The sequence below is a fragment of the Homarus americanus genome, unplaced genomic scaffold, assembly GCF_018991925.1.
Source record: "Homarus americanus isolate GMGI-L3 unplaced genomic scaffold, GMGI_Hamer_2.0 scaffold26351, whole genome shotgun sequence".
Taxonomy (NCBI): Eukaryota; Metazoa; Arthropoda; class Malacostraca; order Decapoda; family Nephropidae; genus Homarus; species Homarus americanus.
This window is the reverse complement of record NW_024724368.1, coordinates 7452284-7523802: the sequence shown is the minus strand read 5'-3', so window position 1 is coordinate 7523802 and position 71519 is coordinate 7452284. Positions and strand designations below refer to the sequence as shown.

Here is a 71519-nt window from a genome sequence, read left to right as displayed (position 1 = left end):
GTCTAGTACAGTACTGTTTTTAGTGTCCTTGTGGCCTCAGCCGGTAAGCGTTCCTGTCACACCCAGTAGGTCGAGGGTTCGATTCTGATGGTGAGGTTGATTATATATATATATATATATATGTATATAATATATATATATATATATGTATATAATATATATATATTATATATGTATATAATATATATATATATATATATATATATATATATATATTAATATATATATATATATAAAAAAGTATGTATGTAATATTACATATTTAACTGTAAAGCAAACAAGGAAGTTGTATTGAATAATTAATGTAAAAGTAAACATTGGCAAAAACAGGTCACACCTTTTGTCACGTTTAATATGTGACATGTTTTTGTTTATATCATCATTTAATGTTCTATTGTGGGGTATGGGTTATTTGGGTTCACACTCAGGATGGTTGGAGAAAGGAAACTCACAATGTGCTCTCTGTATACATGTTGTATAATGCAGCTTGGTGCTGGGAAGGCAGCATGGTTACAAGCGTGATGTAGAGAGAGCTGGTTGGTGAGGATGCTCAGAGGAGGACAGCTTGTAGTGGATTTCTTCCCTACAAACGCTGTTTGTCGCTGAGTAGCCGACTCGCGAATTCCCCAGTGTATGCCTCGTGGTCTGGGTCAACCAGCGCCGCCATACATCACGGAGGTCAACTACTAAACCATGCCTACCCCCGCTATTTAAGACCTGACCTCGTGGTGACCACTCTCTTTTCTACCTACACCAACCAGCAGCACAACCTCCTCCTCCCTCCGGCCCTGCTTTGCGGCCCTCTCTCCCGGGCGAGCATGGCGACCCACAAGCTGTCCTTCTCTGAGCATCCTCACCAACCAGCCTCTACATCACGCTTGTAACCACGCTGCCACTTCCCAGCACCAAGCTGCATTGTACATCCAATACAACATGTATACAGAGAGCACATTGAGTTTCTCCATCCCATCCTGAGTGTGAACCGAAACATCCCATACCCCACAGTGTAGCTTGCTGCGGCTGTAGCTGGAAAGAAGAGAGAGGTCACCACGAGGTCAGGTCTTAAATAGCAGGGGTAGGCGTGGCTTAGTAGTTGACCTCCGTGATGTATGGCGGCGCTTGGCTGACCCAGACCACGAGGCATACACTGGGAATTCGCGGGTCGTCGGCTACTCAGGAACAAACAGCGCTTAGGGGAGAACCACTACAATACTCCCTTCCCTCCAGGCGTGCAGGAAACTTGTTGTCTGCAGGGTTGCATGGCACATGTGAGGCAGAACGGGCGGTGCATGCCACATGTGAGCACACGGCTAGGGCGTGGATGAGCCGGCCGCTAGAGGAGACAACTGTCTAGATACACAACATCTGTGGGAGTAGAGAGGGAGAAAAAAGGTGTGTGGAGGCGATGAATGTTGTGCTCCCTCACGGCAGGTACAGAGCCGCCAGATGCGCCTGCTGGGGTGTGTGGGCCTGGCAGGAGGGGCTGAGCCAGCAGAAGCGGATGAGGGCTCGTGACAGCAGCTGGGTCCACGACAGCAGCAGGATGCAGGACAGGCAGGAGTACCTGAGGGAGAAAGAGGGGTGTGGGTCCCAGACTCAGGGCGCATGGGCCGCTGAGCAGCAGGCTGCATCAGGAGGAACGGCAGGGGTACTGCTGGGCCGGGGGCGCGGGCCTGAGGCAGGACGGGTTTGCTGGTGTCGGTAGGACGTGGTGCTTGGGGCAGGAAGAGGAGCTGGTGTCTCTTAGAGAAGCAGTGCTGTTCTCTAGGGTGTCTAACCTGCGTGTAGAGACAGTAGCTGTAGAGCCGATGAGAGCTGCTTCTGGTGGATAAGCCAGTCTTCCAATGGCTTGAAGACTGGGAGCATAATCTGTTTCTCCTCCATCCCGTGTGAGTGCAAATTGGGGTCACCAGCTTAGGGGTATGGAGGTTTGGGTTCCACTCTGGATGGGATGGAGAAAGGAAACCAATGTGCTCTCTGTATACATGTTGTATTAGATGTACAATGCAGCTTGGTGCTGGGAAGTGGCAGCGTGGTTACAAGCGTGATGTAGAGAGAGCTGGTTGGTGAGGGTGCTCAGAGGAGGACAGCTTGTGGGTTGCCAATGCTCGCCAGCTGGAACGGAGCCGCCAGGCAGCGGCGGAGGAGGAGGAGGAGAGAGTGTTGGCTTGCTGTGCAGCCGGAAGAAGAGAGAGGTCAGCACGAGGTCAGGTCTTAAATAGCGGGGTAGGCGTGACATAGTAGTTGAACTCCAGAGATGTATGGCGGCGCTGGTTGACCCAGACCACGAGGCATACACTGGGGAATTCCCGGTCGGCTACTCAGCAACAAACAGCGTTTAGGAGAAATCCACTACACTATAATTACATGGTTAGGCAACTTAACATAATATTCCTAGATACAATTCTGTCATTTTTCGAGTGTGACATGTATGCATCATCATTAATCAATTTGCAATATGTACAAGTTTCATCAGTCATGTGTACATTTTCACTTGATTAATTTTTAAAGCCAGCGTACTGTATGTGGCCAGTTGTCAAGTTCTCTTTGTTTGTCTATTTCTCTTTGTGTGGGCTCACATACGTACGTACATGTAAGATATCTCGCATTCAGGATGGAGGTAAGAATAGAAACTCACAATGCATTTTCTGTATATATATATTGTATGTACAGTGCAGTGCTAAGGAGTTGCTGTGTGGTGAGAAGCTTGCTCAGAGGTCCTGTTGGGTGAGGAGCTTGCTGAGGGAGCTGGTTGGTGAGGAGCTTGTTGGGAGGTCTTGCTGGTTCTAGAGAGTAGAGTAGAATAATCTCCACGGCCAGGCATACGCGTATTTATACGGTTTCTCAGGATCAGGAAAGTGAGGTGAAGGCGGTAACGGATCAATCACCGCGCGAGTGCGGCCTGGTCGGTGGAACTTGCTGCTGATTGGCTGGTAAGCGGATGGGCAGAGATCACTCAGCAGTTGTACACCTCCGTCCGCATGTGAGACCTGGTCTGTGGAGCTCGCTGCTGATTGGCTGATAAGCGGACGGCGAGTGATCAGTCAGCAGTTGTAGGGGAGAGTATCCACTATAATACTCCCCCTCCCCTCCGAGCGGTGCAGGAGACTTGTTGTCGGCAGGGTTGTATCCCACATGTGAGACATAACGGGCGGGGTGTGGATGAGTCGGCCGCTAAGGAAGACGACTGTCTAGTGACGCGGAATCTGTGGGAGAAGGAGGGTTGTAGAGGAAAGAAGGTTGAACAGGCGAGGAATGTGGTGCTTCTACCGCGGCAGGTACACAGTCCTCAGGTGGGTTGTCTGGGTCCATAGGGCCGGCTGCAGGGTTCACGTAGGGAGCAGGGTCCACGTCAGGAGCAGTAGGTACCTGAGGATGAAAAGAGGGTACCCAGAAATGTTGTGGGCGAGGTGGTGCTGTAAGTGGCAATGGTGGGCAGACTGGCAGAGGTGGTGCGGGATGAATGTGTTCAGGGAGGTGGGAAGGCTGGCGTGGGGCAGTAGCCTTGAATGCAGAAACTGCCTGTCATAGTGTTTGTAGTAGGTCATGACGGGCAGCAGCAGTGAAGTGGTCAAGGTCAGAAGTAAGGCGTGTGATGTGCTGCTTGATAGTGTCGGAGGTTATGGCGTCTACCAATCTCCGTCGATGTGGCTTCGTCGTGTGGTTGCAGGGAGCCTCACAGCATCTAGCGTTAGCACCAAAATGTTGATGGTACCAACAGGAGGTAGGTACACTGTGCTGGGGGCTGGCGGCGGCGTCTGAGGCAGGACCGGGGTGTTGGGATTGGTAGGACACAGTGCTTGGGGCAGGAACAGGAGCAACTGCAGGCTTGGAGGAGCAGAGCTGCTCGAGGGCATCCATCCTGCAGTGTAGGGACTGTAGCAGATCCCTCATTTCTTGTGTGGTGTTGCTCATCCGGGGAGTGTTGATTTGGTTGACGAGACCGGAGGAAAGTGAAAGTGTGGCCTCTGAGTTGTTTGTGGAAGCATGGCGCACAGCAGTGTATTCGTGTAATACTCTGTCTGCCAAGGTAGTAGAGTAGTCCAATGCCGAGAGGACGAGACGAACTTCTGCAGGGAGCTTCTGAGTGTGAAGCTGGCGCAGGATAGTGTTAGGAAGCCTGTCTGTGTGGTGGGAGTTCAGTCTCCGCATCTCATCCAAGAGACGGGCAGGCGTTGAGTTGCCGAGGGAGAGCCAGGTTAGGTCTGGCAGGAGACTGGTGTGAGGCCGCTGGTATCGCATCTTGAGAGCATCTCGTAGAGCTGTGAATTTTTTGTCTGCTGGAGGGTTGGTGATGGTTTCTGAGACTTGCGTGGCGACTCCTGTTGGGGGAGATGGCTGAACAGCAACCTGCAATCCAGTAAGGGTGGGGCGGACTATGCACCTTCCACCTTGACGGTATCACAAACTTCGTTCCGGGATTGTACATTCAAGAGCCCACATATGCCCTCTACTTGCCAACTGTGTGTAACCAAGAACAGACATTTTGTCCAACCAGCTAGTAAGCTGACAAGTGACAAAAATGATAAATAAATAAATTAAAAACATTGGCTGCAAGAGGACACATGATGTGGGAATTGGTGAAAAGTTTGTTTGTGACTAAGTATCCTGTCAAGAAAAGATTCAACTGAACTCGACTTCTCCATCATCTAGTCTAACTGGCTCCACCACATTTTGTCAAGAGAACTGAAGTCGGGAAACATTACATAACTTATTACAGTATTACTGTTCTCACAATCTGCTTTACAAGAACCACAGGGTTACTTACTCCTCCTCCTTATACTGTTGCCATGGGCATGAATTTTTTTGTAAGGGAAATACTATATAACTACAGTAAGGTCAATTTAAAAGGTCATCCTGAAGCTATTAACTCCTATTCAATGAAAATTACATCAGAACAAGTAAAAGTTATCATTAATATTACATTGATATTTTATAGCTGCACTGACCTCCTAAAGGTCAGTTGGCTCAGATAAAATTTCAAAATAAAAGTACATTTACAGTGTTGCATTACTGAAGACAATGGGACTCCAAAATAAGTCCCAGTATGTAGAAACCTCATTTTCATGTACTGTACTGTACTGTACTGTACAGCTCCTCCCTGACTTACGACAGGGTTAGGGACCCAAATCCAGGTCGAAATGGTCGTAAGTCGAAAATGCTTAAATAATACATAGAAAATCTAAAATGGGTGTCTCTTTTTCTTCTCGGCACCACACAACTCTCAATTTTAAGCTTGCCAGCCATTTTAAAGTGAATTACAAACGAAAATTATCTCTGTGTACTGATGTTGGAATTGAAAATACGTAATTTGACAAAATTTTGGTATGACTGAGGCAGGTCGTAAGTTGGGGAGGAGCTGTACTTGATACATCTTTTCATATGAAAATTTTGTATTTTCTGCTAGAAATAGGCCTTGGGGTAGAAATTATGGTGGTCATAATATCTGCAAACATTTTACGTAAAAACGTGATTTTTAGGAATCTATATTGATGAATGGCAACCCAGTAAATTTAAGTTGGATTTTTGTATCATGTTTTTTGCAGGGTAAATTGCAGAAAACCAGGGTTTTCTCTTTTGTTTTATAATGATCTTTATATTGATCAGTCACATTATTACATCTAACCTTCTTGTGTTTCTCCTTATAGAAATATTTTATATAATTTATATAATATTATAGTGTTTGGAGATTGGTTACCTTTAAGAATACAGTACAGTACTTCTGCGTACTGTCCCTGAGGATTTGTTTTTGCAAACTTTCTGATAAAATTTTATTGTCATCTTATCAAGTAAGATATACAGGACTGTGATTCAGTTAATATCACTTTCCAAGTACAATAATCCAAATATATAATTTATTTCCCCTTTCATTTTAAAAGCTGCCTTAAGTTATTTATAAACTTCACTTTTAATTTCTTTAGATGTCTTAAAAATGTGGATGCATCCTTTTAATACGTACTGTAATTGTTTTACCATTGTTGCTGACACCTAAAACTCCAGAGCTTACAGTCTAAATGAGACCATCAAAGAGGTTTTCTCATATAATAGCTGAAAAAGGAGTAACAAGTTTCTTAATATGTAATACAGTCGGCCCTTAACATACGCGGGGGTTAGGTAACAGAGATACCTGTGAATGTTAAAAATCCGTGTACTATTGCTGCCCCCCCCCCCTAAAAAACCCCTGGCCCCCCATGTCCTTATTTACCGAATATACATGTGCGTAGTTCGAGTTTTTAAGACCAAATTATTTGGCAGAAAATTGGGGGTCGACCTCTAAACGGGTAATAGTTTCGTTAGGTTGAAAAATATTTACCAGTAAACAATGGAAACGACGCACCACCAGCTGTGAGTGTTGGTACAGTTGCCAGGGCAGATCTCTTGCATCATCATAGCAAGCCCAAAGTAGCCAAATGCATGGTATGGTAGCATGGGACGATGCAAAACATAAAGTATTAATTTTTTAAACTTTTTTACTTTTATCCTCTTCGCCACTGATCGGCTTGTTAGCCGCTTGGGCGATCGGTCACGACTCTTTTCCTTTATATTCTTCACCAAAAGGTCGGCTCGCTAGCCGCCCGGGCGATCGGTCACGTCTCTGTCACGCACTGTTGGCAAATACTGGGCATGCACCGGCTCCTGAATGTACCTGAACCCGCTCCAGTGTTGGTCAAGTCTTCTCTTGAAAGAGCTCACACTCGGTGCCGTCACAACACTTTCTGGTAGATTGTTCCAAGAGTTTACAACCCTCACTCCGAAAAAGTTTGCCCTCACGGTTTTCCGGACTTGCGGCTTCTTCAATCTTGAGCTGTGACCCCTTGTGGGGCGAGCGTCCGCCAGCTCCAAGTAAGGACACTCAACTGAGTAGTGCCCCCTGAGATGCTTATAAACCTCAACTAGGTCCCCCCTTGCCCGTCTGTAGTATAAGCTAGGCAAGTTCAGGCGCTCCAATCTCTCAGGGTAGCTGAGATGCCGAAGTGCAGGCACCAGCTTGGTGGCCCTCCTTTGAACATTTTCAACCAACTGACAGTCCCTAGCATATCTCGGGGACCAGATGGGGTGACAGTACTCCAGATGGGGAAGCACTTCACTCCTGAAGATCGTCACGAGGGACGGACCGTCTAGATATCTGAACGACCTTCTTATAAGACCCAATAATTTATTTGCCTGATTTACCTTCTTCTCACAATGGCCCGAGAACTTCAGCTCATTGTCAACATACACACCTAGGTCCTTCTCACACACAGTCTCAACTAGTACATTTTCTTCATCCCGTTGGGACATATGGTACGCCTCCTTACCGTTGGTACGCCCCAGGTGCATCCTCTTACACTTCGTGACATTGAATCTCAGCAGCCATTCCTTCGACCATTCCTGGAGCCCACAGAGGTCCTTCTGCAGCTCTTCACAGTCCGCTTGGTTCTTAATTTCCCGAAATAACTTGGCGTCATCGGCAAACATTTGTATGGAGGAGTGTACAACGTCAGGCATATCATTTATGAAACAAACAAACAACAGCGGGCCCAATACACTACCCTGCGGTACCCCACTTGTTACAGGTACAGATGACGATTTCGTGCCATTAATCACCACACATTGCTTGCGGTCATGTAGAAAGTCTTCTATCCACGCTAGGACATTTCCCCGAATTCCGTACCCTTCCAGTTTGATTTTCAGCCTTTCGTGGGGTACACTGTCGAAAGCCTTGGCAAAATCTAGGTAAATATTGTCGATATTACCACCCCGTTCTAGAATATGGGTCCAAATATCCAATACCTTGAGCAATTGTGTCAAGCAAGAGCGCCCCGGCATAAAACCGTGTTGGCAATCTTTTACAAGGTTGTTTCGTAGTAGATGTTCCATCGCTGCATCTCTGATAATACTCTCAAGTACTTTACATATTATGCTGGTCAGGCTCACCGGTCTATAGTTGTTCGTGGAGTGCCTATCGCCCTTCTTGAAGATAGGACTCACATAAGCCACTTTCCATTCACTGGGGACCATTTGTTCATCCAGGCATTTACAAAACAGAATCTTCAGGGGCTCTGCAAGCTCGTTGCACAGCTCCCTTAGCACTCTAGGATGCACCATGTCAGGTCCAGGACTCTTATGGACCTTTAGCCTGGACAGTTTATTTCTAATACCCTCTTCTGTGAACACAATGTGGGTCAGTGCTGTGTCGAACCGTCTGTCCTCAAACGCAGGAAGGTTAGTTGCATCCTCTCTTGTGAACACTGAGGAAAAGAAGCTGTTCAATGCCTCAGCTTTATCCTGGTCAGAATCTGCGTAACTACCATCTTCAAGCCTCAGGTCTGATACTCCTACTCGCGTTTTCAATTTCGACTTTGCATAGCGGTAAAACGCCTTTGGGTTTGACTTGACCTCGCGTGCAACCAGCCTTTGGAACTCCTTTTCAGCCCTCCTACACTCTATCTTTGCTTGGTTTCTGGCTCTTGCATACATCCTCCTGTCTTGCTCATCGTTTGACCCAACCCACGTCTTGAATTTCTGGGTTTTCTTCTTAATTTTGTCGACCGCCGCATGGTTCATGTGTAGGGATCCCCTCGTATTCCTAGAAGCACTGGGTTTGGTCTTGGGTATATATTTATCGATCAAATGGGTCATTTTACTAGTTATGATATTCAGCGTAGTGTCTGCGTTCTTGTACCTTAATAAGTCAGGCCAGTTGATACCCCTCATCTCTTCCCTCATCCCATTGTAATTTCCCTTGTAATATTTGCACCTTGGCCTGGCCTTATCTTGAACTAGGTAACAGTTAAATCTGAATGACAACACTGTATGGTGACTGGTGCCAACTGGGGCAAGGTGTTCCAGTTTGGCCACCATACCCTCCTCGTTTGTTATGATGAGGTCAAGTGGCTTGGGTGTTTGCTCCCCTCTGTAATGTGTCGGGTCTCTCACATGTTGGAACAGAAAATTATCTCTCAGAGTTTCTACAAAAAGAGTAGCAGGATTATTCAAGTCATTCGGGGTGGACTCGTTTCTCCAGTCGATGTCGCCATAGTTAAAGTCCCCCATGATAAGGAGGTGGCTGGGGTTGAGCATCGCCGCATTGTTTATTAAGGTTCTTAAGTTCCTTTGATTTAGTGGGCCACAGTTCGGGGATCTGTAGATACACCCGACGATAAGTAAGTCCCCTCCCTTTAATTTAATTTTACACCACTTGGACTCTTCAAAAACATCCTCTCCCTGTACCCTCGCCTGGCTGGCTCTAAGGTCTTGCCTAGCGTAGATAACCACACCCCTCCTGCAGGATTCTTGAGTTAGGTTCGTAAATGAGTCATATCCAGCAATACTGAACTCACATTCCTCTGGGTCGATTCTCCTGTTCTTGTACAACAGTTCTACAACTCCTACAATATCTGGTTGGTGTACTCTTAGTAGTGTTTCAAACTCCTCCCTCTTATCAAGGAACGTGTCGGTATTAGTGTACATGACATTCAAGCCAGAATTTGTTCTCGGTAACGTCTCTGCTCTTAGTAATAAACCCGCTCCACCCACATTCTCAGAAGCTGCAGCATTTGCTAAGTACACTGTATTTTGCAGGGTGTGGTTAAAAATGTCATTGTTTACACGGCGCTCGTTCCCTCCTGTCCGGTAGGCTGAGCTGGTGCCGCCTCCCGGGTGGGGGGTTGAGTGGGTGGAGGGTGCACTGCTGCCCCCTGGCCCTGTGTCGGCACACTTGTTTCCACTACCCTCCCCCTGAGTATAACCCATGTGCACCTGTCCCCGTTCCTTCTCGACTCCTCCCTCTTCTGCTTCAAGTCCAGCAGGAGCTTCTTGTGCTGTTCCCTCTGCATTACCGTGCGGTCTGGGTGAATAAATACATCTCGAAATGCCTCGCTCCTTGCTAAGTTTTTTGCCTGCCGGATAACTTGCCATTTTTCCTCCTCACTCCCTAGTGTGATCCTGAGGGGGCGAGGCTTAACCCCCTGCTTTTGTCCCAGTCTCCTCACATCCTGAGGGGTTGCTGGAATCTTCAGAACCTCTGTGCAAATATTTTGAAACAGCACCTTGTCGTGTGTTTCCTTACTCACAGTTCCCTCTGCCTGGCTCTCTGGGACTCCAAAAACTATTACATTGTTCCTGCGCTGGAGCCGTTCCTGGTGTTCCTCCTCTCCCCTAACAGTAGGTCCGTTAATTTTCATTTCTTCGACACACTTTTTCAGAGTCCCAATCTGCTGTAGAACCTGTACTGATTCTGCATTACTCTCCGCCCCCCCCACCCGTGGCCCTCCTAATACGTCCGCATAGCTCCTCTTAGCAACCACCTCCATTCTATTAGCTACTTCCTCAGTCTTAGCAAGGATCTCTTTCTCAACTTGCTCCAGTTTGTCAACCAGCAGGGCTCCTGCTTCATCTATTTTCGTCCCTAGAGAACTCGTTCCCTTATGGATTGCAATCGCTTCATTCACCTTGACTATGCAGCCAGGGCAATACCAGCAACAGCCATCAAGCTTTACGGCAGTTAGTAACTTCCTAAACGTTGCATTAGTTAGGCCTGCATCCTCCATATCCGACGTCTCCCTGCAGTAATCACATACCAAACTCATGGTTGTTGTTGTTGTGGGGGGGGTGTAGACTGTGTATAGATCTACACCTATTTCAAAGAAAATAAAGAGAGAAAAAAGTACTTAGCTACTCTCTGTTGCCTATGGAGTTGTCGTCTGCGACTGCGTACACTGTATCTCCCTGTGAATGGTGTATTGTAGGCACAGTTTCAGTCCTTGAGCAAGCACACAATCAACATAAAATAAAATTTAAAGTCTCTGTGGCACCTATGACACGACTTGGTTTCAGCTGGCACGGTGCCTTTCCAGCTTGCTTGCTAGTGAGCGCTCACTTTAAGTTATTTACAACTTCAGCGGTCACTGATGACACTATGAACTATCACTGTGTACACTGTATCTCCCTGTGAGTGGTGTATTATAAACACAGATTCAGTCCTTGAGAAAGCACACAAACAAAATAAAATTTAAAGTCTCTGTGGCACCTATGACACGAATAGGCTGGCAGTTGTCCTTACCAGCTCGATTGCCAATATGTATTCACTTTAAGTTATTATAGTCTCTTCTGCATTCACTGATGACAACTATGAACTGATTTAACTGAAGGCACAGTACTACACTCCCTGGTTGGCCTTTATCACAGCCGTGACCACAACACCCTAAAAAATAAAATAAAATAAAAGCTTTGTCATGTGGCAGTGATTGTGTGGTTATAGGCCTGTGACCCTGGCTGTACCTCCAACTCGGTGGAAATTGAGTTTTCAAAAATACAATCGTGTCTAGCATGAAAAGTCCGACATCGATTTACACTTTCACCTCACTAAGACGATCTTGACGAACTTATGTAATCACTGTCCAATTTCTGCCGCTCTACATCGAAGGCCCGAATGCCGAACACGCTTTGTTACAGAGACGCAACACGACCCGCCCGCCCGCTCAGCTGAACTACAAAGATACATAAATAGATACATAAATTTTTGTTCATTGCATTTGAAACATCAATCTTTGTTAATTAAATTTGAAACAAAAGAAAACTACGATACCGTATTTCTAAATACCAGGTATTTTCATTAAAATATTACATCACAAGTATATTTTACCTTAACTGTGACTGAATGAATATATTCTCAGAAATAAATATGGAAATGTAATATTTTTGCTGAAATGACGTATGTATTTCAGTGGAAAGTGGGATAAAATCATGACGAAAACAATGACTTTCGCTTTCTTTCGTTGTTCAAAAGATTTTACCGTAATCGCTTTTCGAATGGTTTTCAGTTAAAAAACTGTTGTATTACAATAATATTCTATCCTAATTCACTTGAATAAATACTACGATACCATATTTCTGAATATTTTCATTAAAATCCATCAAAATCATTTTCCTTGTCATCATCTTCAACACCAAACAGCTCCTCCCAGTCTTTTCCTTGAACAGGGCTAGAGGGTACGTGTTTTACGAATCGTTTTCAGTTAAAAAAAACTGTTACATCACATGTATATTTGACCTAAACTGCGCCTGAATGAATATATTCTCAGAAATAAACAGTAGTTTTGCTGAAACGTGATGTATTTCAATGTAAAATAAGATAAAATACATGACAAAAACAAAAGACTGGTGGAATGATTGCACCAACTATGGTAAATGAAATTAGCTGATACAGTACAGTGCTATAACATATGCTTTTAGAGCACTAGAAGGTAACAATAAAAAAAAAATTATTTTAATTTTTAATTATAAAGGTTATGTACATACTGATATGAATTCTATATCTCATGAATATAGTACAGGTTGACAATCCCTTATCCGAAATCCTTGGGACCAAAGGCATTTCGGATTTTGGAATTTTTCGGTTTTCAAAATTTTTTTTTTTACCTCATCCGGGCACAAGTCATTGACCCACATTGGGGTCTGGGGGGCGAAAATATAATAATCATAATAATAATAATAATACAGGTAATAATAATAATTCATAGGTCTAGTAGGTCGTCTTGCTCACTTTTAATTTTTTTTTCATTCTTGCATTTCTTTATTATTATTATTATTATTGTTATTATTATTATTATTTTATTAATACAGTATTATTGTTATCATTATTATTTTATTATGGTGTATTTTTTAATTAAATTTTTTATTTACTATGAATAATTATTATTATAATTATTATTATTATTAGAATTAGTATTACTATTACATTTTCGCCCCCTAGGCCCCGATGTGGGTCAGTGATCTATGCCTGGATGGGCTAATCCCTGTTTAAAAAAAAAAAAAAATTTGCTCCACAAAAAACTTTTGGTTTTCAAAGCTTTTCGGTTTTCGGAGTTTCGGATAAAGGGTTGTCAACCTGTATCACTAAAACTTTAGAGATACTTTCCAAAATATACTTTATCAATGTCCCTGATCCAGTTGTGGCAGCCCATCATATTGTTCTGAACAAGATATTTGAAGGTGTAGGGATTAATATTTTCACGCTCTAGTTGATCTTCCTCTTTCCGAGAAGCCTCCAGAGTTTCTTGACTTACCACCTCCGCAGGGAATGGCAATTTATGAGCAATCATTTTCAAGAACGGTTTGACCTGTGAAGTGAAATAAAAAGCATGCTTAATTTATTTTATTTTTTGTGTGCATGCATATACTAAACTCTATGTTTATTTGATTGCGTGAGGTGGAAACTTATCCCTAGGGGTAGTGTGTCTTAAATTTTCCCGAGCCCCTCAAAAATTTAATTTTTTATTTGTTTTATTTTGACAGCTACTACTAACTTAATAACAATATTGGCTGAAATAATGCAAGTGCACCCTGATTTATAAGTAGTCACAGTAGTAGTTAAAACGTGGAAGTCCTATATATGATGCCCAGTTCCCATTCTGTAAAAGTGGGTTGGTGAAAGAAGGGCATCCAGCCATAAAACTTGCTTCCAATTTGCCTGATGGCAAGTCAAATGCCATGCCATCAGGTAATCATGTTTTTTTTTTTTTTAATGGGGAATAAGCCCACCCGGGCACAAGTCATTGACCCACAAGTGTGAAAATAGCCCAAAACAGTGTTGATGGAATGGAAGCACAGAGTAGCAAGTTTCCTACTCTTTATACCATTGTGGATAGGAATTAGTTTAGAAAAACTAGCATAGAAAAACAAATATTACAATGACAATCACAATTACTTGTTTAACTTGTTACTCTAATAGTCTTTTGACATAGCAATGTAACACTAATTAGATAATTCCAAGATTAAACATTAGAGTACCGGTAATACAGTACATACGCTATACACATATACTTGATAACATACCTCTTCAAAGGAACATTTGCCTCCAACTTCAATAATAATTCTCTCTGCTTTTATAGGAGTTACATAGTGATCAATGGCACCCTTGCCACCACCCATCCTCTTCCCCTGGCCCCGTCTGGTGACTGGCTTCCAAGGTGCATCAATTCTCCAAATGGCATACATTTTGTTAACATCGATTTTGCGTGCTATACCTAAGCGGATCATTTCAATGTGTCCAAATCGCAGTACTCCTCCCCTCTTTGCCTGTAAATGGGAAATAATATACAGTACATCCTACCCCTTTTAACAAAGCCTTGGCCAATGGATTTTCGTTTAACGGACATGAAAAAATATAAATTTAATAAATTAATTTAATAATACAGTAGTAAGTACCTGTATAGTATCATTCAAGAAAAAAATCAACCAGACATTAGTGAAAAAGAACCAACGGTAAAGTCTGCCGCCATCTGTGTTGTTTACATCCTTTAAGCCAATCAGTGATCATCTCAAAATGTATTCAATAGCTCGCCAAAATTTTTGGAAGTTGTGTTGCAGTAGGTTTCTTCATATTCATTATCTATGTGTATTTTGTGAACATTTTATGCCCATTAATGTCGAGGAAACAGCCAGCAAGTGAGTGTGTTGGTAAATCAGCCAAGGTGCTCCCACTGCTGCCAGGAAGGAGTGGGTACACATTAAGAGCAAAGCAGCGGTGGTAAACCACACAGCAAGCTCCGAAAAAATTAACTGGTGAGTGTTATTAAATTTAGTTTCACTTATTATTGATGTTAACAAAGTCTTCATTTTGGTGTACAGAGTTAAATATTGTCACCTTTAATGATTTACCGCAATTTTTTTTTATTTATCATTGCACTGGAGCTACAGTAATATCTCGTTAGCCGGAATCCCTCAAACCCGAAACTCTCTGATAGTCGGAATTGAAATTTTCCTGGAAAATCGTTCCCAAAGCTGAAATTTTCCGGAAAATTCAGGCTTTGGGAACGATTTTACGAGGGGCACATTTCCCGGAAAATTCCAAGTTCTTCCCAAATATTTTGGGCAACAAGGTAGGATTCACTGAAGTTATTAAGTGCTGACTAAACACTAAATTTGGAGAGAAAGAAAATCTGCTGTGAAGTGTCCTGGTCAAAAACAGATATATATATATAGTGTAACAGGTTGAATGAAACTCATACTGTACACAAAAGTTCAACAAATGTTCCAAGGTGACAGAGAGGCTTTCTTTATGCGATTCATCAATATATTTGATATGGAGAAAAAATATTGTAATAATGAAATTAAACATACTGAAATTCACTGAATTCAACATAAAATCTTACGGAGATTAAAAAAATGTGTGGATATCATCAGAAAGAGGCATGGAAGATATTACAGTACTGTACTGCACTGTGCGTGGAGATGGTATAGACAAGTGGAATAAATGATAAGAATCACGATTGTACAGCTGCAGGCAAAATGGGAAGTAGATGATTGTGCAGGAAATGAACTGAGTCAGCGGCCTGGCAAGTGAAGTAAAGAAATATACAGTATCAAAACTTCAGTGCAGCAATAATTAAAAGCCATTACCAGTACATACTGGAAAAAAATTGCTTAAAAGAGTTGAGGAGCAATGAAAATGGGAATCTCACAAATCAGTTGACATCATAAAGTGAGGAGGTATGATACATTCAAATATTCTCGAGGTCCTGTGATACACTGTTATTCAAAATGATATGCTGATTTTACATAGAATTATTCATTAAGTGAAAACTGTAAATTTTTAATACTGCATGTTGTTCTTTGAGGTACTTGATTTTTTCATGGGGTTTTGTGCATTTGTTCTATCCAAGAGATGGGAATATACAAAAATTATCTGAGTGAAGAGCAAGAGGTGACTAAAGTTACTACAGTATAGTCTTGCTTTACGCGGTCAATTGAACCCGTGGAGGTCCGCGTAAAACGAGAAACGCGTAAATGAAATAACAACATATGGCCAACCCCCAAAGTCCACTTTTTCCGACACAATACGTACGTTGTAGTAAAAATAACATCTTTATTTTATGATGGTATGCACACACAATTAATATTTAAGAGAAATATCAATAATATTAGGTTTTTTAACACTTATGTTAGTAGAAAAGATGGCTGGGCACACGTGGATGGGAGGTTGGTTCCGAGGCAGAGGGCAGATTATTGGCCCTCACCTGTATCAATTGTATCACTATTCACCACAGAGGCTTGCAGGGCCTCTTTGTCAAACCCCTCAAAGTCCATATCCTCACTATCACTGACTTGGCCGGCTGTGGCGGGTGAAGAACTCGGTAATGTTTTGTTGACAGGGCGACCTTGTGAGCACCCTGCCCGCGCCGCTTCCCGCGTAAATGACGGAATGAACCGCGTAAATAAAAATTGTCGGTCTGGCAAGGTGCATCGTAAATGACCAAACACGTAAACCAAATCCGCGTAAATCGAGACTATACTGTATATGTGAATGTTTACTGGTTTGCTATAGTAAAGCTTAAAAGCATAAATGTTTGTAATACACAATATTAAATGAAAGGGAATCCAAGTGTTAAAAATCATAAAAGCATTTCAAAAGATTTAATTTTATTTTTAAACCTTTAGCAGGCAGGGGCTCCTCTTAGCTGAATAAAATCGTCTGGCATTAGCCAGAATAAAACACCTAAGGGATAATTTGCCCTTTAAAGGTTAAATCAAGTACTGTACTGTACAGTAAATAGATGACTGAAAGTTTAATATTCGCAACAAAATTACACCAGTGAAAACAATACATACAATGATACCATACTGCTTCAGTATCAAGTCTCTATGGATTTCTTCTTCACCACGAATCAAGTCCAACCTCTTCATCATTTTTGGAGGGCGAATAGAAGGTGGGTACTGAGGAACTTTGCTGAGGAATCGTAACTTTTGTCGTTCTGGTATTTCAATGTCTGTGGGATACAAATTTCATTTCTAAATTACAAATTTAATTTAGATAAAATACCAAAATAATTATAACCACAGTAATTTCAAAGCATAAAAAGAATACAGTATATATATCCCATTATGAATAAATATTTAAGACATACATTACTGTAATTAGGATTAGTACTGTATACCAAATATAGATCTACAATATTAATCAGCTGCTAATACTGTACCTGTATATACAAAAAAAATATTCGCATAAACATAGCTAATGTTAAAATAACTAATTATTTGTACAACATAAAGGACTGAAATATTAAATCCCATTTCATGACTGGGGAAGAAACAACTGGCCTGTATGATGCTCCCACTAAAATCATATTAATCAGTGCCAAGCAGATTCTCACCCAGTGAGCCATGGTTTGTCATGTAAATTTGGTGGTTGCTTTGTGAACTAGCAAGCTAAAAAGTCACTACAGTCTGAACCTGAAGCAAGCTCATTCGTCTCAATACTGTACTTAGCCATAAGATGGAACTCCAACCTTCGACTTCATATTTTCCTTCCAAAAAGGAAGCTCACTAAAGGAGAAGGGAGGGGTTCCTAGTAACCTGCCTCTTCCCATCAGCTAAACAAAGGAATTTTCCTCCTCTGTCTTATGGCTCCTGAATCATTTTGCCAAATGACCTGCAAGATACCAAACTACAAAATTATACAATTGTAGGTGGGAAAGGGATTGAGGTCTTAAATTAAATTAATGAACCTACACTGTGTACTGTATTTACGTGTGTGTGGAAACATTCTGTTCACTCCACTTTTACTTTCCAGTATGCCTGGTGTACTGCCCTACACTTGTAATATAATGTATTAATAATAATAATACCTGTAATGTACAGTATTGCTCAATAGAAAACAGAAAACTTCACTGCATAATTGATACAGTACAGTACTGTACTTGTTTCCTTACCACCATAAGTGGGAGGTGCTGGAAAATTCTGGTAACCAGCTTTCTGCAACCATGTTGTAACTGAAACAAGTAAAGAAAATTTCATTAACTCTGAAATAATAACTACCCGTAAATATTATCTAACTCCATTCAAGGTAATAATGTGTAAGGCATATACATTTACTAATTGTGCAATGGTTAGCTGTATAACCACAAACACTGCTGGAGTGAATCTAACCCTTCATATAGATTATCAGCACCATGACAATTGTCCTTCCACATTTTAGCCAGAGGCCATCTTGAAAACCACTATGAGGAGAGATTAAGCAAAAACACTATGGTAAACAATTATTTTACAGTACAAGGGTCACACACTCAAAAACATTTACGGGACTGTATATCTTTGTTTACCCCGTAACTGGACTTAGTCTCCGATTGGTATACTTGAAACGAATATTTGGCAGCGGACTCCGTAAGTGAGCCCGTAATCTAGCCTGTAACTTGCAGCACCTCCTTAGGTGCTGTAACACGCTCAACCCGGATATAGTAGTCGCTATTTCCCGATTGCACAAGAAAAATTAATCATATATGTTGTAGTAATGCTTGTTAGACTTGTTTTATCATAGAATAATGAAGAAAATGTTTTGTACATCAACATACTAAAATACGGTATTACAGTTTGTCTTTTTAGTTATTTTTTTATGATAAGAAGAGGCCTGAGTGTTTATATTTCTTGTGGAATGGAAGAGATGCAGCTTTTGTCTTCTTACAACTTTTCAAGTAATTTGTACCAAAATGGAAGATTTTTATTGTCCACATTTATGGTAGTACAATTTTTTCATGACCGAGTAAACTTGCAGATAGACCTTATTAATGTGGTATAGCTGTAAATATCCTTCAGTAATGAAAGCCAGTTATGAGGTCAAGTGAAAATTTTTGCCTGGACTCCGCCTTTGTTAGGACCAAGTTATAACAAGTTATTCTGCCAAGTATCCAAGAAGTTCCCATGACTCAGAGTTAAATAATATACCTACCTAACCCATTCTAAAGGGGGGGGGGGGTGTAAAAATTAAGCGGTAAAGCATTTTTTTTCTTCGAAAAAGATTTATGTTCCTAGGTTTTTTATCCGATACATTCAATAGTGATTTTTTGTTTTGCTGCAAAATTAGTGAAATGTATCTTACCCTAACAAAACCTAACCTAACCATACCTAACCTGATGTTACCCTTACTAACCTAAACTAAGAAAGCCGCAACGCACATGACAAACAATTAAGTTCTCTAGAAAAATTTAAATTAAAAAAAATTTGAATTGCAGAGACAAACTTTTTATAATATTTTCTCCAACATATCTATAAATCTGTTGATAATACAGTATACAAGTATAGATGTAACTTAGGATGCCACTATTATGCATTTTAACGTTTATGCATTTTAAATTTAGGTTAGGCTAGGTAAGGCATGTTAAGGTTAGGTTAGGTAGTTATGTTAGGTGGTTAATATATAGGTTTAGCCCGCGAAAGAGTATTTGTATTACTGTTTATTTTCATCAGCTAGTTCTGATATGGTAATCTTTTCTTGTGCAAATGTCTTGTTTTGTAGATAATTAGGTGCCTTGGCAGGCACTAATTTGTCTAACCAGCAGTAATGAAGCCGCGCTCTGCTGCGGCGCTTTTCCCCGGGCTCATGGCAGTTTCATTTTCAGCATGACGCGTGAAGGTTGCTGCCTGTCTTATATGGACGTAATTTGCGAATTTAGGAATAAAGACAACGAGACCCTTCAACTGTTCAAAGACCACGGCTTTGTCCCTTTAAATGGGTGAGCTGGAACCAATTACCCAAAAACCCATTGAAACAATGGTTTCGGTTAACGAACAACCTTCTGGAACGGATTGAGTTCGTTAACGGAGGGGTCACTGTACAGTATATATATATGCGCTTGAAGTATGTCTAGCAATTATCACATGCGCCGATCTTGGCTGATTTCTCTTTCTCTTGTGATTGGTTGATGATTTTGTTTACTGAGCAATGATTGGCCAACTAGCTCCTGCACCGCCACCTACCTTCGGACAAAACTGAATTTACAGAGTAAACACTAGAGTTACGGACTGTGCTTACGTCTGGGACTGTAATTAAATTTTGAGTATGAGAAATTTACAGGACTGTAAGGAGTCTGTAAGTTATGGTACTGTATCTCTGCTACTGTACGTAACTGATGAGGTATTTTGAGTATGCGGCCCCAGTACAGTAAACCCTTTTAATATAGTATTGGACTAATTCATGCAAGCTGTCCATTACTGTATTGGGCAGGTTTCCTGTTACCCTCATTCCTCACCATCAGAATGTACATCTTATATGGCAATAAATATTGTACAGTACAGAGTACAGTACTGTAATTAGAATTTTAACTTACCTTAATCATGTGGGTTCAGTACTAGCACTTCTTTCTTTATGATAACCTTCCATAAAGATGGCAAAAATAATATAAGCACACAGCATTGTACAATATTCGGGAAATGCACCAAAATCGCCGTGACAAAGTTTACAGAATGATGCCCAACAGCATACCGTGTAGCAAAAACACAGTAATACTTCCTCTAAGCACATTTTATTAAAAAAATATATATACAAGTACAGAGTATATTTTATTAATTATTATTTTTAATACAAGCCCATAACATGTATCTGTGCACTAGGTTTTGGTGGAGAGAATGTTTGTTTGTTTTTGACAGTAGCACAAGTTTGTACACCAGCTTATGTAAGTTAAAATACTTCTGCAAAATAAAAAAAAATAATATACAGTCCTGTACTGTATTTTACTTTGTCAATACAAACTAACCACACAAAGATACTTTGATATTATTATTACAGTACTCCTGTATTTATTTTACACATGTTAAAAATTAAAAAACTGCCATAATAAAATATGAAAATGGTACATGGCAGATCATAACATACTGTAATTGCATATACTGTACTGTATTGTACAATATTTTATGTACAAAAAATATCTCCTTCTACACTCTGGGTGATGCCGAGAGTGGATGACAGTTCAGCCAGGCAGCCACCCAAAGATGTGCTGCAATGTGGATATGGTGTGACATCACATTGGCAACGCAGAGGCAACAAACTGTGTAGGTGTTATAGAAGAAAATATTAATTTTCCGCTAAAGTTAAACTGAATTACATTTAACATGACATTCAGTGGAGAAAAGGATAAAATAAACTTATATCAGGTGCAAGTTATGCTAAGTTGTCAGAGGCACTACTGTATTGACAAACTGCCCACTGCCTTCACACACACATATTCACCTCCCACACAGAATACACACCCATACTCTTAATTTTTCTTATTTTATAGTTTTATATTATACAGTAATACCCCGCTTTACGAGTTTTTTTTTTTTACGCGTTTCTACATTTACACGGTACCCCGCCAGAACCGGAATGTTCACTTTACGCGGTGCATCTACTCATATACGCGGGAAGCGGTGCGGGCAGGGTGCGCACAAGGTCGCCCAGTCATCAAAACATTACCGAGTTCTTCACCCGCCACCCACCACAGCCGGCCCAAGTCAGTGATAGTAAGGATATGGACTTTGAGGGGTTTGACAAAGAGGCCCTGCAAGCCTCTGTGGTGGATAGTGATACAGGTGAGGGCCAATAATCTGCCCTCTGCCTCGGTACCAACCCCCCATCCCCGTGTGCCCAGCCATCTTTTCTACTAGTGTAAGTGTTAAAAAACCTAATATTATTGATATTTCTTTTAATTATTAATTGTGTGTGCATACCATCATAAAATTAAGAAGTTATTTTTACTACAATGTAGGTATTGTGTCTGAAAAAGTGGAGTTTGGGGGTCGGCCCATTCTCTATTTCAATTAATCCCATATGTTCTGTTGTTCACTTTATGCGGGCCTCCATGGGTTCAATTGACCGCGTAAAGCATTTTCTTTATTTCTAAGTCACATTAGAGTATTCAAATGATTTTTCCACAACTTTTATAATTTCATTCTAGTACTACATATAACAATGGTAACACGCATAGCCATCTCACAGGCCACAGCTGACTTGTGACGTGTGTTATGTGTTGAGTTGCACACTTTGTTCGGATTGGCTGAAACTAAACAAACTATGGTGATGCATTCTTGTTGTATTCCATTAGTTGTCTTTGTTTTTTAATTAATTTTCTTAATTTTAAGCAAAAAAGGGGGATGAAATGAATGTCATAATTTAGAGTACAGTACACTATACTGCATATACTGTACTCGCGTATTTTGGAATTGATTAGTCGCAATTATTTCTGTACTGTATGTATCAGTTAATCCGAGCTGGAGAAATACTGTACTGTACACATTGGAAGAGGGCTTGCTATCTTTTTCATACCTTAATCTGAGACCTCACCCCTGTTTATTAAAAACGATAATAATCTCTTTGTTTTTAATCAAAGTAACATTCAACTTGTAAATGTTACATCCACAGAAGCTGCAGAGGATTTCTAAAGCTGTGCAGATTAGCAATGCCCAGCAGCCTGACCATGTCTGCATTGGAGGCTGGACTAGTGATTTTTCATGTCCATTTGCTTGGCACTTAGCTGGAGGACAAAATAATTTTGAGAGGAAAATAGTGTGGACAAGTTAATAATTTTGAGAGGAAAATAGCCTAACCAAACAGACATTTGTCAGGTACTGGGAGACCCTACCTCGCAATACATGTTTAAGCAGTGAGGTCTGTCAACCAGCAAGGTGATGGGAAGGGTAGGAGCTGTGTGTGTGCGTGTGTGTGTGCTTGACCTGACGCCATATTATGACGTCACAACCGAGGTGCTTCTATCATATCCATATTTAACATGCTAATATCTTGCCTAACCTACCTTTGCTTTTTCTACATTCAATCTACTACAGCTACGTTAGGGACCGACATCCAGGTCGTAAGTGGAAATGGTCGCAAGTCGGAAATGCTTAAATAATACATAGAAAATCTAAAATGGGGGTCTCCTTTTCTTCTCAGCACCACAAAACACTCACTTTTAAGCTTGCCAGCCATTTTAAAGCGAATTACAGATGAAAATTTTGTCTGTGTACCGACTTTGGGACTCGAAAATACATAATTTGATCAAATTTTGGTCGTAAGTGCAGATGGACATAAGTCAAGTAGGTCATAAGTCGGGGAGGAGTTGTATACAGTAGGGTCGGGATATACTATAGCAATTTTTCTATACAGCGACTTCCAAAATTATTGCAATTTTCCAATATACAGAGAATAGCGATAAATCTATTTATTTCGCGAGGGAAATCGGGCAGGAAATATTTCAAATGTACCGCCATGGCAAACAAATGCGTTATTTGCTCACCAGAGGTGCTACCGTGGCTGCTCACTCATACATTCACGCTCACCCGCACAGTCTTTCTGATTCAGCTCTTGAAAACATGCAACGCCGTAAAATATCGGGTCCAATGATAAAGAATGAGGCAATGGAAATAGACACGTCTGCTTCAGTGAGAAGGAAAGTCAGCAAATGAATGTAAATTCACAGGCTGGCTTCACAGTTACATCAAGAGAGCTGAATTATGCTGCATGTCTCTGTCAGGGGAAGCTGCATCGGCCGACACAGCTGTAGCGGAAAAAGTGAAGATAGATGCTGCTGCCGAGTCTGGTGTTCCTCCTCCTTTTTTTTTTTTTTCGGGAATAGCCCACTCTGGCACAGGTCACCGACCCACATAGGGGCCTAGGGGGGGCGAAAAAATAAGAGTAAAAAAGAAATTAAAAACAGAAAAGAAAAAGATTACATTGATCTACACCACGAAGATGCTAGAAAACCAGCTTTTTAAGATGAGACATTGTATAAGTATGGAAACACAGAAGAAGGCAATGCATTCCACAGTTTGGCTGTGTGAGGAAAGAAGGATGTACTATAACGGGAACAGATAGACTGATTACCTGACTAATCAGAATCCAGAGCCTCCAAGGGTCCATTACCACAACATGAATAATGGTAGTCTTCTGTTTACTGAACTGTTATTATAAATGCAATAAGCCTTAGCAATGCTATTACCACACCCTGACTTAGAATTGCTACTGCTAGTTTGCCACACAAAATCTAGCATTATAATCACCACATTATGTAGAACAGCGGTTCCCAAACATGGGGTCGCTTAGAGCTCATAGAGTCGCTGGGCTCCCGTAGACCTATGGGGTCGCTGGAGTCAACTGGGTCTTGCAGCGGTCACATGTCCAGGACGTGGCCAACAGGTGCTGTCTCATTAAGTCAGGACCATAAATTATGGTCAAGGGATTAACGCAGTTATTCGCCTTGTGTCAGGTCAGGTCATTCCAGGTCAGGCTTGCCCTGATGACACGTTTTGCAACAGAAGTTCCACACTCCTAACGTTGAACGCTTCCCAGCTCAGTTCACTCTTTACTTTCCACGGATGCGGACAGAAAATGGCAGCAAATTAAAATGACAGATTCCTTAACGTGGTTTTTGAGCCTTTTGATTTTGTTCAGTTTCCGTTCAAGACAGATATAAAACTGTCGCTCTTTTGTACTCGAAATGGCCGAATTACAGGCTGACAATGAGTCATGGGTAAATTTTCACATCTATGATGACATAGCAGAGTTTTGGATTACAGTTGGTCCTCACATTAAGCGGTCCCGCATTCCGCGTTTCACCGTTAACGCGGTGCCTTGCCAGAACCTAACATTTTCACATTCCGCGGTCGTGAACCCCATTACGCGGAGAGCGGCTGGCAAGCCGCGCCATTTTTGGATCCAAACCTCCCGCCATCCGCCATGTTGTGTAAGAGGCGCGAAAATGGTGCGCACAAGGTCGCCCAGTCATCAAAACATGACCAGTTCTTCACCCGCCACCCACTACAGCCGGCCCAAGTCAGTGATAGTGATAATTATAGTGAGGATATGGACTTATATGAACTTTGGGGGGTTTGACAAAGAGGCCCTGCAAGCCTCTGTGGTGGATAGTGATACAATTGATACAAGTGATACAGGTGAGGGCCAATAATCTGCCCTCTGCCTCGGAACCAACCGCCCATCCCCGTGTGCCCAGCCATCTTTTCTACTAATGTAAGTGTTAAAAAACCTAATATTATTGATATTTCTCTTAATTATTAATTGTGTGTGCATGCCATCATAAAGTTAAGATAATATTTTTACTACAACATAGTTGTGTGTCGTCAAAAAGTGGAGTTTGGGGATCGGCCTGGACTCCATTTCAATTAATCCCATATGTTATGTTGTTCACTTTACGCGTTCCTCACTTTCCGCGGGACCCTCCGGGTTACATTAACCGCGTAATGTGAGGACCAACTGTACTCTATTAGAGACACTCAGCAGTTAAAACCCAAGCTATCAAGGTTCTAGTGCAATTTCAAACCGCCTATGTCTGTGAGGCAGCTTTCTCGTCAATGGTGTATACTGTATAAGAAATGATTACTGTAACCGTATTTCAAAGATCAACTTAGAAAATTGTATGCTATGTTGTTTAACCTCATATACCACCAGGTATAGAAAATTAATTAAATGAGGACATCCACATGTCATATGAAATATGACACATCATATGATAGGGCTGTAACTTAGAAAATTGCATGCTATGTTGTTTAACCACATAATTATACCCCCAGTTAATAGAAACTTTATTAAATGATAATGCACACATGTCACATTATGAATTATGACATGTAACTTTTAATGAAATTTAATTAAATAATGATGCACACATGTCACATAAGAAACTTGACAGTTGTTACTAAGAAAATTTTATGTTATGTTGCTTAATCACATAATTATACCCCCAGGTATATAACACTAAATGATGATATAAATATGTCACCTATTAAACATGACAGAGTTATAAGCTGTTTCTGCCAGTGTTTACTTTTACACCTGGAGTTTTAATCACCCTCTAATTCCATAATTATAAGTTAATTTTACCAGCACACCTCCCTGTCGAGGGCTGTAGTGCAGTTTCCTTCGTGACTCAAATTTTTTAGATTTCTGGTTGTAAACATGATGAACAGAGCCGTTCCTTGGGTATGGCAACTGGTGCAACCGCCCCGCGGCCCTTATCTCACCCAACACCAGAATTAGTGACCGAGTGAAGCTGACCTCACCCTACCACCCAGATTCAGGAGACCACCTGAAGGATTAGTGACCAGCATAGTTAGGCAATGCATATGCTGACATGAGGTCAAAGGTAAGCTTAATCTTACCACCCAGACTGAGAACAATGTCATTCTTTACTGTGCTCTCTGTTGAAGAGGAGTGAGGACATTGACAGCGGTCACCTGTCAGTGTTGTCCAAACTCTGAATCTCCAGTTGTCCGTGATTTGTGTTTTGTGAAATTGTTGTAAACAGTACATTATTTTACTATCGTACACAGCCCTCGTTATTTTATTATACCACGGCCAGCAGGGATAAAGACAAATACAGAAAATACATCGCAGGTGCAGAGAAAAGGAAGAGAGAAGAAATTGAAATGTCAAGGAAAGGTTCCCTAGAAAAATATGTTAATTAAATTTCAGAGTGACCAATAATTTTAATGTAAAAATGCAAAAAATATTCAAGAGACCAACAAAATCGATGTTCATTTCACTATAAACAAAGTTAAACTGAGAAGCGTTGTTGGGTGATTCAATCGACTGATGGGCGCCCAAAAACTGTTCCCTGTACTGTCTATATTATCAATGTGTTAACTAAATTTCAGAATGACCAATAATTTTAATATAAAAAATGGAGAAATATTCAAGAGACCAACTTTCTTGATAGTATTTACTTCACTGGAAACGAATGTAAACATAGAACCAGTTTCTGTATTGGCGGACTAGCTAATCAGTTGATGCGCACAACAAAACGTGTTTGTTGTAAGGATTCCGTTAATCGAAGTTTTGTTCGTTAATTGAACTGAAGATCCTTATGGGAGCTAATTCGTTAACCAAAATTTTGTTAATCGAACCGTTTATTAACCGAGGGACCACTGTACGGTATATATATTAAGAATGCAAAGGGGCCCCGCAGTGGATGATTAAAACTGTGTGCATTAAATTCCTCAATTATGTAATAAATTTCCCACTACATAAAATTTTATATAGTATATAGTTTTTCTCGATTCAACGAACTAATTTGAGCCACCCTGTTCGTTGAATCAAAATTTCCACTAAATCGAGCTCTCGGTCAACTAAGGATACACTGGAGCACCTTAGCTTTCGTCTTTATTCAAATAATCTAAAGAGAGAATTGAATTTATAGGGATAGAATGTCAGGTCACCTGAAGATGTCTTGAATAAAGAGAAAAGCTAAAATATTTTGGGGGGAGACCTGACCTGATGCAATGTCAGGTGAAGGTAGGGCAGGGGCGTATCCAGGAGGGTTTCCTGGTTGCCCGGAACACCCCCTCAAAGCCCACGCTGCTCATCTGAAGTGTCTTTGATCTGCCGCCATCTCTCCCTTACCTGTCATATTTAATCTTAATACGGTCAAACACAAGCGGCTTGATTATAAGACATACTTGTGTGTGGAATTTTGGGTCATGTCAGGTCATAAGCTCAGTTTATGACCTGACATGACCCTCAGGACCACTGGCATCTTCATATAATGACCAAATTCTGACCCAGGAGGCAGTCACGAGCCCCCGTTTCAGCTGTGAACAACACTTGCGCACTCTTACATTATCGTGTTATTCCCGTGCATGTATAGTGTGTTTGCTTTGTTTCTAGTCCACTATGGATATTCGCAATTTTATGTGCCCAACTGGCGTACAGTCAAAGCTGTCAAGCCCTACCAGAGACGTCGCCAAAGAGACTCAGGGTACATCATCATCCACCAACACTGAATCTGGTGCAACTGCTAGCATCCCAGTGAAACTTAAGCTACAGTGTGATGATGTTAATGTCACTTTTGCATCGAAATGCCCACGACGTAAGTACAAATATCTATTAATTATGTGTAAGTCAGACAGGGTTGGAAATTTTTTTCATAAATGATGTATGACAAGACTTCGATATAGTTCACCGTCCCGACTCTTTATAGTATTTGTGCTTCCCCAAATCAACATTAACTGTGTTGAAAATTGAGAAACATCTAGAATCCAAAAATTATAGTCCTGCTTATATTTCTACATCCTATAAATGTCATGAATGTACATTTTATAAATCTAATATTCTTAATATTCAACACAGTAAATGAGGTTTAAAAATTTAATAAGTTGTCACCAATAATTTAGGAATGCCTAATTATTGCTGACTACTTATTATTAATCATTTATTGTGTTGAATATTAGATTTTAAACAATGTATCCAAATAAAAGTATATTCGTGACATTTCTAGGATGTAGAATTAGTCGGGGAAACACAATACAGTCGACCCTCGTTAATTCGGACCCCTTTAATCCGGATTTCGGATAATTCTGACAAAATCTGAACGATTTTTTTTTTTTTTGTAGGAATATTACCTATGCGGACCTTAAGCTAAAATACTAGTCCACCCACTGCTGGGATAAAACACCAGCGTCTTTTTGGTTAATGTAACATCTCCACCACTAGTGTGGGGGGGGGGATGCAACTTTTAGCTTCAGACATGAAAAATATTTACCATTTACTGCCAGTAAACAATGGAAATGTAAAGTATGTACCAATTAGTCAAGAAAAGTTGTGCAGTTCCTTCAGCAAATGAAGCTCACCAACTTACAATAGGCTAAATTACCTTACAACGTGTTTTCGGTAGTCTATGTTGAAGTTCTTAGCACAGGCTAACTTATCATATCATATACGGTATCACAGTTCTCATTGATCTACAAAAAATACCGGTAATAAAAACTTTTTCGATATTTCACACTTAATATAATACCCGGTAATCTACTTCAACCTCCTATTGTTTACAACGACGCATGACGCACCACCAGCTGTTGAGTATCAATCAGCTAGACGGTACACGTGTTTTTCGAATCGTTTTAAGTTAAAAAACTGTTACATCACATGTATATTTTACCTTAACTGTGCCTGAATGAATATATTCTCGGAAATAAATAGTAGTTTTGCTGAAACGTGATGTACAGTATTTTAATGTAAAATAGGATAAAATACATGACGAAAACTAAAGATTTTACCCAACCTTCAGATGTTCAAGAGAAGTTACTCGTGTTTTTTTAATAGTTTTTGGTTAAAATGCTGTTATATTACAATGGTATTTTATTCATACTGCGCTTGATATAATGCATTCATGGAAACGTAATATTTTTGCTGAAATGACGTACGTATTACAGTGGAAAGTGGGATAAAATTGTGACGAAAACAATGACTTTCGCTTTCTTTCGTTCAAAAGATGTTACCGTAATCGCTTTTCGATTGGTTTTCAGTTAAAAAACTGTTGTATTACAATAATATTCTATCCTAATTGACTTGAATAAATACTACGATCCCATATTTCTGAATGCTTTCATTAAAATACATCCAAATCATTTTCCTTGTCATCGTCAGCAGCACCAAACAGCTTCTCCCAGTCCTCTCCTTGAACAGGGCTAGAGGGTACGTGTTTTTTTAATCGTTTTCAGTTAAAAAACTGTTACATCACACGTATATTTTACCTAAACTGCACCTGAATGAATATATTCTCGGAAATAAATAGTAGTTTTGCTGAAACCTGATGTATTTCAATGTAAAATAGGTATAAAATACATGACGAAAACAAAAGACTTTACCTAAGCTTCCGATGTTCTTGAGATGTTATTCGTTTTTTTACTAGTTTTCGGTTAAAATACTGTTATATTACAATGATATTCTATTCATACTGTAATATTTTTGCTGAAATTATGTACGTATTACAGTGGAAAGTGGGATAAAATCGTGACGAAAACAATGACGTTGAAATATAATGGAATATTAACCCCCATATCGGTTAATTCGGACAATCGGCTAAAACGGACATCCTCCCCCCCCCTATTAGTCCGAATTAACGAGGGTCGACTGTATATATGAATACCTGGTACGGTGAACTACCCGGTATATCGACGTTTCAGTTTACATTATCTTCATAGTTCGTCTATGCGTGTATCCCTAACTATTGCTCACAATTGCTATAGTCGAAACGTTTATATTAAGCACTTCATCACAGAGTTGGAGACCAGATTCTCCTCCTTTCACCAGAAAGCACTGAAGGGTATGTCACTTGTGTCGAGCATCCTGGTGACTCTTTCTGGAACAAACTGAAGAACAGGATAGAGGACTTGGTGGAGATCTACAGAGATGACCTCCCTTCGCCTGGCCAGTGAGCTTCACTGTTGGGCCGTCCAGTGGCAGAAGCAGCAGTCTGGCACCCTGCCATCCTCTCCATCATCAGCTCTACAGCATGCCACTACCATGTTTCCCAACATCCAGATGCTGCTGACCATCCTTTGTACCCTGCAAGTCACCACCTGCTCTACTGAGAGGTCCTTCAATGCCTTGAAGTGCATCAAGACCAATATAAGACTGTCTAGCCTCAGCCTTCTCCACATCCACAGAGACATTTCAATGGAAGTCAGTGACATCATTGACATCTTTGCACGGCAAAATCCAAGGAAAATGGAACTTGATAATATTATTGCAGATCATTAATAACTGCAATGAAGTGATTGCTTAACCCTTAAGCCCTGGGTTAGGGTGCTGCTGGCAGTACCCCCTGGGATAAATCGAGAAAAAAATTAAACTTTTCCAAAAATAATAAAAAAATAAATAAATAAAATGGCGGGAAAATAGGAGGACGATCTGGAATGTCACCCGGGGCGCGCCAGTCGGACATTCTGGATCGTCACCCGAGGTCTAAGGGTTAAACAATACAAAATAAAATGTTAATGAACTCAAAATGTGGTAGTGATAGCATATAGATAGGTTACTCTTGATGTGTAATAAAAATAAAACATGATTTATACGTTGAACTTGCCTTGTACTTTTTCCTTTTCAAGTGTCTGTTACGACATTGAATGTTTACTCTCACTCTAAATTACCCCTTGATTATCTTTTCAAATAACCTAATAGCCGTCGCATATTGCCTCAGAAAGTCCCTGAAATTGATCAGCTGTATGGGCTCGCTGCGCTCGCACTGTATATACAATATTTACATTCGGACAATCTGGGGACCCCCCCCCCCTCCCCCCCTCAATACCAGAATCCTGGGCACACACCTGTAGAGTGGTAGAGTGGGGGATTAGTGGTCTCCTATTACTGACTTTCTGATGGAATATCAGGTCACCCATTCTTGGGTGGGGGATTAGTGGGTCTCATGACCTGAAGATTTCTTAAATAAAGATGAAAGCTAAAGTATTTTTAGGTTGATTGTGATAAGTACAAGTACAGGTAGAAGTATAAATGAGCAAGTTGTATCCCTTCAACATTATATTACATAACATTTTTAAATATGGAGTGAGAAAGGAGAAACATGTGGGTGATTAGACAGATGGAGTGGAAAGGAGTGGTAACATGCACTAAGGTGTTGTCAAGCACTCCTCAATAGCCGATGCTTATTTCCCCTCCAGGCAGTCACACAACAAGATCCTCACTGGATGCGTGTTGTCTTAATTCCCGTGTGTGTGTGTGTCAGGAAACACCTCAACATTTATTATTATATATTCCCATATGATCAGCCTCTTATGATGTATATTTTATCATTAATAATATAAAATATTAAGTACAGTATTATGGAAAAAATTAAATATATAATCAGTAATTTACTGCACTGCACTATATATTATCAATATGTTAACTAAATTTCAGAATGACCAATAATTTTAATGTAAAAATGCAAAAATATTCAAGACACCAACAAAATCGATGTTCACTGCACTGTAAACAAAGCCAAACTGACGCCTGGTGGGTGAGTCAAGCGGCTGATGGGTGCACAAAAAAACTAGTTCTCTGTACTGCATATATTATCAATACGTTAACTAAATTTTAAAATGACTAATAATTTTAATATAAAAAATGAAAAAATATTAAAGAGCATAACTTTCTTGACATTTACCCCACTGGAAGCAAATGTAAACATAGAACAGATTACTGAATTGGCAAACTAGCCCATCAGCTGATCAGTTGATGCTCACAACAAAACGTGTTTGTTGTAAGGATTTCGTTAATAAAAAAGTTTTGTTCGTTTACCGAATTGAAGATCCTTATGGGAGGTAATTCGTTAACCAAAATTTTGCTAACCGAGGGACCACTGTACTGTATAATTTTGTGGTTTCCATTTCCAATGTTTCTTCTCTTTTTATGTGATGATAGCATAGCTGCTTATCAATAACAGTGGGACAATGTTACAGGTAGTTCTGCTATAACACGATAATTATGTTCTTGTAAAATATCGTGTTATAGAAAATCGCGTAATAGAAATAACAGGGCTTATGGAGAAAATAGGGTTAGGTGCAGATTACTCGAAATCGAAAAAATTTAGTAGTTAGCCTAACACAAAGGATAGCACAGTCTAAATAAATGTTACATTCATATCTAATAATGAAATCATACAGTAAATGTAACACTTTACTTGATGGGGGAGAAGGGTGATTTTGAGGTTGATAAAATCGAGCTTCTCTTCAAGTGTTATATCCTTTCTTTTACGATCATCACCGGGAATTCTATCACCAGAACGCTTCTTGTTGATATTCTTCTTTACTATATTCACAGTTAATACAGTGGGGTATGCTATAACGAACGGATCCTACTACGAATATTCCTATAACGAACGGTTTTACCTATAAAATTGAGAATGCTATAACGAACGAAACTCCAACAACGAACATTATTTAAAAAATTTTTTTGTTTTTTTTTCAAATTTATTGTTTTTTTATTACAAATATTAATGATATTCTTTATTTCAGGGGTTTAGATGCATATTTATGCACTTTTTTACAATTTTTACAATTTTATATTATATTTTTCAGTGTTAAGTGATTATTTGGGGGCCTGGAACGGATTAATCCTATAACGAACGAATGCTATAACGAACAAGGTTCTAGAACCAATTAGATTCGTTATAGCATACCCCATACCACAAAATTGGAGAAATAGTAAGCAAAAATCGCGTTATAGCAAACAAGCGTTCGCATTATACAAATATCGTTCCTAATTCATAAATCGCGTTATCAAAACACGCGTTATAGCAGAACTCACTGTACCATGCTACAAGGACAAGAATATTTTTATTGTACTACTCGCCCCATCACCAAATCATGAGCATTATTTTTGTCCAAGCTGTGGTAATTCATAAATTTCTCATAAGTGCTGCCATTAAACATTCATCCAATACAGTGTATTGGTGTAGTAGTAATATATCTGAAGTCATTCTGTTGACCACGTACAGTACAGTATTGTACTCTAAAATATCAATGCAGGTTTACCTACCTACTGTGATATCTTAGATCATATAAATTTGGATCTGGGGAAAATTAAAATTCTGCTGCTATAACAATAAAGATTTATAATCAATTACTCAAATTTTATTATCCTTACATGCCTATAGAAAAAATACAAGATCAAAATTCCACATTCTGTAGCACTATATTACTGTATAGTTTACAAAGTAAACACAATTTGGTCTAAATACTGTACTGTACTAAAATTCAAAACCACTATTTTAAACACACGTAAATACCATAATCATGTACTGCACCCTATATACTTTATACTGTAGTAATAATATAATACAGTATATATGGAGAATAAATATAACAAGTAGGCAATTCATGACAATGCACCCAGAATACTGTATATACAGACAGTACAAGGAATGACATTTGCAGCCATGTTTAGTTATTACAAACTGTCTTTGTATTACAAACTCAAAACTAAACTAAAATGTGTCCCTTTTGAACTGAACTACATAGGTAATTTATATACTTTGTACCTTAGTAGAAACTTTGAACTAAATCTTTCTATCTTTTTGCTTTAAGACATCAATATGTTCCTGAAGCAGTATGTCTGCAGCATCACCAGGAGATAACACTCCATCCATCACCTCCTGTTCAATTTGATCTATTTTCTCCTTTAGCCCAGAAGAATTTATAAAAGTAGAAACTAGGCTATCTTTCAGATGCGTCCAAAGCCATGCTCGTCGTTGTGATCTACGGCAACTTACAAATTTACCGCAGTCTTCCATAATTTTCCTGTATTTTTGCATAAGGTCCCATAACTCATCAATACCTTCCCCTGTTAATGATGATATGCGTTTTACAGGAATTGACCAATGCTTACTCTTTGGACGGATATATTTGAGAGCTGATATATATTCATACTGCATACGTCTAGCTGCTGGAATAAGATCACCATCACTCTTGTTGACCACAATAAGATCACTCATCTCCATAATACCTCTCTTTAGGCCCTGTAATTCGTCTCCTCCACCAGGTGGAATAATAAGAGCAAAGAGATCTACCATGTCTACTACAGAAAATTCACTCTGACCAACTCCTATGGTTTCCACAATTATAATATCAAACCCCGCTGCCTCGCACAACACAATGGCCTCATTAGTTGAACGAGTAACTCCTCCTAGATGACCTCTTGAGGGTGATGGTCTAATGTAAGCATTCATGTCTCTTGAGAGTTCAGGCATTCGGGTCTTATCCCCAAGCAAAGAGCCTCCAGTTGTTGCTGAAGATGGGTCAACTGCTAAAACAGCTACTTTATGACCTTTAGCAGTATAAAATTTGCCTAATCTTTCAATAAAAGTTGATTTTCCAGCCCCAGGTGGACCAGACAAACCGAGACGCAAACTTAAGGATTTAGTCCCATATAAATAATAAGTATATTTGGCATCTTGTAAGACTTCAGTTAACAGTTGTCTGGCTTGAAGCTTCTTTTTTGGGTGGGAAGTTTCCACAAGTGTGATGGACTCGGCCAAACTTGCTCGGTGGCCTGCCCGCAGTCCCTTAAGCAAGCGCTGCACCAGTGGATCCCCAGTCCCTGCAGAACAGCACTAGTTTTGAGTGTTTTTTTTTCCTTTCTTCATCCTCATCATGTTGACTGAAACAGCCCTCAATGTTATACAATACTGAACTCCATTACTTAAAACAATGGGTAAATGAAGATCACATATCCCCCAGCCCTGGTTGAAAAAATGGGCAAGAAGAATGCAGGTGATTTTCACATTTGCAAATAGATAGATGGCTGTATGGACTCATCACTCATTCAAATACATTGTAGCTACACCATATGCACCAAGTTGTGAGGAATTCCCTTGAAACTTATGGACTAATCAATTTTACAAACTTACGGTCAGATCTGCAAATGAACAGACTAACCTGAGTGGAACCATCATGGCATGTACTGAACATATAATTCATCCATATACAGTACTGTGCATTATCTATAAAGTAAACCCTCGATAACTCGGAATTTCATATAACTCGGCATGGAGATGGTCTCGGAATGTATTAGTATAACTCGGGAAATGCCAAGATGTATAAAATTATCTGGGAAAATTTCTGCATATCTGGCCACCTGCATCACCTTCCATGCCTCCGTGGCATCTACCATGCCTCTGTTACTTACGGTACCATGCATCTGTGTCTCCTACTATGATGCTTTATTCTTTGCCTGCAGTGCTGGTAAGTGTTACTTTTTTACATTAAGTAATTACTTATATGCATATATGGGTGGATAATTTTTTAGTGTATTTTTGTAGGAGAGGGGGGAAGTGCCTCGATAAGTTGGAATTTGGGATAACTCAGCAAGGCCAGAGCCCCATATGTGCCGAGTTATCGAGGGTTTACTGTACGTACTGTACAGTACAGTACAAAGGTGCATGAAAATAATAATAATAAAATAAAACAAAAAATAAAAAATATGAGGAATTGCAGTTTTTGTACTTCTGTTCTGTAATTCTTTTTACTGTATAAATACTGTAATGGTCAACCATTACATTCGATGTGACAAGTCATCCATATGAAGTGATCGTCATGTACAGTAGCTATACAATGAAAATAGCATTGATGGGACATTGATTAAAGTTTGGCAAGAATAGTTACCCAAATAATACTGTACAGTACTGTATAATAAAAATTACAATTCACCAGCAACTCATAACAAGAATTGTCTTGGTTAATCAGCTACCGAATGAAAAATTTCTATTGAAATAACACAAATCCGTTAGATGAATAGCACTTTGTATTTTGATTTTCGCCCCAATTTATATTGTACATTCTGTACTTAAAAGACACACTGTCCCGTCCACCTGACAATGGCACCATGCTTGCAATAATATCTATTTGTGTGAGTAGGAACATTTCACAGATATTAATACAGTACAGAATACATCATACATCCATACATATAAACACTTCCAGGGTTCAGTACATATGGAAAGGGCAATGGGAATCACTCGGTTGCTTACTGATATTAACCCTCTCAGCCTCGCATGACCACATAGTGGCGTTGAACATAAAAAGAGAAGAAACTTATGCTCAGCCTCGCGACGCCAACGTGGCGTCCAATGGGCTGTATTTTCAAATAACTCTAAAACTATTCAGTGAAACTGACTGACCTTTGGATGCCATTTGACAGATGGTATTGGTCACCGTGTGAGTGGCGTGTGTCGTCGTTGTGGCCATTAGAGCGAGAGGAGGGTACGCTTCTCGGCCCTTTAAATTGTTCCACGAGTTTTTGTGTTATATTATTTTTCCTTATACCACGATATTCTACATGGTTTGTTCTTTATTTTAGTATATAGTAGATATCAATGAAAATCATAATACGTACAAGCAAAATGGGAATGGAAATCGAGAAGTTACTACCGTAAACATTTTCCTACTTTTTTAACTTTACTCAAAAAAAGTGGCTTAAATTTCAAGAATGTTCAATTTTTTATGGTTTCATACAACTTTTCAGACAATTTTACACTAAAAGAGACCCCATTACAGTTAATAAAACAATTCCATGGCAGTGAAATGGGCCTATTTTTTTTTTCAACGATTTTTCGGCAAAAACCTCCATATGAGTCTCAGGCTCCGAGGTTGAGAGGGTTAATAATATTTATTCAATAGAATCCACTGGCAATATTATACAGTACAGTAATTACTTTGACATGTACAGTATATAGACAATGCCGGTACAGTATACAGTTCAGCATATGTATGGGCACCACAGGTACAGTATATGGTGTAGAACTGTACATACACTGCAGGTACAGTGTACAATTTCTAGTGTACCTAGACAGTGCAGGCATCCAACAATAGTGAACAGTAAGGCAATTCGACCAAGGATAGCTGACGAAGCTATCAGGCACTTATTTTCAAGAGGGTTCCTTGCTTACGTTTGTTTTTAAATTAATATTATATTTCCAGAAATAAAAGTGAAAGTTTGTTAATAAATACAGTAAGTCCTCGCTTAATGTTGTTTCGGTACTACGTCGCTAAAGTTTAGACCAAAGATTTGTTTAGCGTCTTGGTGACTCGGTACGTCGTTTTGTGTTGTCATGGACTACTTTTACAGCGCATCACCCTCTCTCGTCTAGCCACGGAACGTCACGGTGTCCCCAAGATACGCCAGACTGTGTTAGGCTTCCACAGTGTTTGTGAGTGTTTAAGTGTTTTTGCTCTTAATACTGTACTGTAACCATTCAAAATGGCTTCCAAGCGCACACTAAGTGCTACTGACGCTAGTGTGAAGAAGCAACGTAAGACCACTAGCCTTGCTAAGAAAATGGAAGTTTTAAACCGTTTTGAAAGGGAGGAGGAGCTACCCGCCGGGTCTCAGTGAATTGACACCCTCCTGGCTCACACCATCCGCTGCTTCAATATCCACCACACACTCACTCTACCACCTCCGCCCATTGGTGAGTACCAATACCAACTTAGTACAGTAGTTGTACATGCATGCACTGTTTTCTATAGAAATGGCAATGATTTTCTGTATATGTAATGTATTGCATGAGACAAAGGGAGGCTCAGGAACGTAACTCCAGTATTTTATCTATTTCTTCTGGGGAAAATTTATCTGCTTAATGTTGTTTCATATAACGTCGCGTTTTCAGGAACTTAACCCTGACGTTAAGCGAGGATTTACTGTACAACAAGCATTGCACTGTACAGTAATTGGATGATCTGAGGCTGATGGATCCTTCAACATTCTGTGGTTAATAATATAAAAACTTACTCTTCTCTTGCTATGGCTTCATATGTTATGTAATTTTTTTTAAATTTGAATTGCTTGATATTATTACTGGTTTTAATGTGGTCCGGTAACTTGTTCCAGTCCATTATATATACTGTAACTTTAAAGAAAGTGTTTTTATATTACCGCAAAAACACACGCTGGGAAGCATTTGTCAACAATTCAAACATAAATATGGTACAGTACTGTATTGTTAAGTAGACAACAGGCATGACGAATCTTTCTTTTATAGAAATTTTTTGTTAGGGAGCTCGCTAACCCAGACCATTGTCGTTAAGTGTTACCCAATTCCTCATCATCTTGTGGGGATTTTCATGAGGTAAGAAAAAAGATGTCAATAGAAAAGTCTAAATTTTCTGGATTACTTGCACAAGCATTCCAGAGTATAATTAATAACAAGTTGATTTTATGAACTTGCAGATGAATGTAGATACAGACAGACTCATCAGAGAGGAACCATCTTGGGTAAGATTTGATGAAAGCAGTCTCTTAGCACCAACTTGTCCATAAAAGAAAAAGCTCTCTTACCTCGAAAAAATTATAAAATGTGTAAGAGGAATGTTTTTTATGTCTGAAATTAATGGAGGAAGACAGCTAACCACGACCTTGCCACAAGTGCCATGTCTAAACTAACTATAGGAATAATTCTTTTCTCAGAAAGGAATTTCATTCTATTTTAGAATAAAATAAAAAATAACTCGTATCTTAGGTTAGGTAGGTTAGTTTTCTTCATTTTTATGAACAATAAATTACAATATTGTAGTTGTATCTAAAAAAAAAAAGTTTCATCAGAGGCAGAACATAACATAAAATGTTGCACGTGAAATTAAGCAAAACATATTCCTCCTGCACTTGTTGTTCCATTTCACAGGGTAAGAAAGCTTTTATCGATAAATATTCAATATTACTACAGTATTTCACTTGTTGCCACTAATGAATCTTGGGAATTTTATCGTTCCAATCAGTAATTTTTATAATTATAAGGCACTTCTTTAATGGCATTTCTGGCACTAATTATGTATAAGTGAGATATTTAAAATTTTATTATGTATGTTCATATGTGGAAGTACACACCCAGAACATTGAACGAATGGAGCCCCCCAGGTTAGGTTAGGTTAAGTTAGATTCAAAACTGTTTTCAATGTTTTTTGATGTTTTGAACACTTTTTACCTGAGTTGGGAGGGGGGGAGCTTATCTCCGAAACTATTGATCTGCGTCATAAATGAAGGTCAAATTCGACCATAACATCAAAAACCATTGGAAAAACATACGTAGTTTCAACTTCAATTTTTGTATAGTGGCAACAAGTGAAAACTTACCAAATATTCTGTAGTGACCATTCACAGAAATTACTTTCAAAATGTGTTTTCATACTGTTTTTCAACTGATTCAAACGAAAGTAATATTGCAGTAAACAGCAACCACAGAATTCCGGAAATTCACTACACTCAATCGATAGAACTATATTTTCTGAGATAATTTTCTTATATTACACTTCCATCGCAAATTGATAATAAGGAAGTTATTGAATTTTAAAAAGAATAAAATCAAAGCAATTGTTATATTCTCGTGGAGGCCGACCACGCGACTCTGGGTTATTTCATAGCGTCTGGGAGTCCGGGAGCAAAGTCCCAGGGTAGGGCCACTGGGTGCAGAGTCCCCGGCTAGAGGGTTAGGCAAGGTTTAGTTTTGGTTATATTGTATAAGTTAGCAAGCACAGAGTACTGGGAATGGAGAACACACAAACAATAGAACTATTATTTCTACTATTTTTTCGTAAATAACAGAATTTGTTGCAAAATGTTGTCTTCTGATGTTGCGATTAGGACAATTTTGGAATACACTTCTACGTACCAAATTGTAAAAAAAAAAATAAAGTGTTTGTTTTATTGATTCAACATATTTATAAAGGGATATGACATAAAATGCCTCTACAAGTTCCTATGCTCCTGAATGGGAATACAATAGGATTTCGAAAACGTCCACCGTGTCAACAATAATACTAGAACTCACCTCCTGTTGTTGCAGATATATTCTTAGTATTTAGGGATAAATTCCGACAAATTAGTCTTGATAGTAAAGCCACCGCCATTATAAACGTGAGGAAAATTGAGACACAGCAGCTGCCGGTCACAGAGATTGATGTAAACAAACCCTGCCACCACATTCAAGATAAATAAAATAAGAATATTACTAAGGAAAAAATGGTAATGTGTTTTCGAACAACATTAATCCTATGAAAATTTAAATCAATTATTAATTAAAGCAATATATAATTAATTATATCAATATATAATTACTTCCATTATATTGCTCACAAGGTCAAACCCCCAGAACATATGAACGAATTTCATTAGTGTTTCATGACTTATTATTTCAAACAAAACCCAAATCTATATGATTTGACGCATAACTTTTTCTTTTTACTGTAACAATGAAAGTTTAACATTTTTCCAGTATGAAGAGTATCATCATCTCGGGTGAAATAAGCTGAGGTGCTTCATCTTCACTTGATCCTTTTTATGCTAAATTCATTGAATGAATATTTACATAAGAAACAACAAAATATTTTTCTTACGTTAGTTGCCAGACATACAGTAGCAAGTTGCATTGTTATAAAAAAGAAATACTGTATATACTTTCTTATGAAAGTTATGGAACCCAGGAAATCTGCGCCCTTCTGGTCATTCATATCCTCCCCAGAGCAGCCAACTAAAAAAAATCCCCTACCCAGTTTTAATTAATTGTTTTTATTTTAAGTCGACTAATGATTGTACTTGTACTGTACTATATTATGTAAGTCAGGACACAAAGAACTACAAATAAGCACAATAGCTGTATTAAAATGAAAATAAAACATGCACAGCAAATAAAGTTAGTGCATACCTGTTGTCTCTGTACAGTAAAAAAACAAGAGCAGAACCAGAGTCCTGAATCGAAGTGTTGCCTCACCAGGCCAGCCCCAGGTTCAAGCCGAATATTTAAATAACATTGAGAAAGAGAGAGATAATTGCACCTTTTAACTCTAGAGAGGCTGTCACATTCAACCGGGAAATCTAATTAGTACTTGAGATGGTTTATCGTTAGGGTTGAACTTACCGAAAGATATTAATGGCTCATCACCCTCACCGGGAGAGAAAGAAATGAGCCATTGAACTTTCCATAATGTAAAGTGTTGTAAAGTAAAAGGTGTGTGTGCGTGCGCGCGTGTGGTGGCTTTGTTGGCTATCCTTGGTCGAATTGCCTATTTAGCATGGTCTGTACTGTATACCCAAACTGTCTATGGTTACTTTGGTTGTATACCTGTAGGGTCTATGTGTATTATATGTCTGCGTTATCTAAATGCATGCTAAATCAATAGTAAACTTTTATGACGATTATACTGAATAACTTTCTTCCCTCTCTCCAAATAAAATTGGTTTGGAAATATTATTTATCCTTTGATTATTACATCTATTTCTCTTAAATCTGTATGAAACTGTCATTGGAAATGATCTAGAAAGTTTTGCATTTCCTAAGATCGTTATTCAGAAATGGTCTAACTATTTCAGAATGTTCCAGAACGTCTTGGTACTGTACTATACATTTTGAACAGGTTCCACCATTCAAATTATATATTTTTAAGTTGACTATAACGTTATGAAACTAATAAAACCAGGAGAATAATTGTATAATGAAACTAAACTTTGGGGTTGAGGTTGTTAAATCATGGCTATGAACACAACGGCTATTTTCAAACCCCGCGCCACAGGTTGCCAGAGCCCAGAGGGGCTAGTGGGCATATATACAGAGGAGAGGAGGAGGTGCCTGTCATCATTCAATTGCGGGAACACCGAACGCTGCTCCTGGAAGACGATTTTATCCCCTGCTCTCCCTCGGCTATACTTCATTCCAAAATGGTATGTTGATTAAAGTTTGACAGTTGAGTTGTCTATCGCGTTAACAACTTGCAATATACTAAAATTTTTAGTTTGTAGAATTAAAATAATTTAAGTATTGTTCGTGTGCCTGTGATATCTTAATGCGAAACTATCATAAATATAGTAAGTTATTAGTTTCTGTTCATATTGGTTTATGATACACTAGTGTGGAAAGGGACAACCGCTGTGCACATATAGTATGTATGTAAGTATTGGACGATCTGTAATGAGTTTGGAATTTGTAACGCAGATAAAATATAATCTGTCGACAAGACTCGGCGTGAGTTTTGTGTAGTCAGGGACGATGCAAAATGTTAGTTTCACAGTGAAAGTTGGAACCTTGCTCTGGGAAGTAATAATTAATTGAATAGATTACTGAATAATATGTCAAATGTATCAGTCGGTGCTTTGGGGAGGTAGCAGCTATTAAGATTGTTCGCAATAAGTTTTACGCTGGTATCCTAGGCGAACATATTTCATCTGTGTTAGAATACCAGTTTGAATGTCAGTCCTAAATGGCCTTTCCCTGGAGGATTTCTGCCACTTTTACAACGGGAAACAAACTGAAATAACAATTAAGTTTGTTTTATGACGCAATTTTACACCGTTGGTATTTTTCAAAATTTCATGTCATATTTTAAAGTGGTATATAATAAGTTGAATTTTTCACCGGTATTCACTTTTATTCATATGTTCGTCGATAATGAGTATTAGATATCACCAGAAAAAAACATCACTAGGGAGTAACCGACTAGTACAGTACAATAGACAGGGGGAGGGAAATTGTGATAAGATTATATTCACCTAGGTACAAAAGCCACTCCTTGCGTCTCGGAGATAAGATGGGAGTTTACGGGATGTTGTCAACCGCAGTTCTCTTCAGTTATCGCCGCCTAAGATATGTAACTGCATGACCTCCACTACTTCCCTCCCCACTCCTATCTCTACCCCCACCCCTCACCTCTCCCATCACTACCCCCGCCCCTCACCTATCCCATCACTACCCCCACTCACCTCTTCCGTCACTAAACCACTCCTCCCTCCCGTCTCTTTTCTCCCATCTCTATCCCACGGTGATCCGCATCCCTCTCCTCCCACCCTCCTCATCTCTCACCTTTCCCCCCTGGACCTTACGCACAGAATCTGATTTTTTCCGTCAAATTGGGGAGGGTCCACATCACCTAACATCCTGTTACCCTTACTAGCTGTACTAACGCGTCCCTCCCACCCCTCCCTTGACCCAGAACCACTCCCAGTGATGGCTGTCTAACCTTTCCTCAGCTGTAGTTAGCCCATGAGGACAAACATCCATTCTGAATGTACATTTTCATTAGTATGAACCAAATACTGTACAAAATACTAGGATGTTGTTTCTCACAATATATCCATTAACATGAGTTCAACGACCAACTGCATACTTGAATACGTTAAAACACATTTTAAATTTGTCACACGTTAACTGGAGTATCATATTTTAAGTCTGTCATATGTAAACTGGAGTACCGTAACCAGCACAAACCAAATGACCTTCCCTACCACTGTTGACGTACGGAGATGGAGGCTGTGTGGTATGTGTTGATCACCGTAAATTGAGAGGGGTAGGTTTAAATACCAGTACAGTATAACTAGAGCGTGACAAGCACCTGTTGGCCAGGAAACGTGAGAGTTAAGAACTTAAGTGTAGAAACAGTAACTGAAGTGTGTTGACTCACAGATACTCACAGATGATCTGGAAGAGGCTCACGCCTGTGACTCCAGCTCAATTGCCTCTTCTCTACTCAGACGGTGGCTGTGTGGCGGATATTTGTGCCCTATAATTATATACTTCTTGATTTTTCCAGTATTTATCTATTTTTGCTTCAAACTTTTCCACCGTCTCCACATTCACTACCATTAACGTAGACATGTTGAAGGTTGATATTTAGAGGTAGCATGTTGGTGCAGGTCGATGTAGTATATAAACCGCCACTTTAGTGTTTATGTATATGTTTGTGTGTATGTTCCTGTGCGTGCTTTAGTGTATGTCCTTCTGTGCATGTGTCCGAAAGTACTCGTATGTGTGCTTATGTGCATATCCGTGAGCGCTTACCGGTATGTGTGCAGGTGTGAGGTCCTGTGTATGTGCGCTAGTCTACACGCGTGTCTTTATTTCGTGTGTTTATGCATGACTAAGATGTATGGTTATATTTTGTTAACTTCACTGTACTTGGAGAAAAATGTTATTTTGAATGTTTAATATTGGGGTGGGGCAGTCGAGTGCGTATGAAGGACATAGGTGGTTTTTATTTGGAGGTTATTGTTCACATAGCTGACTACAAAGTTGAAATCCTACTAATCTAAACATAGAAAGTTTAATGTTTTCATGTCAGGAGTTTCGCACTTCGCAATGCTCCTACCTATTTATTTATTTATTTTTACACCGATACAAAGAGGGCAAATCTTGTGTATGTTCGTGTGTTCTTTCTTACTCTCGCATCAGCTGCATAGGTCCATCATACTCTGGGGGGTATTGTGACCACTCACTATACAACATATTCGTCTTCAATATACGTACTGCAATTTAACTTTATGCCACGGTGCCTACTGACTTGTGGCACCTGCTAAGATTATTAATTGTTGTACTGTGTTTTATATTCGGTCATATTGGCGTTCTTTTCTTTATTTAACAATTACCGGCTTATCCTGGATGACTCGTGCTTTTGACCGAGATATTTTTTTACTGCAGAAGCTCGTACATCTGATGATAAACATGCCAAACTTAGTTGGTATCACGTCTTACGTCCCTAATATCCCTTTGGAGAGATGGTCATTAACCTGATCAAACAAAAATGCTGTTATTTTAATGTCTTTAATGAATAAATTTTTGGTTAAGTATAACAAAATGATTCGACGAACGTTGTAGAGTAAGTTTTATGTAAATTTATGAATTGGGTAAAAAGTAATACCCACATTGAACCCTGAGCATTATTGGTAATATAATGAGTAAATAGAGGCGGTTCCAACTAAATAATTCCAGTTCTTGCCATCCCTCATCCTCAAGGTTTTCAGAACCACGAGACAACATTCACGCAATGCAAACTCTATACCTTGTGATTCAGTGCGGTGGAGCGGCGAGCTGAAGGTTACGCTATCCACTTGTTGGCTAGTTTATGTTCTAATACTTCCTTATAATACACACAATAAATGAGATGATGATAAAATTTTATTAAAATTTTAATTGTATAGCGAGTTGGTAATGTATAATGTCACTGAGAACTCCAAAATTTTAGTTGCGAGTAAGTGTTGTGTTACGTGACTCGTTCCTGACTCGCGTTGACTTTATTTCCCTTGTTTGCCTCTTGGGGTGGGGGTGTATTGTGTACATCCCAGAATGCTTCTTGCCTTGCCTGTGACATAGCATAATATCTAGAACTTATCACATCAGGTACGTTTCTTCGTTGTACATAATTCACTGAAGATTCATCCCCTCTTGTGTATATCATCTGAAGATTAATCACCCTACCACCAATCTAACCAAAAGTAACATAACAGCTCGAGCGTCTAGTAAGCTGATGAATGGTGAAATGTAAACAAATATACTGTATTAGATTATTCGAATTGCGTTTTCTTAAGAGGCACCCACCTACCCAAATAACAGAGTGAATGCGATTTTGTTATCAAGCGACAAAGGTGTACTTGTATTCAGTTTAAAACGTATGCAACTTAATTTATCTTTTAACATCTGGAATCCAAACCAACTGAAACTTTGGTTTTGTTTGTATAATCAATGTTATTTTGTCTCTTATTTATAGTGCAGGTATATATGAGTATTGAGAGAATATTCATTCTTTGGTTCAACTTATTAAAGTAAGTATGTTCTCCCCCCATTTCTGTGAACAATTGAGATCACGACCTTTCCTGAAAACCAAGTTTTATTGAATTTGAGTATTGACGTGAGGCTGAAATATAATATCCCTGATTTACTTTAGGTGGGTTTAATTTTGAAGAATAGCTCAACATATTGTCGCCTTGGGCCAACATTGGGATGTTGATGACGTATTAATCATTGTTAGCTAAACGGGATTATAGTGCAGTTACCTTCTTGAATTGAATTAAAACAGTTTATTTAGCCAGAAAAATACAGATACAGAATGGATAATAATAACAATATTAACATGGTTGAGCCAGTTGAGAACCTGAGCTCTCTTTGAGGCACCTGATATATACTATACATTTATCTCAAGGAAGTATTATGTAACATTTAGCATCATCTGGAATAGTACAATAGCATGGTGGTAATAAGAACATCTCATAATGTTGCCACGGTTATCACTTCAATATTCATTATTATTATTATATATATATATATATATATATATATAAAAATTACAGTGGAATTGAAAAACTTAAGTATAATGGGGGAGCAGTACAACCTGGGTTGTACAGTAATAAGGTTGAACAAGAGGACAGAGCTGGATTATGTCTAGTTGGCAATTTTGTTTATTGCAATGGTAATTACTTATTTATTACATGATAATTTCCGATAAAACGGTTTTGATGGTACAATAAAAGCAGGTACTGTGAATATAGTAAGTGTTACAAGAAATATTAATACTTCGACAATAGATATTTTTTAAGAGATGATTTAAAGGAAGGGAGCGTAGTCTTTGCTCGGATGGGTGGGGGTAAGTTGTTCCACACCTTCACACCATTATATTTTATGGGGGTCTGGGACTGAGAGGAGCGCCTGGGGGGTGGTCTTAGTAGCTCCGGGTGCCTTAAGTTGTATCTCTGATTATTCCGGAACTGGAAATAATTATTGTCAAGCAAGTGATTGATAGATTTGTAAACAAAGAGGGCACAGCAGTAGGTGTTAATATTTTCGAATTTAAAAAAATTCAATATAGCAAATTTTTCGCTTGTGTGATCTGTATTTTTCAAGGAGGTCATTGTCCGTACAACTCTCTTTTGTGTAATAACCAGAGATTGTGTTTTTGAAGAGCCAGAGGCGCCCCCCCCCCTATAGTGTGTGACAGTGTATTGTAGCGTACTGTATGTGGCCAGTTGTCAATTCTCTTTAGTTGTCTATTATCTCTTTGTATGGGCACACAAACGTACGTACATGAAGATACCTTCACTCAGGAATGAGGTTGGATAGAAACTCACGATGCGCTTCCTGTATATATATTGTTGTACAGCAGGGTGCTTAGGAGTGACTAGGTGAGGAGCTGAGAGAGATGTTGCTGGTCCAGTAGCTGAGTGTAGAATGTCCTCCCTGGGCAGGCGTGGCCGTATTTATACAATTTACCAGGATCAGGATCTGGGGTGCGCTTAGCGAGATGACCAATCACAGCGGCTCAAGCGTAAGGTGTGAAACGCTCTGATCCTGAACTGGAGGTTGATGGTTGAGACTAGGTCGGCGATCGTACCCCTACGTCCTCTGCATAGACCTAGTCTCTCGGCGTAGCTGGCTGTACGCTGATTGGCTGGTCGGAGTGCGGCCGGAGCTCAGTTGGAAGTTGTAGGGGAGAGTAGCCACTACAATACTCCCCCTCCCCTCCCGGCGCGGCGGGAGGCTGGATGTTGTCCGGGTTGTGTCTCACACATAACACATACCGGGCAGGTGTACGTACGACTCGGCCGCTACGTGTAACAACTCCCTCCAGTGACACAAAACCTGTGGGAGAATTAGGAGGAGAAAGAGGGTTTGGGATTAGAGGAGGTTGTACAAGCAGTGGTTGTTTTGCTCCTGCTGCTGCAGGGGCTGCGTCAGGAGGAGGGTCCATGGCAGGAGCAGGTTCTACGATAGGTGCAGGTTGTATGTCAGGAGGAGGGTCCATGGCAGGAGCAGGTTCTATGTTAGGAGGGAGGTCTAATATAGGTTCAGGTTCTATGACAGGAGGAGGGTCTATGATAGGTACAGGTTCTATGATAGGTGCAGGTTCTATGTCAGGAGGAGGGTCCATGGCAGGAGCAGGTTCTATGATATGAGGGAGGTGTACTATAGGTTCAGGTTCTATGATAGGAAGAAGGTCTCTGACAGGAGCAGGTTCTACAGCAGGAACAGGGTTTACTTGAGGGTGAAAAGAGGGTGCCCAGAAATGTCGTGGGCGTGGTGTTGCTGCCGGTGGTAACTGCGGGTAGACTGGTGCAGGTGTAGTTTGTTGATGGTGCTGCTGGACTGGGGGCCCAAAGGGTAAGGTGGCCGGTTTGACTCGGTCTATGCTGACGGTGTCATGTCTGCCATTCCGGATAATCGTCAGGAACTTTGCTGAACGGGTAACCACCTGGAAGGGTCCATCGTAGGGACGTTGTAATGGGTTGCGATGAGCATCATGCCTGACGAAAACATACTCGGCTGTGAGTAGTGCAGGAGGGATGTATTCAGGGCGCCGAGGAGGCTGGCGTGGAGTAGTAGCTCTGAATGCAGAAACTGCTTGTCGTAGCTTTTGGAGTAAGTCGTGACGACCGGCTGGAGTGGTTTGGTGAGGGTTAGGAGGGAGTGAGAAATCCCCAGGTAGCCGAAGGGGCTCGCCTAGTGTAAGATCTGCTGGGCTACAGTCCATATCCTCCTTGTGTGACGCACGGATGCCGAGGAGCACTAAGGGAAGCGCGTCAGTCCAGCTGTAAGGGTCGTGCTGTGCCTTGAGTGCGTCCTTTAGCTGCCGGTGAAAACGCTCTACCATGCCGTTGGCTTGAGGGTGGTATGCTGTAGTGCGTTGTCTAGACGTGCCGAGGAACTGTAGGAGGTGCTGCCAGAGTTGTGACTCAAACTGGACTCCTCGGTCAGTGATTACGGTTGCGGGGGGGCCGAAACGGGAAACCCAACCGGACATGAAGGCGCGGGCAGTAGTCTCTGCTGTAGCATTGGGCATGGGAATTGCTTCTGTCCACCTGGTGAAACGGTCGATGCAGGTGAAGATGTAGGTGCTGCCGTAGGATGATGGAAGAGGTCCCACGATGTCGAGGTGTACTACTTGAAAACGTCCTTTGGGAATAGGGAAAGTATGTAAGGGGGCCCGTATGTGACGATGTACTTTGGAGGATTGGCAGGCCAGGCACTGGGCAGCCCATTTCTTAGTATCGGACTTGATGCCGGGCCAGACGACACGTTGCGTGAGGAGGCGCTGGGAGGCCCGCACACCCGGGTGGCTGAGACCATGGATGCGGTCGAACACAGCGCGGCGGTGGACATGAGGCACGAACGGTCTAGGATGCCCACAGGATATGTCGCACCACAATTTTGTCTTTGTGCCAGGAACAGGGAGTTCTTGGAGTGTGAGGCTTGAGGGGGATGTCTTGTATTTTGCCAGGTCTTCGTCCTTCTCTTGAGCCGCGGCTAGCTGCCCATAGTCAATGGGTGGAGATGAGGGAAGAATGTTGGATACACAACGAGAGAGGGCGTCGGCGATCTCGTTGTGGCTGCCTTTAATGTGTTGGACGTCGCTGGAGAACTCTGAGATGTAAGCCAAGTGGCGCAGGACACGAGGTGTATGTGACTGGGAAGCTGAAGCGAAGGCGTGGACGAGGGGCTTGTGATCAGTGAAGATGGTGAACTGACGGGCCTCGAGGAAGTGCTGGAAATGTTTGACAGCCAGGTATATGGCCAGGAGTTCTCGATCAAAGGCGCTGTACTTGAGGTGTGGTGGTTGAAGCCGTTGTGAGAAGAAAGCAACGGGCATGAGAATTCCGTTGATCTCCTGCTGTAAGACGGCGCCCACTGCAGTAGAAGAAGCGTCTGTTGTGAGAGTGGTCCGGGCGTTAGGTGCGGGGTGGGCCAGGAGGGTGAGGCGTGTAATGTGCTGTTTGACAGTTGTGAATGCCGTGGCAGCCTCTTGAGTCCACACGAGAGGCTTGTGAGACTTCTTTGGGCGTCCCTTGAGAAGGTCGTGTAGGGGGGCTAGGACGGTGGCAGCTTTGTCAATGAAGCGGTGGTAGTAGTTGACTAAACCCAGGAATTCTCGGAGTTTCTTCACCGTTTCAGGTTTGGGAAACTCCCTAATCGCGGTTATCTTCTGTGGTAGGGGTTGTATGCCACTGGGCGAGACTCTGTGACCGAGGAAATCGATGGCCGAGGTTCCAAAGACGCACTTAGCAGGATGAACTTTCATGTTGTTGTTCTGCAGGCGTTGGAGAAGGAGTTGTAGGTGGTGGCGGTGCTCGGCAGGCGTCGAAGATGCGACGAGGATGTCGTCAATGTAGACAGTGACAAAGTCGAGGTCGCGAAGCATATGGTCCATGTACCTCTGGAAAGTCTGTGCTGCATTGCGTAAGCCAAAACTCATGAAAGTGTACTCGAAGAGTCCAAACGGAGTGGTGATGGCTGTCTTCTGGGTATCTGCCGGTGCTACTGGGATCTGGTGGAAGGCACGCTCCAAGTCGATCTTCGAGAAGATAGTCTTGCCATGAAGTTTGTGGTGAAAGTCCTGGACATGTGGAATAGGGTACCTGTCAGGTTTGGTGACGAAATTCAGGGCTCTGTAGTCGCCACACACCCTCCACTCGCCGGGCGTTTGCTTAGGAACCATGTGAAGAGGCGATGCCCAGGGACTCCTTGAAGGGCGAATGATGCCATCTTGCAGTAGTTTGTTGAATTCTACTTTGGCTGTGTACAGGAGCTCAGGGCGCAGGCGGCGAGGGCGTGAAAAGACTGGTGGTCCTTTGGTTTCGATGTGGTGGAAAATTCCCGACGTAGGTGGTGGGGGTAGGGAGACTCGGGGTGAGAAAAGCTCCTTGAATTCGTTGAGTAGGGAGGAGAACTCGTTGGAAGGCGCAAGACAGGTGATAGTGTCGGTGTGTCTGGCACGAGAACCCTGGATCTTGCGTGCTGTAGGCTCATGGATGAGGCATAGATGACTTGGTTTGACGCCGAGCTTGTGGAAGGTGAGGAAGTCGAAACCAAGGATGGGTTGAGACACGTCTGCTATCACGAATAACCAACGCAGAGTCTTGGGCAGACCGAGGTCTAAGGCGAGGGTGAGTACGCCGTAGGAGGCGATGGGGGTACCGTTGGCAGCGAACAGGTCATAAGAGGGTTGCTTTGACTTGTCTTGTAGTGAGGGAGGGATGAGGCTTACCGATGAACCTGTGTCGATGAGGAACTTCTTGCCAGAGGTGCGGTCGGTGACGTACAGTAATGAGACGCCTGAAGGGACGGGGGCTGAGGCGTCTACCAGCCTCCGGTGTTGCCGTTTCCCGAATAGGTGCAATAGGGCTCACAGTTTCGAGCATTGCGGCCGAAAGTCTGGTGATACCAGCAGAGGGTATATTTGTTGTGCTGGGGGCTGGCTGCTGTGTGTCGGAAGTTGTAGGGTTTGGTGCGTGAGTCAGGAACTGGCACAGCAGCGGGTAAGGAGGAGCAGAACTGCTCAATGGTGTCCATCCTGCGGTTCAAGGTTTGTAACAGGTCCTTGATATCTTGTGAGGTATTGCTCGGCTGAGGTGTGTTGACCCGGCTTGCAAGTTCAGTGGGAGGTACTGGTGTGACCGTGGCAGCAAGGGGTGCAGCAGTGCACTGGTTGAAAATTCTGTCTGCCGCGGTTGCATATAGCTCTGGTGTCGTAGAGTAATCTACTGCGGACAGGATGTTGCTTACTTCTGTGGGTAGCTTTTGTGCGTGAAGCTGGCGCAGGATAGAGTCAGGAAGTCTGTCTGTGTACCGGGAGTTCACCCTGCACATCTCTTCCCAGAGATGTCCCGGAGTTGAGTTTCCAAGGGAGATGGAAGATAGGTTCTGCAGGATATTGGAGCGGGTCCGTTGGTAATGCGTTCTTAAGGCATCCCGCAGAGTGGCGAATTTGTTGTTCTCTGGAGGGTTGGAGATGATCTGTGAGACTTGTGTGGCGACTTCAGTGGGCAAGGAGCAGAGCAGGGCGCCGTACTTCTGCTCGTCTGTAGCTGTAGAGCCGATGAGAGCTGCTTCGACATGAACTAACCAGTCCTCTACGTTGTGGTTGAAGGTTGGTAGAGAGATCCGTCCGTCCATTCTTGCGGGAGTATATCGCACCTGTTAGGGAAGGATGAGGGATGGGTGCTTGTTCCGACCCCCTTCCGTCTTCACAATCTCCTGGGAGGGAGGTGAACACTTGCGGGGGGGACTTCGGGACGAATACACTTTTTTAGGGTGCAGGTCCTTCGGCCAGAACTAAAAAAACAAAAGAAAAATAGGAGAATAGGCAAAAGAGCTCAAACCACGTTTGGAATATCGCACAATAGTTGCTCTCCAGCTGTGATGTGGGTCACTCACACCGCCAGTAGGGGAGAACAGACTAATGCGTTATAAACCTTACGGTCGTGAGATGGTGTCGTTGTGGAGTAGTGGGTGGTGCAGGGAGGCGGTTGGCCTAGGCTGGCAGCAGGCAGGACGATCTTCTCAGCTCAAGTAGTAAGGCAGCAGAAAGGAGTGTGGTATTCACGGCTCCGGGGGTCACCAATTAGCGTACTGTATGTGGCCAGTTGTCAATTCTCTTTAGTTGTCTATTATCTCTTTGTATGGGCACACAAACTTACGTACATGAAGATACCTTCACTCAGGAATGAGGTTGGATAGAAACTCACGATGCGCTTCCTGTATATATATTGTTGTACAGCAGGGTGCTTAGGAGTGACTAGGTGAGGAGCTGAGAGAGATGTTGCTGGTCCAGTAGCTGAGTGTAGAATGTCCTCCCTGGGCAGGCGTGGCCGTATTTATACAATTTACCAGGATCAGGATCTGGGGTGCGCGTAGCGAGATGACCAATCACAGTGGCTCAAGCGTAAGGTGTGAAACGCTCTGATCCTGAACTGGAGGTTGATGGTCGAGACTAGGTCGGCGATCGTACCCCTACGTCCTCTGCATAGACCTAGTCTCTCGGCGTAACTGGCTGTACGCTGATTGGCTGGTCGGAGTGCGGCCGGAGCTCAGTTGGAAGTTGTAGGGGAGAGTAGCCACTACAGTATCAGGTGTTGGTAAACAAGATCATGATAGATTTCTTTCATTGCTGTGAGAGTGAGCGACTGTCAAGTGTGATACATGAGGAATTTAGTATTTTGTTTGTGTTTGAGGACTATAATACCAAGGTACAGGGGGTCCAGATGTGGGGGTAAGTTTTTCCTTCTGTGAAAGATCGTGTAGTGGGTTTTCTCAAGATTTAAGGTCGGTTTATTACTTATTACCCAGGTCCCGACTTTAGTCAATTCAGTGTTCATAGTTCTCATCAAGGAATGGAGTGAGTTGCTGGCATAGAGATTACTATAGTCTGCAAATAAGTTGTATTTTATGAGTGAGCTGGCGTGGACTGTGTCGTTTATGCACAACAAAAACAGTACTGGACCGAGAATGGAACCTTGGGGGACTCCATATAAGATTGGCGAGGAGTCAGATTGGTAGTTATTATACCAGACATGCTGCATCCTGTTGGACAGATATGAGGTAAACCAATTGTGGGACAGGCCCCTAACGCCGTAATGTTCAAGCTTTGAAAGGAGGATGGTATGGTCGACAGTATCGAAGGCTTTAGAGAGGTCCAAGAATATACCGACTGTGAACTGACTGTCATCAAAGGAATTTAAGATGTCATTAGTAAGGATAGCAGAGCACTCTCAGTCAACCTTCTAGCTCTAAATCCATACTGGGAGTCTGTATAGATGTTATTGGCATTGCAGAAGGAATTTAGTCTATTACATGGTAGCTTTTCCAGTATCTTACTCAAGGCTGGGAGGACTGATATGGGTCAGTAATTCTTGAAGAGACTTTTGTCCCCAGATTTTTTATATGCCGGGTGAACTTTAGCAATTTTCAGTTTATTAGGAAAGACACCACTAGTGAAGGAGGAGTTACAAATGTGTAGGAGAACAGGAAGTGATAAGTGGGCTACTTTCTTAATGATGCTCAGTGGTATATTGTCTTTGCCTGCTGCTGCATCTTTGGACATTTTTATGATGGGCAGTAATTCGTCTGCTGTGACAGGGGATAAGAACAGCTCGTTTTGCTGTCTGTTTTGCAGGTAGGCTCTAAATTCCTCATGGTGATCAGGGATGCTCTCTGCAAGATTTTTGCCAACATTAATAAAATAGTCATTGAAGTGGTTGGCAATGGGGGAGGGTTCAGTTACAACTGAATCGTTTATCATAAAAGCTGAGTGGGGGGCCGAAGGTTGAGTGTTCCTGTTCTGAATAGAATTTATGACATTCCAGGTTTTCTTACTGTCGCCTGATGCTGACTGGAGCTTATTTGTATAATAGTTTCGTCTGGTATTTCTAACTGCTTGAGTTACTCTATTTCTGATACTTTGGTAAGCATCACCTAAAGTTATGGTGTTTTTTTTTGCAAATTTCCTTTGGAGTTTTTTTTTCCTTTATCATTATCTTAATTTCGCTTGTGATATAGGGTTTGGAAATGGATACAGTTTTCACTGACTTAGTCTTGAGCGGGAAGCATTTATCAAAGCAAGCATTGAAGATGCAAGAGAAGTTACTGCTGTTCACGTTAGGGTTGTTGGAGGCATAGACAAGATCCCAGTTAGCATTCATTAGGTTGTTTTCAAAAAGGAGCATGTTGTCGGCTCAGTAGTCTCTGTATTGAATTGAGACACTACTAGACCTTTCAGGTCTTGTGGCTGTTTTATACATGGCAAAAACTGGGAAGTGATCTGAGATATTGTTATAAATAATTCCACTTGCAAGATTGTTTGGTGTGTTGTTAGTCCAGATATGATCTATCACAGTGGCAGAGGTGGCAGTTACTCTAGTGGGTTTGGTTATAGTGTTGAAGAAGAGTTTAGAATGACAGGTAGCAAGAAGGTCTACGGTAATACTGAGGTGTCGGTTTCTGATTTTAATAGATCAAGGTTGAAATCTCCTTTAATGTAGCAGTGGTTCCTCTCTGAACTTATGATGGTGATAAGCTCCGAAAATTTATCAAGAAAATTCCTTACATTAGTGTGGGGTCTTCTGTAGATTACTATACTCCTACTAGGATATTTCAGTGAAGCTTACTACTGTACAGTAGTACTGTATTGTGTATCTAATAAGGTTTATACCTTTAATCCAATAGCACCATAAATGTATCTTTCACATGACCCTTTCTCTCTCCATGACTTATGTTGATGTCGGTCACACTAGAATAACCCGTTGTAGCAACATCCTTCTTTCCTCACACAGCCAAACTGTGGAATGCTCTGCCTTCTTCTGTGTTTCCATACTTATACAATCTGTCTCACTTTTAAAAGCTGGTTTTCCGGCATCTTCGTGGTGTAGATTTTATTTTATTTTATTTTATTGTTGTGTTTTGTTTTTTAATGGAGATTAGCCCACCCAGGCACAGGTCAATGACCCACATTGTGGCCTGAGGGGGCAAAAATGTAATAATAATAATAATTCATAGTAAAAAAATATATGATAAAAAATAACAAAATTTAAAATAAAATAATAAAGATAATAATAATAACACTGTATAACCTTTTTCTTCTCTATTTTTAATTTCTTTCTGTTCTTATTTTTTCGCCCCCTAGGCCCCATTGTGGGTCGTTCGACCTGTGCCCGGGTGGGCTAATTCCCGTAAAAAAAAAAAGGATATAATAACATTGTCAAGTAATTATTAACATGGAAGAAACTTGGTCTTAATTACTGAGCTTTTACTGAATAAATATGTATTTATTTATATATACTGCACTGGTTGTTCTTCACTCTCAGTGATGATACAGTAGTATGATTTTCTTTACTGTTAGGGAAGCGGTTGAAAAAGTTTTATTGGTTTCTGTTATTCCCTATTTAGGGTACTGCAGTACTGTAGTGTGTTTCAACAGCTTATACACCAACTTAGTAAATGGAAAGATACTTTTTTATCTTCCAACATAATTTTGTTAATTAATTTTAAGCTTATTGTATAGTACTACAGACGACTGTACTAAAATATCTAATTAGTATTTTATTTACCGAGTTATCTTTATCTGTATTATGTACTCCACAGCGTGAATGCATCTCCATCCATGTGGGTCAGGCTGGTGTCCAGATGGGAAACTCATGCTGGGAGCTCTACTGCTTAGAACATGGCATTCAGCCTGATGGCCAAATGCCCTCTGATAAGACTGTTGGCGTGTGTAATGACTCCTTCAACACCTTCTTCACCGAGACTGGTTCTGGAAAGCATGTTCCAAGAGCAGTGTTTGTGGATCTAGAACCCTCCGTCATTGGTAAGTTTTTCCTTTATTAGAACAAGAAGTTAATTGTGTACAAAGTAATTTATTACTCATGATATTTACCACCTTTAATATATGTATTGAACAGGAAATTTGAATTTCTCTTGTACTCTTCCAAAATGCAATACCTGAAGCTGTACTGAAGAAAGATCTTTTATGGGGAGATGTCTGGGAATGAGAAACTAACAATCACTGTTTGCTTAAGTGGAGAGAAATTTATTGGCTAAATTATCATTGTAAGCATGGAACAATACAAAAAATAAATCATGTCTAAAAGGTCGCTGACTAATAATTTACCAAAAATGCTTTAATATTTGATGATACATAATGGTATTAATCTAGTCACATTTAAGAAAGTGAATGTTGGAAAAATAAAAATTAAATTTCAGTAATTCATACACAAGTTTTACAGATGAAGTGCGTAGTGGAATTTATCGTCAGCTTTTCCATCCTGAGCAACTGATCAGTGGCAAGGAGGATGCTGCTAACAACTATGCTCGTGGGCATTATACCATTGGAAAGGAGTATGTTGACATTGTTCTTGATAGAATACGCAAGCTGGCTGACCAATGCACAGGCCTTCAGGTTAGTGTTCTTGCCTTAGTATACCGGAATGCCTGTGGAAAAATGGAGATCAGTTGGGTCAAGGGTTGCATTAGTGTGAATGTAGATGTGAGGGGAGGTACTGTATAAAGAGTTTGAGGGAATAGTCAGTAATGATGTGAATAATGTCACATTGTATTTTGTGTAATGGTGAGCAATAAGACCATAGTGTCAAAAAAATTAATTATGGGGACTTAATGATTGAAGATGAAAATGAACACAGTTTGTTAATATGGATGAGCTGTACATTGCATAGTTGTAGTAACAGGATTGAGATGGATTCTTTTCATTAAATTCATATAACACTGGTATATTAAAGAACTGTGCATTAATTTTTTCTTTCATGCCAAAGGTATTCCATGGGTCTCTTAATACTGTATAAATAATGGAAACTACTGTACTTCATAGAGAGTGAGAGACTATAAATTTTTCCCTTACTAGATGAACTTGCACACTATTCTTATTTGATATTCCAATACTTTCAGGGCTTCCTGATATTTCGCTCATTTGGTGGCGGCACCGGTTCTGGTTTTGCCTCCCTCTTGATGGAACGCTTATCAGTTGAGTATGGGAAAAAGAGCAAGCTGGAAATTGCAATCTATCCTGCTCCCCAGGTGAGTTGAGAAATTTTATAATACTCAATACTTTCAGGTTTATAGCCAGTAGGGTGGTTGATCTGTCCTCTGCTATGCACTGTTGGAAAGTACAGTACTGTACTGAGCTTGAACATGTTCCAGTATTGGGAAAGGCTGAGCTCAAAGGAACTCACACAAGGTACTCTTATATTGTTCTCAGGCAGGTTAGTCTAAAAATTCACGACGCTTATTCCAAAGAAGTTAGCTTTAACAGTTTTCTGAATACTGTAGATAGCTTTGCCAACATGAGGCATTCATCCTTATGCTTTATACAGGACTTTATAATCTTTGCCATTGATAGGCTTGTTAGCCACTTGGGTGGCCAGTTATGTCTGTTACGCACTGTTGGCATACAGTATACAGAAAAGCCTCAAATAACGACTTTAATGTGTCCTCCAATATTGCAGTGTAAGGTGAATTGTCTTATTGCGAATCATTAATTATCATTAAAATAAAGCAATAATAATGAGATGCATTCCCAAGTGTGACCTTTTCATATCTTTTGTGTGGCTATTTACCCTCTTTTCCCCCCAAAACAATACAATTAATGAAAAGTGCAAACTATATTCTTTAAGTAATGTTTCTGAATGCACCTTATACAATATAAATTTATAATATGGTCACACAAGAGGAGATGGGACGCCATTGTTTTTGTTTGTGTTTACAGCCGGGAGTCCGGGACGATAGTGCTACACGAGTAAATGAAGAAAATAAGACCCTGGTTGTAGCTGTAGTAAATTTAATTTAAAAAAATTAATATATATGTTTTAAGTAACGTTATTTAATGTTAATAAATGGAACAATTGAAGTAGCGAACCACTAATGGCAAAGAAAAAAAAAAGAGATGATTGGGAACGCCAACATATACACTCGCATTTAAGGATACCGTGTCATTTATCTTAAGAATATGTACAAAAGATTCATTATTGTTTATTACTGAATATGTATTTGATTGAATTAATGTTTACACATCTGAAATGAACAATGCAATTCATTAATAATACTTAGAATATTAAAACACACGAGGAGACAAGACGGCATTGTTTTCGTGGGTGACGATGGTTCTACCTAAGAAACTGAAGAAAATAAGACCCTGGTTGTAGCTGTAGTAAACTTAATTAAAATAATTGAATACCTGTATGTATGTTTTAAGTAATGCTATTTGATGTTAATAAATGGAACACTAGAAGTAGCTAACCACTAATGGTAAAGAAATAAGGCGAGATGATTGGGAACGCCAGCATATGAACAGTTAGTGCACACATGTGAAAACATAACGTCATTTCTCAACATGAATATGAAAGCAACGCTTATTTACTGTTCATATATGTTTTAAATAATATTTACGAATGTAAAACTAAAATTCTATTCACCAATGACGGTAAATTCTAAAACTTAATGACAGCCAATGAATATTGTGCGAGTTTTTACTCAGATGACGAAGTCCTCAGGTTCAACTCTGGCTGAAGCTGTAGCTTTCCATAAAGCTGTTGCTGAAACTGTTACTGGACCTGAAGTTGATGTTGAAGCTGCTTATGATGCTGAATTTGATGGTGTAGCTGAAGTTGATGGTTTAGGCCTTCGAATAATAAAGCTCTTGAAAGAACCTTGCACAGCTGCTTTCTTTTCTCATTACTGTATACATCTTTATGTAGAGGTCATTTGCATTTATTTAAATTTTAATACTTTGTTCTGTTAATGGATCCACTTCAGAAAATATGTTCATTGCTTGCTCCATATAATATCCACAGACCTCTCACATTTTTCATATCGTTTTAACACATCTAGTTTCTCGGCTAAGCTTAGACATCTTCTATTAGCTTTTGAAACAACACTACCATCACTTGCTCTCTTGCTCATGTTGAATAGGGATGCAAAAATGCTGTAAGAAACCTGAGAAAGTTTTTCTCCAGTTCCTGTTCCAGATGCGTGAAAACAAAAGGCCCGCCAAGCTCCGACTGTTGTTTACCACTCATTAGCACGGCAGCTTTGCGCAAGGCACTCTTCATTTTTTTGCAGTAATTATTTTATTTATTTTTTTTAATACATATCGGGATTTAGTTATTATTTACAACTATATGAAAATGTAATTTTATTTTATTTTTATTATATTTTGGTTGTAAATACGAATGAAATAAGGATGTAAACTGAATTGGGTTTCAAATACGAATGAAAAAAGGATGTAAACTGAATTGGGTTTCAAATATGAATGAAATAAGGATGTAAACTGAATTGGGTCCTAAATTATGTAGGGTTTCAAATACGAAAAGTTGTTGGTCGAACTGATGTTATCCGAGGCTTCCCTGTACTGATTTCAGGATGTATCTGTACCTGCGCTATTGTTGGTCAAGTCAGGTCTTGAATGAGCTCATACTTCGTGAAGTCACAATGCTCTCTGGCAGGTTGTTCAAAAGTTCACAACCCTTACTCCAAAAAAGTTTGCCCTGTCAATTTTTTGGAACTTGTGGTTTCTTCAACCTTAAGCTGTGACTTCTTGTGAGCCGCGCATTCGCCAGCTCCAGATATACACTCTTCACTGAGTAATGTCCTCTGAAGTATTTATAGACTTGACAATTGCAGGTGTTCTAATCTCTCTGGGTAACTGACGTGCCATAGTGCAGGCACCAGTTTGGTGGCCTACCTTTCGATGTTTTCAATCAACTGACAGTCTCTAGCATATCTCAGGGACCAGGCGGGGTAATAGTACTCCAGGGGAAGCACCTCACTCTTGAAGAGCGTTACAAGGGATGGACCACCTAGAAATCTGAGTGACCTTATAAGACCTACTAGCTTAGTTGCTTGATTCACCTTCTTCTCACAATGGTCCAAAAACTTTAGTCCATTGTCAACATACACAACCAGGTCCTTTTCATATTTGGTCACCATTAATGCTGTTTCTTCGTTCTGTTTGGGACACGTGACTGACTGCCCAAGCGCCTCACAAGCTGATCAGTGTCAGAGAGAATAAACGTAAAGGAAAATTAAGTGATATGCCTACTTACTGTTGGTACGATCTAGGTGCATCCTCTTGCCTTTTGTGACAATGAATCTCAACAGCCATTCCCTTGACCACTCCTGAAGTGGACAAAAATCTTTCTGTAGCTCTTCACAGTCCATCTGGTTCTTAATTTCCCAGAATAACTTGGCGTCGTCCACGAACATTTATATGGAGGAGTGTATAGCTTCTGGCATGTCATTATGAAACAAACAAACAGTGGGTCCAGTACACTGCCCTGTGGTACCCCACTTGTAACAGGTACACAAGACGATTTCGTGCCATTAATCACCACACACTGCTTGCGGTCATGAAGAAAGTCTCTGATCCATGCTAGGGCACTTCCTCGAATCCTGTACCCTTCCGGTTAATTCTCAGCCTCTCATGGGGTACTCTGTCAAAAGCTTTGGCAAAATCTAGGTATACTGTATATTGTTGAAATTACTGACCTGTTCCAGAAATTGAGTCCAAGCTTCCAGAACCTTGAGTAATTGTGTTAAGCAGGAATTTAATGGCATAAAACCGAACAAGGTTGTTTCGTAATAAATGTTCCATTGTGGCATCTCTTGTAATGCTTTCTAGTACTGTACTTTACACACTATGCTGGTCTTTACGTATTGTGGAGTGACAATTTCGCTTAAGCCATTTTCCAGTCACTGGGGATCTTTTGCTCATTCAGGCATTTACAGATCAGGGTCTTAAGGGGCTCAGCAAGTTCGTTGCACAACTCTCTTAGTACTCTGGGATGCACCATGTCAGGGCCGGGGCTCTTATGAACATTTAGCTCTGACAATTTATTTCTTATACAGTACTGTACTGTACCCTCTTCTGAGAACACAATGTGGGAAAGCACTGTGTCAAACTGTCTTTCCTCAAACACAGGAAGATTGTTCAATGCCTCCACCTTGTCATGGTCAGAATCTGTGTAACTACCATCTTCAAACCTCGGATCCGATACACCTACTCTCGTTTATAATTTTTATTTTGCATAGCAGGAAAAGTCTTTGGGTTTGACTTGACCTCACTTGCAATCTGCCTCTGGAACTCTTTTTCAACCTTCTAGACTCTGATTTTGCTTGGTTCCTGGACCTGGCATACATCCTCCTGTATCAGCAACACTCACCACTACAACCAACCAACTCACCACCACCACTATCACCACCACTCACCATTGCAACCAACACCCACCACCACATCCAACACTCATCACCAACAACACTCACCACCAGCAACACTTGCCACCACCAACAATCACCATAATCACCTCCAACACTCCTCATCACCACTAACTTTCAACACTACCAACTTGTGTTCACAGGATGCAAATGCTTTCAAAATGAGGCCACAGAGTGGTGGCCTACAGGCTAACAGAATAAACAAAGTCACTCTACATGTTAGTAACCTGTACGGTACTGATTGGTCGTAAGTGGTGGGGGTGGGAATTATGCATAATAATGACCGTTGCACAGCTTGTACAAATTCTGGAATTTCATATTTTTTATTTTTTATGTATTTTCTAGTAAAAAAAAAAAAATTGTCTAAATGTTCACTATAATATGGAAAAATCAGTAATATAAAGAGTGAGAGTGTCAAGTTAGTTGAATGCAACTTGGAAAAATTTTTACATGAGGAGGAGGGCGCTGATTGGCTGCGAGCATACATGGGTACATTGCTCTCATTGAAGGAGAAACTAAACAAGCAAGGCTGCTGTTGACAAGTCTCCAATGTTCTGTCTTTCAACTTCTGACTTTTGTTATGGACTTTAATCATTTTTGGTTTCTGGTAAAAAATAATTAGGAGTGGACCAAATTGCTCTATAACAAATTGATGTTATGCAGGGTTGGGCTAAACAGGGTATTACTGTAATTATTTATGATAATTTGGATACGAATGGACCCCGAGTACATAATTTTTTTTACCATAATGGATCTGTCTGTTATTTTTTATTTTTACGGACCAAAGTCCTTAATATATGAACCTAGTCCAAACGGGTCAGAGTGTCTGTTAAAGCCGAGGTCCGTTATAGATGGTGTCCATTTAATTGGGGGTTAATGTATTCCAAATAAGGGAAAAGGTATAATGCTCCCTCAGTTGGAACACACTGTACTGTAATTATGTTTGGTTATATGAGATATTCCAAGTACAGTAATTGAGAACATCCAGGTGGAGGGACAACAAACTGGTGCCAGCACTCGGGCACCTCACACACCAAGAGAGATTAGAATGCAGTAACTTGAAGTGCTTTATTAGGTAAATAAGATAAAAATATACTAAAGAAGGGCAAGGGGTAATTCTATAGTTTATAAGCACGTCAAAAGAGCATTACTCGGTCAAATGTACACATTTGGAGTTAATGGATGACTGCTGCACTAGAGGTTAGAATGAAAAGTTAAAGTAGCCCAGTACAGAAAACTGTCCAAGCTAACTTCTCTGGACCAAAAGTTGTGAACATTTAGAACAACCTTCCACAGAGAGTTGTGATATTCTCTAGTTTGAGTTCCTCGAAGTCCAAACCCGACCAACAGTTATACATGTTCAGGTACATTCAAGAGCCCATACATACCCAGTACAGTACAGTACTTGCCCACAGTGCACCAGACAACTGACAGACTACCCAACTGGCCTCTAAGCTGACAAGTGGCAAAGAAGATACATAAGCAATGACAATTAGAGACAATTACTACAGTATTTATATTAAAGTGATATATGATTTTAATATATGCCCGTATTTTGTATTTATATTAATTTAATATATGCCCGTATTCTGTATTTATATTAATTTAACATATGCCTGAATTTTGTATTTATATTAATTTAATATATGCCCATATTCTGTATTTTTATATATATATATATATATATATATTTTTATTTTTTTTTCAGTCTGCAACTTCTGTTGTTGAGCCTTACAATTCCATCTTGACAACTCACACTACCCTCGAACACTCTGACTGTTGTTTCATGGTTGACAATGAAGCCATATTTGACATTTGCCAGAGGAACTTAGATGTTAGCCGCCCAACCTACACTAATCTTAATCGCCTTATTGGTCAAATTGTGTCTTCCATTACAGCATCCTTGAGATTTGAGGGTGCTCTGAATGTTGACTTGACTGAATTCCAAACAAATCTAGTTCCTTACCCAAGGATCCATTTCCCTCTAACAACCTACTCTCCTATTATATCTGCTGAAAAGGCATACCATGAACAGTTGTCTGTAGGAGAGATCACCAGTGCCTGCTTTGAACCAGCCAACCAGATGGTTAAATGTGATCCACGACATGGGAAGTATATGGCCTGCTGCCTCTTGTACAGAGGTGATGTAGTGCCAAAGGATGTAACTGCTTCCATTGCTAATATTAAAACCAAGAGGACCATCCAGTTTGTTGACTGGTGCCCCACTGGCTTCAAGGTTGGCATTAATTATCAGCCACCAACAGTTGTGCCAGGTGCCGATTTGGCAAAGGTTTCCCGTGCAGTGTGCATGTTGTCAAATACAACTGCCATTGCTGAGGCATGGGCTCGCCTTGACCACAAGTTTGACCTAATGTATGCCAAGCGTGCCTTTGTTCATTGGTATGTGGGTGAAGGCATGGAAGAGGGTGAGTTTTCAGAAGCCCGTGAGGATTTGGCTGCCCTTGAAAAGGATTATGAAGAAGTTGGCATAGACACTGCTGATGGTGAAGATGATGAAGAAGCTAATGATTATTAGATGGTGTGAACCAATTGTGAGTTTTTTACATTAGATCCTTTAATGTTTTCTGTACTACTGTATTTCTAAATTTATGGTACAGGTAACTCGCATTTTACGAGCGTTTGATTTCAGCATTTTTGGAATAACACGATTGTTCAGTTAACACCAAAAGCTAATTTACGTGCACCTATTTTTTAAGTAACGCGTTCAAGACAGTTATATTTGCCGCGCGTGTACGCCTGGCAGTGGAGTCGCGTGTAATGCCTGGTGAGGTGCTTGTAAGTTATTACATACTATAAAGTCGCAGTCATATCAACATCAACAATATTAATATTATTATTAATAATAATAATTATTATAATAATGTAGTAATATAAATTATTACTACTAATGATGAAGATAATGATGGTAATGAAGTATTCTGTACAACAACTGTGACCACGTCCAGCAAGCTTCCCTCGTATCACTTTCTCAGTTCACACCAGCACTACTTTTCCTCTGTGCTCTCATTTGCATTGTGTGTTTATCACGTACCTTTTTAGTGTTAAACGCTGTTTTCCCCATTGAGCACATCTGAAAAACGTCCATCTGCCTCCTCTGGGGCGCCTAAAGCTAAAAAGGCACGAAAAACAATCGCAATGGACGTGAAATTAAATGTGATCACCCGCCTTCAGAGAGGAGAGCGTGTGTCGGAGGTTGGCCGCGTGCTTGGTTTAAGTGAGAGCACTGTTCGTACCCTGTGTGGTATATGATGGTTCCCCTAATCCGTACCATTTACATGTATTCTTATGGGAAAATTATGTTTAATTTATGCATTTTTGAATAAACCGGTGGTTTTCAAGAACCTAAACCCCGAGAAGGGTGTACTTGTGCTAATTTTTTTTTTTTTTTTTTATAATTCATGGTTCTTAATCTTATTTTGAGAGTGACACCAAGTTTATATCAAACAAATTTCACTTAGTTTATGAGAAGAGTATTCACACATTGTTCTTGGAATTATTGCTGATTTTTTTTCGAGTACATTACTGTATCTATATTAATTTCTTTATATACAATAGATACACCGCTTGTCTACTGTCCTAAAGACCACTGGTTCTCATCTGGGGAACTCACAGTTGACCCAGCTATGAATGAGTACCTAACTCCACAGTTGAGGAAGTATTGGTACCAGCAATACAGTACTGCCTCCTTGTATAGGTTTATTAGAAGTTTAGGATTCATCTCTGTATAGTACATATTTGCATTACCTCTAATGGGCTGTCAGGGCTGTGGAACCCATTTTCTCCATAAGTATATACAGTACTGTACATTGTTAATTCACCTAAAACATTTTTAATGTACTGTACCTGAATATTTTATCAGATTTTAGTGTCCTCCGTTTAATATAATGCCAGTGTGACATCTGTTATTTTGTAATAATAATAATACAGTAATAATTATAATAATAAATATAAAAATAATAGCTGGTCTTTTGTTTTTCAAAAGCACCAGTTCATCTAAAGAATTCACTTGCACTCAAAATACCACAAAGTCAAAGACCTTAGAATAAAATAGAAAAACTACTACAAAAAAAGACCACAAAAAGTAACAGGTCATATATTTGTAAGTTTTAACACTTCCTAAACTTTGTAATTCTCCATCACTGTACCCTCTTCAGGTTCATAAGCAAAAGACTGGTCTTAAGTTGTTTCTTAAATGTCTCCACAGTGTCAGTTGCTTGATGGATACAGGAACAGGCAACTGATTGTACAATCTGGGTGCTGTTTAGGAAAAGGATTGAGTAGTGAAAGAACATTCCTGTACTGCTCTAAGCTCCTCAAGGTGTGGTGGATCATCACTCCTACTCAAAATCATTTTGAAACTTATGGTCAAAGGATTTAGTAGGTTGGCCAAATACTTAGAATCACCAAACATATGTGCCTGAAAAATCATTAGGCAAAGTTTGAACTCTATCCTAGATTTAATTGGAAACCAGTGCAGCACAATTCAATCAAGAATGGGGTAGTGGGAGTCCTCTGTGGGAGAGCAAAAATAAGCCTGGCAACCCTGTTCAACACTGAACTTTCTTCAGTATACAATTAGGGAGGGAGACCTAAAAAGTTACAATAATCAACATGACAAAATGAGCGAATGTAATAAGTGTCAAAAGACACTATCTATCCAAAAACTGCTTTACAGCACATAGATTTCAAATATGAAAGTTGTAACTCCTAACCACTGAATCTATATGCTCTTCAAAATTTGGTTTTGAGTAAAAATATACTTGTATACTCCAAGATTGTAAACAGAATAGCAAGACAAAGTTCTACTTCCCTAAAGCTTAAAGAGCCAAACTCATCTGTGTTGTCACCCCTCCTATTTCCTCGGATGACAATAATTGTGGTTTTGTTATCATTCGGCTTAAGTTTTCTCCTAATCATCCAAATCATAATACAGGATCGGACAACAAGGATTTCATAATCTCAATATCCTCAACATTTACCATTTGCACACAGAAATGGTAGGCAACTCCATGAGCACCCAGAAGAGATGAAGACTACAGTACCTGTACTGGTATAGACTGTAAACAGAAGTGGTCCCAAAACCGATCCCTGTGGGATTCCAAACTGTAAAAGGACTACCGTAGGTCTGAAATGGTTCCACCAACCATCACACACTGAAATTGACCTGGCAAATAAGACTAGCAGTGAGAGAGCATCATTATTATCACTAAATGACCATAGGTCCTGATGCAACAGATGATGATCCACGGTGTTAAAGACTGCAGAGTGATCCAGCAAGACCTGTAGGGAGGACTTTCCTGTGCAAGTGTTCATTACCAAATCGTTTTTGAATTTTACATAAGGCAGTTTCATTTGAATGGTGCTTCCCATTGGCTGACTGGACCAGAGGAATCACTCCATTTCTCTCTTAACAGAGGACGTAACAGATCCAGCAAAGCATGCTCTTTGGTCCTTGATAAGAATGAGAGTATTGGAGTCTGGGCGATGCAATAAAACTTATCATGATTGTATAAAATTGCCCTTTGCAAAGCATTTATTATGATTCTACAAATAAAGTCTGCAGCATGTTCATAAGTGAGCGATACTTTAGATAAATATATATAGGATCAAGACAGTCTTTGAATCACAAGTATCCCATGTACAAATATTCCATTCTTACACCTCTCACTATACAAAAGCTATGGTCCATTAAGGTAATGTACCAATATTTATATTTCATTAGTTTCTTAATGTGCTAGGTACTAAATTAAAGTAATTAGGTACTAAATTACAGTACTAATTTAATGTTTTTAGTATCACAATCTTATGTCTTACCCAAGGTTACCCCAAAAAACAGAGTTGGACAAAATTTATATTGCTATGGGTAGCTTTAAGTAGGGTAGACTTCATGAGATACTCTTTAGGTGTTCCCAAATACTCAGTCATGGCTGAAGAATAAAATCCTGAGCAAAAAGGCCCGAGATCGAATGTGAAAAGGACTTGGGTGTGTAGGTTGACAATGAACGGTAGTTCTCGGGCCATTGTGAGAAGGTGAATCAAGCAACTAAACTAGTAGGTCTTATAAGAAGGTCATTCAGATATTTAGACGATCCGTCCCTCATAACGATCTTCGAGAGTGAGGTGCTTCCCCGTATGGAGTACTGTCCCCAAGATATGCTAGAGACTGTCGGAGTGAGAATTGTGAACTCTTGGAACAATCTGCCAGAGAGTGTTGTGTTGGCACTGAGTTTGAACTGTTTCAAGACCAGACTTGGCTAAGACTGGAGTAGGTTCAGATACATTCAGGAGCTAGTGCTTGCCCAGTGTTATGTATGAACCAAGCTATGTCACATACCTGGGAATAATGATTATTGTCACTCTTAACCACTTGGACCAAGGGTGTACCCCATGCTGAATGTTGCCTTTTCCCATGTTTTACTGGCTTCTAACCTATGTATCTCTTGCTCAACTAGTGGTTTTAAGGCATATGGAACTGGTCTGGGTGGAAGAAATTTTGGAGTAACATCAGGCTTCAATGTTAAAGTAGCCCGTATATCTTTTACTGTACCAGGAGTTTCATCAAATAGATCTCCAAAATTCTTTAGTAATGTATTTCCTGAAGGAACTCCTGTGCTACTTTGTACTCTGAAAATTTCATGCCAGTCAAGTGGAATTTCTTTCAACCAGTCCAATCAAAACAAAGAAGGACCATTACCCTCGACAATGATAATTGGCATATTTCTACGTACACATTCTTTGTACCGTAGATCTAACACTACTGCCGACTACAGGAATATCTTTACAGTTGTAGTCTTTCAGTCTCTCTTTACTTTCTTGTATGTGTAGGTTAGGAATAGACCTTGCAACTGTCTTGGACATAACTGAAACGTCTGCTGCTGTATCTAATTGCATTTTTGAGGGTTTGTCATTTACGTGTACAGTACTTGTAGCATAACTCTTTTTCTGTTCCTGGAAACAATTTATTTTGAATGCAAAATCTACTGAATTGTGATCTTGTGTATCTCTGGCAGCATGAATGTGTTTTTTACTATGGTAGGACATGGACTTACACATTTTGGCAAAATAGCCAAGTTTTTGACAAACATTACATTTCTTACCTGTGGCTGGACATTTTGTACTGTGTTGAGGAAACAAATCTGTATTAACACACCTGTAACATTCTTTCCGAGAACCTGACTTTACTTGCTCCTGTTCTCTAGTTTTATGTTGAGATTCTCTCTTATAGTTGTGCTATATTTTATTATGTCTGAAATTACTGAAATTACTTTTGTAAGGTTGATTTTTCTTCAATGCAACCTGAGACTCTCCATGGCCTCCCATATCTGTTGCTTGGCTTTCTACAGTCTTCATAGACCTAGCAATCTGTAAGTGTCTTAAGACCAAGTTTTTCTCTTCTAACAATGCCTTCCTCATCTGTTAGGAAACACAATGACATATAAATGAATCAACAATTCTATCCTCTTCATCTGAAAATTCACAGGTTTCTGTGGCCTTTCTTAACCTAGTAACAAAATTATCCACTGTCTCCTTCGGTTCTTGCTTCACCTGGAGAAAACGAAATCTCTCATACCTCTTGTTCCTCTGTGGCAAGAATTGATTGTAAGGGCTGTTTCGTAAGTTGTCTTGGTAACTCCCAGAGTCTCAAAGATGCCTTGGACCTCCATACCTGCCGCTTTAAGTAGAAGTGCTCTCTTTTGGCCATCTTCAAATTTACCTGTTGCCTCCAAGTAGTACGAGAAGGCTCTCCTCCAAACCTCCTATCTTGGAGCAACTGACGAAGGTTCCTCAGCTACCAAGAAAGCTGGTGGTGGTGGCACGTTCATTGGCATGATGTGTTGTCACCCTTTTAGTCATGAACTTTTCTGCCTGCACCTCTCCAACCTGCCATCGTTGCGACCATCTAGCTTATACTAGAGACAGGTGAGGGACGACAGAATGTAAGTGTATAAACATCTCTGGGGGGGGGGGGAGGGGCACTACTCGGTCAAACGTACATACCTGGAGCTGGCAGACGTCCGCCCCACAAGGGTATACTAATTTATCCCCCATAAAATCATATTGCATCCAGTCGCCATACAAAAAGAGTTGGCCTAACTACTATTATGTTCATTACACTTCACATCAGTACACGTCCTTCATCAAATAACTACTATTATTATCTTCATTCTTCGTAACAACCATTGATCTCCTTACCTCGGTCATCCCTTCTTACCATAACACCCAACACATTAGACTGCACCACATGTTAGATTATAGCACCACCTCATAGGTACACTCCACACCTACAAGTATGGAACTCCTCGGTATTCTTCAGGTACACATACCAGGTACCTCGTTCACACTTGACTCTTGGCTAAGTAGATGGGATACTTCCCAGGTAATCATACCAGTACTGGTTCCATGCCTGGTATTCTTAGGTCGCTCTACGTAGCGACCGCGAAACTTCTCAAACACACAATTATGTTTTCCTATCCGGGTGGTGATATGTAGGGTATCCACAGATTCACAGTGGAGGTGGCATAATGGCCATCTACTCTTAATTTTAAGGTTGCTGCCACCAGACCCCCTGGACAGTATGTAGCTTGTTTAGGTAGCTGGCAGAGCAAGCCAGGCATTGGGTTGAACATAAGAAAATAAGGAGTCTGCAATAGGCCGGTTGGCCTGTGCATGGCAGCCCTTGTCTAGAGTTACAACCACTCTATCATCCACGAATCTATCGTCTAAAACAACATACAGTAGGTGAGTTATCCCTGACCAAAGTTTCTCGTTTCTACCGTTTTCTGTGACTACAAGCATGGTGGATTTGAACGATATGTAGCATAATATGAATTAAAGAGATATTAAGGATGACAATGATGTGTGCAGTACAAGGGGTCACAGCTCAAGGTTGAAGAAGCTACAAGTCCAGAAAACTGTGAGGGCAATTTTTTCGGAGTGAGAGTTATGAACTCCTGGAACAATCTGCTGGAGAGCGTTGTGACAGTGTGGGGTACAGGTTATTTGGTTCACATTCAGGATGGGATGGAGAAAGGAAACTCACAATGTGCTCTCTCTCTACATATTGTATTGGATGTGCAATGCAGCTTGGTGCTGGGAAGGCAGCATGGTTACAAGCATTGAGTAGAGAGAGCTGGTTGGTGAGGGTGCTCAGAGGAGGACAAGCTTGTGGGTCGTCATGCTCGCCGGCGGGAGCGAGGGCCGCCAGGCAGCAGGAGGAGGAGGTGGTGTTTGAAGACTGGCTGTAGACAGTAAGAGGTAGGTCACCACGAGGTCAGGTCTTATATAGCGGAGGTAGGCGTGGCTTAATAGTTGACCTCCGTCATGTAAGGCGGAGCTGGTTGACCTAGACCACGAGGCATACACTGGGGAATTCGTGGGGTCGGCTACTCAGCGATAAACAGCGTTTGTAGGGGAGGAATCCACTACAATACTCCCCCTTCCCTCCAGGTGGTGTAGGAGACTTGTTGTCTGCAGGGTTGCATGGCACATGTGAGGCAGAACGGGTGGTGCATGCCACATGTGGGACATAACGGCGAGGGCGTGGATGAGCCGGCCGCTAGGGGGCGGGGGGCAACTCTGTCTAGATACACAAGATCTGTGGGAGAAAAGAGGGAGGAGGGTTGTGGAGGCGATGAATGTTGTGCTTCACTCGCGACAGGTACAGAGTCCTCGGATGCGCCTGCTGGGGTGTGTGGGCCTGGGTCAGGAGCAGGGGCTGCGTCAAGAAGTGTGTCCATGTCAGCAGCAGGGTGCATGACAGCGGGGTCGGCTACTCTGCGACAAACAGCTTTTGTAGGGGAGGAGTCCACTACAACAGCACTAACTCTGAACACATTCAAGGCCAGACTTGACCAACACTGGAGCAGGTTCCGATATATTCAGGAGCCAGTACATGCCTAGTATCTACCAACAGTGCGCCTCAGAGACGTGACTGACCGACCGCCCAAGCGGCTAACGAGCCGATCAGTGGCGAAGAGGATAAAAGTAAAAAAAGTGAATTTTATTTCGTTGAACTTTGTTGACTATGTCAGAATGGAGGAAACTGCAGCGGGCCTATTGGCCCATACTGGGCAGTCCCGTTTACACCCAACCCCTTGTAGTGGATTCCTCCCCTACAAGCACCGAACCTTCTCGAATTCCCCAGCCTACGCCTCCAGTGCCACCCACGGAGCGGGGTCAACTATCTACCCA

At 40.6% G+C, this 71519-nt stretch overlaps 2 protein-coding genes across 3 annotated transcripts; one reads left to right on the top strand and one right to left on the bottom strand.

The window, feature by feature from the left end:
- Positions 1 to 12769: 12769 nt before the first annotated feature.
- Positions 12770 to 40005, bottom strand: LOC121864254 (methylmalonic aciduria type A protein, mitochondrial-like). Of its 2 annotated transcripts, XM_042363332.1 has the most exons (5): positions 39837 to 39991; positions 17694 to 17753; positions 16594 to 16751; positions 13819 to 14061; positions 12770 to 13103 (listed from the first exon to the last, which is right to left on the bottom strand). In XM_042363332.1, exons 1-5 carry the CDS (start codon positions 39988 to 39990, stop codon positions 12888 to 12890), a joined length of 831 nt encoding a protein of 276 aa, XP_042219266.1. In that variant the 5' UTR covers position 39991; the 3' UTR covers positions 12770 to 12887. The 2 variants fall into 2 exon arrangements, with proteins under 2 accessions (XP_042219266.1, XP_042219264.1); XM_042363330.1 differs by lacking the exons at positions 12770 to 13103; positions 13819 to 14061; positions 16594 to 16751; positions 17694 to 17753 and adding an exon at positions 32757 to 34615 and having other exon boundaries at positions 39837 to 40005.
- Positions 40006 to 41563: 1558 nt separating this feature from the next.
- Positions 41564 to 64167, top strand: LOC121864251 (tubulin alpha-2 chain). Its single transcript, XM_042363313.1, has 5 exons — positions 41564 to 41722; positions 55671 to 55893; positions 56312 to 56484; positions 56988 to 57116; positions 63016 to 64167. The coding sequence occupies exons 1-5, from the start codon at positions 41720 to 41722 to the stop codon at positions 63841 to 63843; spliced, it is 1356 nt and encodes a 451-aa protein (XP_042219247.1). The 5' UTR covers positions 41564 to 41719; the 3' UTR covers positions 63844 to 64167.
- The last annotated feature ends 7352 nt before the right edge of the window (positions 64168 to 71519 follow it).

Coding starts and splice junctions, on each gene's coding strand:
- LOC121864254 (XM_042363330.1), bottom strand. CDS start 39,990: ATGTGGTGGCAGGGTTTGTTTACATCAATCTCTGTGACCGGCAGCTGC. Junction 34,616..39,836: donor TATATCTGCAACAACAGGAG/GTGAGTTCTAGT, acceptor GCTGTTCTGCAG/GGACTGGGGATCCACTGGTG.
- LOC121864251 (XM_042363313.1), top strand. Junction 56,485..56,987: donor ACCAATGCACAGGCCTTCAG/GTTAGTGTTCTT, acceptor CAATACTTTCAG/GGCTTCCTGATATTTCGCTC. Junction 57,117..63,015: donor CAATCTATCCTGCTCCCCAG/GTGAGTTGAGAA, acceptor TTTTTTTTTCAG/TCTGCAACTTCTGTTGTTGA.